Source organism: Rhinoderma darwinii, chromosome 7 (genome assembly GCF_050947455.1).
Source record: "Rhinoderma darwinii isolate aRhiDar2 chromosome 7, aRhiDar2.hap1, whole genome shotgun sequence".
NCBI classification, from domain to species: domain Eukaryota; kingdom Metazoa; phylum Chordata; class Amphibia; order Anura; family Rhinodermatidae; genus Rhinoderma; species Rhinoderma darwinii.
In genome coordinates this window covers 144,861,148-144,925,840 of record NC_134693.1, presented here as the reverse complement: position 1 = coordinate 144,925,840, position 64,693 = coordinate 144,861,148, and the positions used below count along the sequence as shown (strand labels likewise).

At 48.5% G+C, this 64,693-nt stretch overlaps 3 protein-coding genes across 3 annotated transcripts in view; 1 reads left to right on the top strand and 2 right to left on the bottom strand.

Annotated features, from left to right (window-relative positions):
• Positions 1–2,382, bottom strand: part of CDHR4 (cadherin related family member 4) — a 35,064-nt gene extending 32,682 nt beyond the window's left edge. The window contains exon 1 of the mRNA XM_075831991.1: positions 2,257–2,382. Coding sequence (XP_075688106.1) covers positions 2,257–2,323 — 67 coding nt within the window. The 5' untranslated portion in view covers positions 2,324–2,382. The remainder of the gene's footprint in view (positions 1–2,256) is intronic.
• A 2,128-nt stretch (positions 2,383–4,510) lies between these two features.
• LOC142657500 (toll-like receptor 9) lies at positions 4,511–13,065 on the top strand. Its single transcript, XM_075832536.1, has 2 exons — positions 4,511–4,675; positions 9,789–13,065. The coding sequence occupies exons 1-2, from the start codon at positions 4,511–4,513 to the stop codon at positions 12,879–12,881; spliced, it is 3,258 nt and encodes a 1,085-aa protein (XP_075688651.1). The 3' UTR covers positions 12,882–13,065.
• A 1,874-nt stretch (positions 13,066–14,939) lies between these two features.
• Positions 14,940–32,826, bottom strand: TRAIP (TRAF interacting protein). The gene is made up of 15 exons (XM_075831990.1): positions 32,629–32,826; positions 27,131–27,188; positions 26,958–27,041; positions 26,798–26,837; positions 24,650–24,777; positions 24,485–24,579; positions 24,298–24,411; positions 18,876–18,963; positions 18,609–18,698; positions 18,324–18,412; positions 17,880–18,035; positions 17,567–17,621; positions 17,355–17,495; positions 16,829–16,879; positions 14,940–16,001 (listed from the first exon to the last, which is right to left on the bottom strand). The coding sequence occupies exons 1-15, from the start codon at positions 32,724–32,726 to the stop codon at positions 15,885–15,887; spliced, it is 1,404 nt and encodes a 467-aa protein (XP_075688105.1). The 5' UTR covers positions 32,727–32,826; the 3' UTR covers positions 14,940–15,884.
• Positions 32,827–64,693: the final 31,867 nt, after the last annotated feature.

The window sequence follows — 64,693 nt, the reverse complement described above, 5'->3', positions numbered from 1 at the left end:
GGTGTGTCCCCCCAACGTCCGCTGGAGGTGATGATTCCCCTCCTGATGAGAGTAGTTGTGACTTCACCTTCCTGTCCTTGCAGGTAACTAACAACATTCAGCTCTACACAACCAGTTGTCCTGGGAACTGCAGGGGTTAAACACAGGGGGGGGGGGAGGGAGCGGCTGCAGCTCATCCAGCACTGACCTCCCATATACAGCACAGGTTCTAGAGCAATATTTTGGGGCAGGTCCTAGAGCAATATTTTGGGGCAGGTTCAGGAGCAATATTCTGGGGCAGGTCCTAGAGCAATATTCTGGGGAAGGTTCTGGTGCAGGTTCTAGAGCATTATTCTGGTGCAGGTTCTAGAGCAATATTCTGGGGCAGGTTCAGAAGCAATATTCTGTGGCAGGTTCTGGAGCAATATTCTGGGGCAGGTTCTGGAGCAATATGCTGGGGCAGGTTCTGAAGCAATATTCTGGAGCAATATTCTGGGGCAGGTTCCAGAGCAATATTCTGGGGCAGGTTCCAGAGCAATATTCTGGGGCAGGTTCCGGAGCAATATTCTGGGGCAGGTTCTAGAGCAATATTCTGGTTCAGGTTCTGGAGCAATATTCTGGGGCAGGTTCTGAAGCAATATTCTGGGCAAGTTCTGGAGCAATATTCTGGGGCAGGTTCCAGAGCAATATTCTGGGGCAGGTTCCGGAGCAATATTCTGGGGCAGGTTCAGGAGCAATATTCTGGGAAAGATTCTGGAGCAATATGCTGGGGCAGGTTCTGGAGCAATATTCTGTGGCAGGTTTTAGAGCAATATTCTGGGGCAGGTTCTGGAGCAATATTCTGGGGCAGGTTCCGGAGCAATATTCTGGGGCAGGTTCTAGAGCAATATTCTGGTTCAGGTTCTGGAGCAATATTCTGGGGCAGGTTCTGAAGCAATATTCTGGGCAAGTTCTGGAGCAATATTCTGGGGCAGGTTCCAGAGCAATATTCTGGGCAGGTTCCGGAGCAATATTCTGGGAAAGATTCTGGAGCAATATGCTGGGGCAGGTTCTGGAGCAATATTCTGTGGCAGGTTTTAGAGCAATATTCTGGTGCAGGTTCTGGAGCAATATTCTGTGGCAGGTTTTAGAGCAATATTCTGGTGCAGGTTCTGGAGCAATATTCTGGGAAATGTTCTGGAGCAATATGCTGGGGCAGGTTCTGAAGCAATATTCTGGGCAAGTTCTTGAGCAATATTCTGGTGGAGGTTCCGGAGCAATATTCTGGGGCAGGTTCTGGAGCAATATTCTGGGGCAGGTTCCGGAGCAACTTCCCATGTACTATAGCCCCCAGTATGTGACCGTAGAACAGTACCACTTCCCATGTACTATAGCCACCAGTATGAGACCACAACACAGTACCACTTCCCATGTACTATAGCCTCCAGCATGTGACCGTAGCACAGTACCACTTCTCATGTACTATAGCCCCCAGTATGTGACTGTAGCACAGTACCACTTCCCATCTACTATAGCCCCCAGTATGTGACCGTAGCACAGTACCACTTCTCATGTACTATAGCCTCCAGCATGTGACCGTAGCACAGTACCACTTCCCATGTACTATAGCCCCCAGTATATGACTGCAGCACAGTACCACTTCCCATGTACTATAGCCTCCAGTATATGACTGCAGCACAGTACCACTTCCCATGTACTATAGCCTCCAGTATGTGACCGTAGCACAGTACCACTTCCCATGTACTATAGCCCCCAGTAGTATGTGGCCGCAGCACAGTACCACTTCCCATGTACTATAGCCTCCAGTAGTATGTGGCCGCAGCACAGTACCACTTCCCATGTACTATAGCCCCCAGTATGTGACCGTAGCACAGTACCACTTCTCATGTACTATAGCCTCCAGTATGTGACCGTAGCACAGTACTTCTCATGTACTATAGCCTCCAGTATGTGACCGCAGCACAGTACCACTTCCCATGTACTATAGCCCCCAGTATGTGACCGTAGCACAGTACCACTTCCCATGTACTATAGCCCCCAGTATGTGACCGTAGCACAGTACCACTTCCCATGTACTATAGCCCCCAGTATGTGACCGCAGCACAGTACCACTTCCCTTGCTCTGTATATGTGACAGGTGCACAGTACTACTTCCCTTGCTCTGTATATGTGACCGGTGCACAGTACTACTTCCCTTGCTCTGTATGTGGTGTGTATATATGACAGGTGAACAGTACTACTTCCCTTGCTCTGTATGTACAGCCCTGTGGCCCTTACCTTGTCCGTAAACTGAGTGAATGAAGCAGAGGGCAGCAATGTGCAGCACCCGGGGTATAGGCCCCATTATATCCTGGTGTGTCCCCCCAACGTCCGCTGGAGGTGATGATTCCCCTCCTGATGAGAGTTGTTGTGACTTCACCTTCCTGTCCTTGCAGGTAACTAACAACATTCAGCTCTACACAACCAGTTGTCCTGGGAACTGCAGGGGTTAAACACAGGGGGGGGGGGGAGCGGCTGCAGCTCATCCAGCACTGACCTCCCATATACAGCACAGGTTCTAGAGCAATATTCTGGGGCAGGTCCTAGAGCAATATTTTGGGGCAGGTTCCGGAGCAATATTCTGGGGCAGGTTCAGGAGCAATATTCTAGGGCAGGTTCTGGAGCAATATTTTGGGGCAGGTCCTAGAGCAATATTTTGGGCAGGTTCCGGTGCAATATTCTGGGGCAGGTTCAGGAGCAATATTCTGGGGCAGGTTCAGGAGTAATATTCTGGGGCTGGTTCAGGAGCAATATTCTGGGGCAGGTTCAGGAGCAATATTCTGGGGCAGGTCCTAGAACAATATTCTGGGGCAGGTCCTAGAGCAATATTCTGGGGAAGGTTCTGGTGCAGGTTCCTGAGCAATATTCTGGGGCAGGTTCTAGAGCAATATTCTGGGGAAGGTTCTTGAGCAATATTCTGGGGCAGGTTCAGAAGCAATATTCTGGGGCAGGTGCTGGAGCAATATTCTGTGGCAGGTTCTAGAGCAATATTCTGGGGCAGGTTCTGGAGCAATATTCTGGGGAAGGTTCTTGAGCAATATGCTGGGGCATGTTCTGAAGCAATATTCTGGGCAAGTTCTGGAGAAATATTCTGGGGCAGGTTCCAGAGCAATATGCTGGGGCAGGTTCCGGAGTAATATTCTGGGGCAGGTTCCGGAGTAATATTCTGGGGCAGGTTCCGGAGTAATATTCTGGGGCAGGTTCCGGAGTAATATTCTGGAGCAGGTTCCGGAGTAATATTCTGGGGCAGGTTCCGGAGAAAATATTCTGGGGCAGGTTCTGGAGCAATATTCTGGTGCAGGTTCCGGAGTAATATTTTGGGGAAGGTTCTGGAGCAATATGCTGGGGCAGGTTCTGAAGCAATATTCTGGGCAAGTTCTGGAGCAATATTCTGGGGCAGGTTCCAGAGCAATATTCTGGGGCAGGTTCCGGAGAAATATTCTGGGGCAGGTTCCGGAGCAATATTCTGGGGCAGGTTCCAGAGCAATATTCTGAGGCAGGTTCCAGAGCAATATTCTGGGGCAGGTTCCAGAGCAATATTCTGGTGCAGGTTCCGGAGAAAATATTCTGGTGCAGGTTACGGAGAAAATATTCTGGGGAAGGTTCTGGAGCAATATTCTGGGCAAGTTCTGGAGCAATATTCTGGGGCAAGTTCCAGAGCAATATTCTGGGGCAGGTTCCGGAGTAATATTCTGGGCAGGTTCCGGAGAAAATATTCTGGGGCAGGTTCCGGAGAAAATATTCTGGGGCAGGTTCTGGAGCAATATTCTGGTGCATGTTCCAGAGTAATATTCTGGGGCAGGTTCTGGAGCAATATTCTGGGGCAGGTTCCAGAGTAATATTCTGGGGCAGGTTCTGGAGCAATATTCTGGGGCAGGTTCCAGAGTAATATTCTGGGGCAGGTTCTGGAGCAATATTCTGGGGCAGGAGGCTCTGTGCGCCCCTGATGCTGCTAAATATTTTTCTGTCATTTTTAAAAGAAAAAGCACCACACCCGCAGGAGAAGCGGCGCCGTGTGATCATATCGTCCGTTCTCTCTGCCAGTCACGATATATCCCAATAGACATTTCCTTATATTGATTTCTTTGGACAATCTCTAGTCCCCCAACAGTAAACGGGACACTGGTCACATGATATTCTGATGCTGGGACCCCCGTGATCAGCTGTAATCTGTGGGGATCCTGGCAGCAAGTGTGGTTGCCCTGCAGCGCCTCCACAGGGGAGGTGAAGCATTACACGGTGATTATTAGAACGAATGTGCGGTCTGTGTAACGTACGGACGTGTCGAGTCCTTGTAGCCGTTCTCTGCGCCGGCGAATAGATGAGGGTTCCCCCCCCCATGTTTTCACACTCCAGTATTGGGGTGTAGGGAAGTTTTCTAAACCAGACGTCCCCTTTAACTATTAAAGTTACATTTGTATGTTTAGTGATTAGTAAATGATATGGGGATGCGACACCTGTGCAGCCGTAGTAACCCCATAACAAGACATGTATGCTGCAGGGAAGATGGAGGACAGCACAGCGCCCTCTACAGACAGAACCTATATTCTGCCGGGCCGGGAGAAGTCGTAATAACCTGCAGAAACCAGAAATAAAAGCAGAACTACAGAAGAAAAGGACAGAAGCTCCAACTCCAGACACAGAGCGACGGACCATGGTGAGTACCCCGATATATTCTGCTCTGTCCCCTCCACCTCCTGCAGGACATTGCTTTTTCCCCTCCACCTCCTGCAGGACATTGCTCTGTCCCCTCTTCCACCTCTTGCAAAACATTGCTCTGTCCCCTCCACCTCCTGCAGGACATTGCTCTGTCCCCTCCACCTCCTGCAGGACATTGCTCTGTCCCCTCCACCTCCTGCAGGACATTGCTCTGTCCCCTCTTCCACCTCCTGCAGGACATTGCTCTGTCCCCTCTTCCACCTCCTGCAGGACATTGCTCTGTCCCCTCCGCCTCCTGCAGGACATTGCTCTGTCCCCTCCACCTCCTGCAGGACATTGCTCTGTCCCCTCTTCCACCTCCTGCAGGACATTGCTCTGTCCCCTCTTCCACCTCCTGCAGGACATTGCTCTGTCCCCTCTTCCACCTCCTGCAGGACATTGCTCTGTCCCCTCTTCCACCTCCTGCAGGACATTGCTCTGTCCCCTCTTCCACCTCCTGCAGGACATTGCTCTGTCCCCTCTTCCACCTCCTGCAGGACATTGCTCTGTCCCCTCTTCCACCTCCTGCAGGACATTGCTGTCCCCTCTTCCACCTCCTGCAGGACATTGCTGTCCCCTCTTCCACCTCCTGCAGGACATTGCTCTGTCCCCTCTTCCACCTCCTGCAGGACATTGCTCTGTCCCCTCTTCCACCTCCTGCAGAACATTGCTCTGTCCCCTCTACTTCCTGCAGGACATTGCTCTGTCCCCTCTTCCACCTCCTGCAGGACATTGCTCTGTCCCCTCTTCCACCTCCTGCAGAACATTGCTCTGTCCACTCCACCTCCTGCAGGACATTGCTCTGTCCCCTCCACCTCCTGCAGGACATTGCTCTGTCCCCTCCACCTCCTGCAGGACATTGCTCTGTCCCCTCCACCTCCTGCAGGACATTGCTCAGTCCCCTCCACCTCCTGCAGGACATTGCTCTGTCCCCTCTCTCACCTGCAGGACATTGCTCAGTCCCCTCCACCTCCTGCAGGACATTGCTGTCCACTCCACCTCCTGCAGGACATTGCTGTCCACTCCACCTCCTGCAGGACATTGCTCAGTCCCCTCCACCTCCTGCAGGACATTGCTCTGTCCCCTCTATCACCTGCAGGACATTGCTCTGTCCCCTCCACCTCCTGCAGAACATTGCTCTGTCCCTTCTACCTCCTGCAGAACATTGCTGTCCCCCCTACCTCCTGCAGAACATTGCCCTGGCTCCTCTACTTCCTGCAGAACATTGCTCTGTCCCCTCCACCTCCTGCAGAACATTACCCTGTCCCCTCTACCTCCTGCAGGACATTTCTCTGTCCCCTCCGCCTCCTGCAGGACATTGCTTTGTCCCCTCCGCTTCCTGCAGGACATTGCTCTGTCCCCTCTTCCACCTGCTGCAGGACATTGCTCTGTCCCCTCTTCCACCTCCTGCAGGACATTGCTCTGTCCCCTCTTCCACCTCCTGCAGGACATTGCTGTCCCCTCTTCCACCTCCTGCAGGACATTGCTGTCCCCTCTTCCACCTCCTGCAGGACATTGCTCTGTCCCCTCTTCCACCTCCTGCAGAACATTGCTCTGTCCCCTCCACCTCCTGCAGGACATTGCTCTGTCCCCTCTTCCACCTCCTGCAGGACATTGCTCTGTCCCCTCTTCCACCTCCTGCAGGACATTGCTCTGTCCCCTCTTCCACCTCCTGCAGGACATTGCTCTGTCCCCTCTTCCACCTCCTGCAGGACATTGCTCTGTCCCCTCTTCCACCTCCTGCAGGACATTGCTCTGTCCCCTCTTCCACCTCCTGCAGGACATTGCTCTGTCCCCTCTTCCACCTCCTGCAGGACATTGCTGTCCCCTCTTCCACCTCCTGCAGGACATTGCTGTCCCCTCTTCCACCTCCTGCAGGACATTGCTGTCCCCTCTTCCACCTCCTGCAGGACATTGCTGTCCCCTCTTCCACCTCCTGCAGGACATTGCTCTGTCCCCTCTTCCACCTCCTGCAGGACATTGCTCTGTCCCCTCTTCCACCTCCTGCAGGACATTGCTCTGTCCCCTCTTCCACCTCCTGCAGGACATTGCTCTGTCCCCTCTTCCACCTCCTGCAGGACATTGCTCTGTCCCCTCTTCCACCTCCTGCAGAACATTGCTCTGTCCCCTCTACTTCCTGCAGGACATTGCTCTGTCCACTCCACCTCCTGCAGGACATTGCTCTGTCCCCTCCACCTCCTGCAGGACATTGCTCTGTCCCCTCCACCTCCTGCAGGACATTGCTGTCCCCTCCACCTCCTGCAGGTCATTGCTCAGTCCCCTCCACCTCCTGCAGGACATTGCTCTGTCCCCTCTCTCACCTGCAGGACATTGCTCTGTCCCCTCCACCTCCTGCAGGACATTGCTGTCCCCTCCACCTCCTGCAGGACATTGCTCAGTCCCCTCCACCTCCTGCAGGACATTGCTGTCCACTCCACCTCCTGCAGGACATTGCTCAGTCCCCTCCACCTCCTGCAGGACATTGCTCTGTCCCCTCTATCACCTGCAGGACATTGCTCTGTCCCCTCTATCACCTGCAGGACATTGCTCTGTCCCCTCCACCTCATGCAGAACATTGCTCTGTCCCTTCTACCTCCTGCAGAACATTGCTGTCCCCCCTACCTCCTGCAGAACATTGCCCTGGCTCCTCTACTTCCTGCAGAACATTGCTCTGTCCCCTCCACCTCCTGCAGAACATTACCCTGTCCCCTCTACCTCCTGCAGGACATTTCTCTGTCCCCTCCGCCTCCTGCAGGACATTGCTTTGTCCCCTCCGCTTCCTGCAGGACATTGCTCTGTCCCCTCTTCCACCTACTGCAGGACATTGCTCTGTCCCCTCTTCCACCTCCTGCAGGACATTGCTCTGTCCCCTCTTCCACCTCCTGCAGGACATTGCTGTCCCCTCTTCCACCTCCTGCAGGACATTGCTGTCCCCTCTTCCACCTCCTGCAGGACATTGCTCTGTCCCCTCTTCCACCTCCTGCAGGACATTGCTCTGTCCCCTCTTCCACCTCCTGCAGGACATTGCTCTGTCCCCTCTTCCACCTCCTGCAGAACATTGCTCTGTCCCCTCCACCTCCTGCAGGACATTGCTCTGTCCCCTCCACCTCCTGCAGGACATTGCTCTGTCCCCTCCACCTCCTGCAGGACATTGCTCTGTCTCCTCCACCTCCTGCAGGACATTGCTCTGTCCCCTCCACCTCCTGCAGGACATTGCTCTGTCCCCTCTACCTCCTGCAGGACATTGCTCTGTCCCCTCTATCACCTGCAGGACATTGCTCTGTCCCCTCTACCTCCTGCAGGACATTGCTCTGTCCCCTCTATCACCTGCAGGACATTGCTCTGTCCCCTCCACCTCCTGCAGAACATTGCTCTGTCCCTTCTACCTGCTGCAGAACATTGCTGTCCCCCCTACCTCCTGCAGAACATTGCCCTGGCTCCTCTACTTCCTGCAGAACATTGCTCTGTCCCCTCCACCTCCTGCAGAACATTACCCTGTCCCCTCTACCTCCTGCAGAACATTTCTCTGTCCCCTCCGCCTCCTGCAGGACATTGCTTTGTCCCCTCCGCTTCCTGCAGGACATTGCTCTGTCCCCTCTTCCACCTGCTGCAGGACATTGCTCTGTCCCCTCTTCCACCTCCTGCAGGACATTGCTCTGTCCCCTCTTCCACCTCCTGCAGGACATTGCTCTGTCCCCTCTTCCACCTCCTGCAGGACATTGCTGTCCCCTCTTCCACCTCCTGCAGGACATTGCTGTCCCCTCTTCCACCTCCTGCAGGACATTGCTGTCCCCTCTTCCACCTCCTGCAGGACATTGCTCTGTCCCCTCTTCCACCTCCTGCAGGACATTGCTCTGTCCCCTCCACCTCCTGCAGAACATTGCTCTGTCCCTTCTACCTCCTGCAGAACATTGCCCTGTCCCCTCTACCTCCTGCAGAACATTGCCCTGTCCCCCCTACCTCCTGCAGAACATTGCCCTGTCCCCTCTACCTCCTGCAGAACATTGCTCTGTCTCCTCCACCTCCTGCAGGACATTGCTCAGTCCCCTCCACCTCCTGCAGGACATTGCTCTGTCCCCTCTATCACCTGCAGGACATTGCTCTGTCCCCTCCACCTCCTGCAGGACATTGCTCTGTCCCCTCCACCTCCTGCAGGACATTGCTCTGTCCCCTCTACCTCCTGCAGGACATTGCTCTGTCCCCTCTATCACCTGCAGGACATTGCTCTGTCCCCTCCACCTCCTGCAGAACATTGCTCTGTCCCTTCTACCTCCTGCAGAACATTGCTGTCCCCCCTACCTCCTGCAGAACATTGCCCTGTCCCCTCTACCTCCTGCAGAACATTGCCCTGTCCCCCCTACCTCCTGCAGAACATTGCCCTGTCCCCTCTACCTCCTGCAGAACATTGCCCTGTCCCCTCTACCTCCTGCAGAACATTGCCCTGTCCCCCCTACCTCCTGCAGAACATTTCTCTGTCCCCTCTACCTCCTGCAGAACATTTCTCTGTCCCCTCTACCTCCTGCAGAACATTGCCCTGTCCTCCCTACCTCCTGCAGAACATTTCTCTCCCCTCTACCTCCTGCAGAACATTGCCCTGTCCCCTCTACCTCCTGCAGAACATTGCCCTGTCCCCCCTACCTCCTGCAGAACATTTCTGTCCCCTCTACCTCCTGCAGAACATTTCTCTGTCCCCTCTACCTCCTGCAGAACATTTCTCTGTCCCCTCTACCTCCTGCAGAACATTGCCCTGTCCTCCATACCTCCTGCAGAACATTGCCCTGTCCCCTCTACCTCCTGCAGAACATTGCCCTGTCCCCTCTACCTCCTGCAGAACATTTCTCTGTCCCCTCTACCTCCTGCAGAACATTTCTCTGTCCCCTCTACCTCCTGCAGAACATTTCTCTGTCCCCTCCACCTCCTGCAGGACATTGCTCTGTCCCCTCTACCTCCTGCAGAACATTTCTCTGTCACCTCTACCTCCTGCAGAACATTTCTCTGTCCCCTCTACCTCCTGCAGAACATTGCTCTGTCCCTGGTTTGTAAATACGTGACTTTTTGCTGTCTTTTTAAAGGGACAGCACTGGTTTCTGGAACGGTCCGTGCCCTGGATTTTCGGGGTGTCCATGTGTTTGGGTACCTTTCCTCACTACGCTCCATGTAATAGCCGTAAAAATGGAACAGTCGTCAGTTGCCGGGGCCACCACCTGAAGCACCTGCCCCACATCTCCTCAGAAAGAGTCACCGACTTTGACCTGTCAGATAATGACATCAGACGTCTTGTGAACGGCTCCTTCTCCGGCGTCCCAAACCTCTGGCGGCTGAACACGAGTAACAACTGCCAGCCGCTGACCCTCCGGCCGGACATGGAGCCGTGTCAGCTGACCATTGAGCGGGACGCCCTAGTGAACTTGAAGCAACTACGCACCCTGGACCTCAGTGGGAACAGCCTGACCGCCCTGCCCCCGCTCCCGGACAACATCACCTATTTGAATATTAACCTCAACCGCATTGTCACGTTGTCAGACGCAGACTTGGCCGGCGTCACGAGGTTGAGATATTTGTTATTCGGATGGAACTGTTATTACCGTAATCCCTGCGACACGGAAGTGAGGATCCCTCAGAACGTCCTCCGAGACATGAAGACCCTGACCGGACTGGTGCTCGCCTACAACAACATGAGCTCCTTCCCCAGGAACCTGCCATCGTCTCTTATCCATCTTGATTTGTCTGAGAACCGGATCTCGAGGATCGTCCGGGACGATTTATGTCAGTTCCGTCAGTTGCTCACGCTGGACATAGAATGGAATTGTCAGAGATGCGACCATGCCGTCTCGCCGTGCCTCCCCTGCCGGAATAACAGCGCGCTGCAGCTGGAGCCGGGGGTGTTTGACTGTATAAGGAACCTCTCCAGCCTCAACCTCAAAGGGAACTCAATCCTGACCATCAACAGCGCCATCTTCCAAGGAATGGACAATCTGCGCAGCCTCGCCCTGTCCGACAACCACTTAGACCTAGAAAAAGAAACTTTCTTCTCCAAATTACCCAACGTTGAGTTCCTGGATTTAAGTTATAACTTTGACCCACTACTCCTGCGCGCGCGCCTGATCATTAACCCCAGCATGGCCGCCATGAGCGCCCTCCGCAGGATATCTCTGGCCGGATACTTCTTCAATATTCTGGACTACGAGGGCATCGAGCCGCTGCTCAGTTTGCCAAATATACATGAAGTGAACCTCAAAACAAACTTTATTCTGGAGGCGAACTTAAGCATGTTCCTCTACCATAAGAAGCTCTGCTATGTAGTGTTGGCGGAAAACCTGATCTCATTCCACGCAATTGGCGAGAGGGACGAGAGACGGACGCAATTCACCGCACCTGTCCGTACCCGACATAGAATGCCAGATGCATCATGGGTAGGGGCGGCCAGTGATGACGAGGCGACGGACAGCGACGAAGCGGAGGACAGCGGCGGTCCCGAGTATTCCCAGTGTTATATGTACAACCGTTCAGTCGACTTGTCCTTCAACAACTTGATGAGTCTGCACCCCGATAGCTTCCTGGGCATGGAAGAAGTTGAATGTCTGAATATGAGCTACAACTTCATCAACCAGCGTTTAAACGGGACCGAGTTCCTGCACCTGAAGTCCCTGCGTCACCTGGATCTCTCTTACAACAGGTTTGATTTGTACTATTATTTAGCTCTAAGTGAACTTCCGAATCTAAAGGTGTTAAATCTGGCCAGCAACAACTACCAGTTTATGATGGACGGCGTCTACCACAGCCTCAACTTCCTGGAGAACCTGCCGGCGCTGATACAACTCAACTTAAACAGCAACCTCATTGGTTTGCGCATGAACCAGGAGCTGAAGAACCCGTCCTTGGAGAGGCTCTTCTTCAGGATGAACCGGTTACATAACATGTGGCTGACCGGTAAAGACGCCTACAACACCATCTTCACCAACCTCACGCGGCTGAAGCTGCTGGACATCAGTTACAACGACCTGAAGGTCATTCCGGTAAAAGCCTTGAAGTACCTGCCGGATTCCCTAGAATATCTGATCCTTTCCCATAACCAACTGTACTCGTTCCACTGGGAAAACATCGTCCACCTGGGGAACCTGACCCACCTGGACCTCGGCTTCAACTTTTTGACCTCCCTGACCAGCAACATTACCGGTAGCGGGAGCAAACTCTCCTTCTTAAATCTCAAACACAACAAGATAAGTTCCCTCAACAAAGAGTTCTTCAGCGCCTACCCCGAACTCCAGAACCTCTTCCTGGATTATAACCGCATACAGACCATCGACAGGGACAGCTTTCCCCCGACGCTCCTGCGGACGCTCAGCCACCTGGACGTGAGCAGCAACCCCTTCGATTGCACTTGTCACACCAGCTGGTTCATCCAATTCCTCATGGCGACAAATATAACGGTAGAAAATCTCTCCACCAAGATGATGTGCGACTCCCCGGACACCATGAGAGGGAGGTCGCTCCTCTACATGGACCCGCAGTCGTGTCAGGACCTCTATGGCTACAGCTGCTTCGTCTACTCCATGGTCCTCGTGACAGTCCTCATGTCCGTCACCACGTTCTGGAAGCTCTTCTCCTGGGACGTCTGGTACCTCAGCCAAGTAATCATGGCGTCTCTAAGACGTTACTCGAAGCTCCGTGGAGACGCGAACGAGGAGTACAACGCCTTTGTAGCGTTTGACACCAAGGACAACGCAGTGAAGGACTGGGTGTATCAGGAGCTGCTGGAACACTTGGAAGGACCCGGCCTGTTTAACCTGTGCCTGGAAGAACGGGACTGGATCCCCGGAAGATCAAGCATTGAGAACCTGTATGAGGCAATTTACCAAAGCAAAAGGACGATCTTCATCCTGACCCGAGAGGGGTTCCGCAGCGGCCTCCTGCGCCACGCGTTCCTCATGTGCCATCAGCGGTTACTGGATGAGAAGAGGGATGTGCTTGTCTTCGTCATTCTCGACACCAGGATGAAAACGTCCAAGTACTTAATGACCCGGAGAAGGATCTGCCCACAGACGTTCTTGAATTGGCCAAGGAACCCCCGAGCACACGGCCATTTCTGGTACAGCCTACGCATGACCCTGCGACAAGACCGTCATCTCTGCTGCAACCCTCGCTTCCGAAAACCGCTAAACTGAGAGACTGTCCGCTCGGATTTCACGTATCGCGTGTAAGAGAATGTGCAGAATCTGACCGTACGAGGACGGTGTAATGTGACGCCATGCAGCAGTGTGAGCGGCTGTGCCTCGTGAGGGGCCCCCGGCCGGATCATCACCCCTCTCCCCAGGACAGACGCTTGTTGCCCCCACTCACCTTCCTCTGTAGGAGAGATGGGCAGCACGACCCTTAAATAAGGGGGGCCCTGTGCTGTGTTACCCTAATCCTCCTCTGTGCTGGGTTAACCATTGCTGGGGCCCCGGGAGCCTCCCATAAAGCTTCAGTATAATGGTTCATTTTTGCAGACATGATCCGGATGCTACAATGCGATCTTCACGCCGTGTGACTTTTGCCTTTTTCCGTCTCTGATTTAACATACATTTCGTTTACTTCGGCGTTTTGTGCAGATTCTGAGATATACGATATTTTCTTCTCTATTCACTCCCAAAGTAAATGTTCCGCTGCTTTGTGATCAGTCATGTGACCCACAGCTGAGCTCCCACAATGCACTGCTCTCGGGTAACAGAAACCCTGCAGAGGCGGGAGATTCCCAAAAGTGAGACCACGACGCGTTTTGGCTTCTATATTGCAGCCACACCCTCCGGACTCCCTGCCGTTCATGTCAACCGAGCATAGATTACCAGGACCCTCCGATGATGATCTAAGTCCGGCTCACTTGACCGCAGGCTGTGTGAACGAAGCCTAAAGCTATGGTCACAAGTAGCGGCTTCCGCATGCGGCTAAAACGCATCTCACCGGAGGTGGCAACATGATTTTTCCAGCAAAACCGTTCAGCCAATGCATGCGGGTGAAGTTCTGGCAACACGCGGACGCCGTTACGCGGGACCATACCCTTAAAGAGGCTGGCACCGGATTATAAATGCCCGGTCTCCTGCATAATGGGATCGGCGCTGGAATGTAAATGACAGTGGTTTTTATTGTGAAAAATGATCTTTTTTGAGCAAGTTATGAGCAATTTTACATTTATGCTAATGAGTTTCTTAAATCGACAACTGGGCGTGCTTTTACTTTTTACCAAGTAGGCGTTGTACAGAAGATTGTATGACGCTGACCAATCAGCGACCAACCAGTGACCAACCAGTAACCAACCAGTAACCAATCAGCGACCAATCAGCGACCAACCAGCGACCAACCAGCGTCATACACTTCTCATTGTTACAGTGTGATTGAACAGTGAAAGAAGCCGGGCGGCAACAATGAGAAATGTATGACGCTGGTTGGTCACTGATTGGTCGCTGATTGGTTACTGGTTGGTCGCTGATTGTATGACGCTGACCAATCAGCGACCAATCTTCTGTACAACGCCCACTTGTCTATTAAGAATCTAATTAGCATAAATCTAAAATGGTTTATAACTTGGTCAAAAATGATCGTTTTTCAAAATAAAAGCCACTGTTACCTACATTCCAGCGCCGATCACATCATGTAGGAGATAGGGGGACACTTATAATGGGGTGACAGAGACTCTAAGCAAATTACATAAAGTGAATAAGATCAGAATATCACAAGGCGTTGAGATGATTATATATAGCCCCCCCGCCCCCCCCCATTATATCTCCTGTTATTGTGTCTGACATTTTTGGTGTTTTGTTTGTACACAAATGATGAATAAACCGGTCACATCCTTCCCATGATCCCCGGGGTCTCTCGCCCGCCCTCCGCTGTCAATCACAGATGGAAACATTCAGCCCCCAGTGACGAGCGGGGCGACTCTATCAGGACACTGCAGATCTGCTGCAACAGGAAGGATCTGGGGAACTACTACCCCCATCATGTACAAACAGAGCTCAGTGTGCACCAGCGATCGGGATGTCTGTATGGAACGGACAAAAGAGGGAAAAGACGACCCAATGACAAGGAACCCACCCAGGTTACAAGAGCATGTGACCAGGGAGCAAAGGTGAGGAGATCGCTGACCCCAAACCTGTGCCGGGGGGGGGGGGGTAGTCCGAGTGATGACATCACTCCCTGGGTCACTATCAGCTCCTCTGATGTCATCACGTCAGGCAGATCCATCCCACAGTCACAGGAACGTTTATTTGATTACATAACACAAGACGCCACGAGTGACATTAAAAAGAAGATCCAATCGCTCTGCGGCGACGGGAAAACGTTCCAGAAGATCAAATAGAAATAAAATAACCCCAGCACACGAAGCGCCATACGAGGAGCCGCGACGCGTATCATACCAGGAGGGGGTGTCAGTAATGGTTCGGCTGAGGGTATACAGCACAGACATCCCAGCAACATATACAGCGGGGGAGGGGAGAGCGTACAGGGACAGATCACGTGCGGCCGTCATATGCAGCGGGGGAGGGGAGAGCGTACAGGGACAGATCACGTGCGGCAGTCATATACAGCGGGGGAGGGGAGAGCGTACAGGGACAGATCACGTGCGGCCGTCATATACAGCGGGGGAGGGGAGAGCGTACAGGGACAGATCACGTGCGGCCGTCATATGCAGCGGGGGAGGGGAGAACGTACAGGGACAGATCACGTGCGGCCGTCATATACAGCGGGGGAGAGCGTACAGGGACAGATCACGTGCGGCCGTCATATACAGCGGGGGAGGGGAGAGCGTACAGGGACAAATCACGTGCGGCCGTCATATACAGCGGGGGAGGGGAGAGGGACAGATCACTTGCTGCAGTCATATACAGCGGGGGAGGGGAGAGGGACAGATCACGTGCGGCCGTCATATACAGGAAGCTGGGGGAGGGGATTCTACATGTCAGTAAATGTTAATCCTACTTGAGGTCAGACTATGAGGCACATTTATTACCTGGCAGTCTCGGGGAGCTACAATGGCGGCCATGTCCGTGGCACCGAGCTCTACACAGACCAGACACCACTAAGAGAAAGTGGCAGAGAATTCCTGAAAGACGATGGACTCCCCCTATCTATAAGTGACACTCGGGAGTTGGGGTTCCTCCACGAGCTCGATGTCCTCCAGTCACAATTATTTACTTTAAAAAGTCTTCAAGCCGCGGCTGATTGGAGGTCACGTTGCTGGCAGCGGCCGGCCGGGACACCTTCCTTCTGATCTTGGGGGGCAGAGGGCGGATTTCAGTGATGCTGCTCTGAGGTGGGGGGGTTAAGGATACATGACTGTATACAGGGCCGTAGATGTGTAATGGAGGCCGGTGTAGTGACATAACAAGCAGAGCCGGCGCCCAGTATGAGGTAGTGCAGACCCCGCGGAGGGCGTTAGATCTAGTCATTAAAGCTGCAATCTCTGCGGCACTTGCACCTATTCCACCCCCCGTGCAGCCGGACACCTATTCCGCCGCCGCCGCCCCCCCCCCCCCAGCCGGACACCTATTCCGCCCCCCCCCTCCGGACACCTATTCCGCCCCCCCCCCCCGGACACCTATTCCGCCCCCCCCCCCGGACACCTATTCCGCCCCCCCCGTGCAGCCGGACACCTATTCCGCCCCCCCCCCGTGCAGCCGGACACCTATTACGCGCCCCCCCCCCCCCCGTGCAGCCGGACACCTATTACGCCCCCCCCCCCGTGCAGCCAGACACCTATTACGCCCCCCCCCGTGCAGCCGGACACCTATTACGCCCCCCCCCCCCCCGTGCAGCCGGACACCTATTACGCCCCCCCCCCCCCGTGCAGCCGGACACCTATTACGCCCCCCCCCCCCGTGCAGCCGGACACCTATTACGCCCCCCCCCGTGCAGCCGGACACCTATTACGCCCCCCCCCGTGCAGCCGGACACCTATTACGCTCCCGTGCAGCCGGACACCTCCGCATGCAGCAGAATCTGGTTACACACCGGAGAGGAAGGTTTATGGCTGAACCAATATCAGCAATCACATGACCAAGAGGCAGTGCTATAAACGTGATGTCAGAGCGAACAAGTAAAGATGGACGCTGCCTGCGGCACATTAAAAGGATACTGTCTGGATAAACTTTGTGCGTCCACCCAAACCGTCAAATCCCGTCCGGACCTGAAGGGAAATCACATGAGACAATACAGCAGACGGACAAGTGAAGATTTTCTCCTGAGTAACGGCTGATCGTTCTGCGCTACATCGGGTAACAATACGTTTCTGCGCCGATCCGCTGCCGCTCCTTCTGATAAACCCACAACCGGAAACGTTATGATTTCACATCAATGCTCAAATGTCATGGGGGAAAAGCTCCCGATTGTCAGACATTTTTTAAGCCACGTGTTTTTGGAGCCGTTTTCAATAAAGTATGAAAAACGGCTCCAAAAAAACGTCCCAAGACGTGACCTGCACTTATTTTGGGGATGTTTTTTTATGGGGCCGTTTGTCAAAACGGGCGCGTAAAAAAATGGTCCGTTGGATCAAAACATAATTTTTCCCATTGAAATCAACGGGCAGGTGTTTGGAAGCCGTGTGAACATCGCCTTATAGTGAGTGAAGCCTCCGGGGACAGCGTGGATCGCGTGGTACTCACCACTCCCGTGTTCTGGCCGGAGCTCATCAGGCTCCTCATTGGTTTCTTGTGCAGTAGAGAGTTCTTTATAAAAGACGGCAGCGTGAGACCCTCCTCCTCCTCCTCCTCGTCTGTCGTAGATTTCATCTTCCCTGCAAAGTTCTGAGGAGAGACGTTGGGTCATTACATAAGACGATGACATTCAGCCGCCCGCGCAGACAGCGCCCACTCACCGTTAACCCTCTAGAGTCCTGCAGCGCGCTCTTCATCTGGCTGCTCACAGGAGACCTATAGAAAAAAACACTGGAGTAAAGGGAAGAAGCGAGAGACTCACGAGACAAGTTCACTATCTGACGACTGCAGCTTCTCGTAGAACAAGGAGGAGGGGGGGGGCGCTGCAACGTCACAGATCTCCGCGCCCACCGACACGCGGCAGCATGGACTCCGCGCCCACCGACACGCGGCAGCATGGACTCCGCGCCCACCGACACGCGGCAGCCCTATAAACAGAAGGAGCGCGCTGCCAGAAACGGCTGATTTTCTTACCCGCTCTTGTCCAGCTTTATCTTCTTAGAAGGAGCAACAAGTGTTTTCTGTGTAGAATGTTCCGGGGTGTTCACATCAAAACTCAGGTCCAGGTTGATGTCATCTCCCAGCATCGGAGGACGAAGTTTTGGCCTCTGCAGACCGATGGGTGCAGGACTACGGGTGTAAGGAGAGCAGGGAGTCAAGACCACAGGACTAAAGTTTAGGACTGGTGCAGGCCCAGTACTGAGAGGACGGGATGGAGCGGCGGGAGGAGCCGGCTTATTATACGTGTCCGATCTGACGACTGGTCCGGAGCATTTCTGGATGGGGGGGGGGGGGGGAGACACGACACTGAACACCGCCCCAATCCAGTCACCTTAATGTTACGCGATGGCACAGCACAGATTATCAGACGGATTTGGGACGAGGTTTCATTACTAAAATCTGCAGCTATTCACCGACCTCTCGAATATCAGGCGGCTGATGGCTTCGTTGGTGGCGGTCGGTGTGCTCAGCGTCTTCTGCAGGAACTCCACTTTTTTCTTCAGACTCTGAACAAGACATTGAAATAATCGATTAAATCCAAGAAGAACAGAACGGATCCGACATTTCTCTACATTATGAAACACGTTCCCCGATTACACAGCACGGAAGGACAGAACACATTGCTACATCATTCAGCCAGCAGGTGGCGCCGCTGCTGCAGCTCATTATTACCCCACCACATTGGGGTAGCAGTGATCTTACCATGATCTCCCGGTCCGTGTTCTCCAGCTCTTTCTGCGTGGCACTGAGCTCCGCACGCGTCTTCACCAGTTCCAGCTCAGCTTTCTGGGCCTTAAGAAGCAGAACAATCCTATATAACCAGCACAGCAAGATCTCATCTATAACACATGCAGGGAGCAGAGGCCACGGCTACACACAGCGGACCGCAGCCCCCAGTGCAAAGACAGCCGACAGGTCGGGGTACAGACCCCATCACCAGAGAGCACCCCCACCCCCGCATGAACAGACCTTGTTGTTTGACGAGAACAATTCCTTCTTCAGCTTCTCCATCATTTCCGCAGAGGATTTCCGCACTAACTTCAGATTCTCATACTCCCTAGAAATATAAAGGGAACACAAAGGGTTAAAAAGGCAGACGAGGAAGGTGTGTGAAGACCCCAAATCCATTCACACAGCGGCTTCCACTCCCCGGCCGCCTCGTTCCTGAAAATAAACAGCGTTTAAAAGGGACGTCCATTTACTGCGCGAAGATAAAATTATTTATATTAACGAGTCTCTGCTGACCCCGCGACCCCTCAAGTGTCAGACACCAGAGAAACATCCGGGCTCGATGGGGAGACAATATAAACTGTTTATCTAAGAAATCCAGCCCTGGAAATCAGAGCAGCGGACGCCGCGGAGGGTCAGACACCGACATAATAATCCGACCCATTCCCCATTACACGAGTACATCACCCAGTACCCAACAGTCTCTGCAACAGGACCAGCAGCCAACCCCAAAAATCTAATTCACAGGATATGTACCCCAAAACAGCAGGGCTGATCCAGAGTTACACCCTGTATTATACTCCAGAGCTGCACTCACTATTCTGCTGGTGGAGTCACTGTGTACATACATTACATTACTTATCCTGTACTGATCCTGAGTTACATCCTGTATTATACTCCAGAGCTGCACTCACTATTCTGCTGGTGGAGTCACTGTGTACATACATTACTTATCCTGTACTGATCCTGAGTTACATCCTGTATTATACTCCAGAGCTGCACTCACTATTCTGCTGGTGGAGTCACTGTGTACATACATTACATTACTTATCCTGTACTGATCCTGAGTTACATCCTGTATTATACTCCAGAGCTGCACTCACTATTCTGCTGGTGGAGTCACTGTGTACATACATTACATTACTTATCCTGTACTGATCCTGAGTTACATCCTGTATTATACTCCAGAGCTGCTCTCACTATTATGCTGGTGGAGTCACTGTGTACATTACATTACTTATCCTGGACTGATCCTGAGTTACATCCTGTATTATACCCCAGAGCTGCACTCACTATTCTGCTGGTGGAGTCACTGTGTACATACATTACATTACTTATCCTGTACTGATCCTGAGTTATATCCTGTATTATACTCCAGAGCTGCACTCACTATTCTGCTGGTGGAGTCACTGTGTACATTACATTACTTATCCTGGACTGATCCTGAGTTACATCCTGTATTATACCCCAGAGGTGCACTCACTATTCTGCTGGTGGAGTCACTGTGTACATACATTACATTACTTATCCTGTACTGATCCTGAGTTACATCCTGTATTATACTCCAGAGCTGCTCTCACTATTCTGCTGGTGGAGTCCCTGTGTACATACATTACATTACTTATCCTGTACTGATCCTGAGTTATATCCTGTATTATACTCCAGAGCTGCACTCACTATTCTGCTGGTGGAGTCACTGTGTACATACATTACTTATCCTGTACTGATCCTGAGTTACATCCTGTATTATACTCCAGAGCTGCACTCACTATTCTGCTGGTGGAGTCACTGTGTACATACATTACTTATCCTGTACTGATCCTGAGTTACATCCTGTATTATACTCCAGAGCTGCTCTCACTATTCTGCTGGTGGAGTCACTGTGTACATACATTACATTACTTATCCTGTACTGATCCTGAGTTACATGCTGTATTATACTCCAGAGCTGCACTCACTATTCTGCTGGTGGAGTCACTGTGTACATACATTACATTACTTATCCTGTACTGATCCGGAGTTACATCCTGTATTATACTCCAGAGCTGCTCTCACTATTCTGCTGGTGGAGTCACTGTGTACATACATTACATTACTTATCCTGGACTGATCCTGAGTTACATCCTGTATTATACCCCAGAGCTGCACTCACTATTCTGCTGGTGGAGTCACTGTGTACATACATTACATTACTTATCCTGTACTGATCCTGAGTTACATGCTGTATTATACTCCAGAGCTGCACTCACTATTCTGCTGGTGGAGTCACTGTGTACATACATTACATTACATTACTTATCCTGAGTTACATGCTGTAATATACTCCAGAGCTGCACTCACTATTCTGCTGGTGGAGGCACTGTATACATACATGACATTACTTATCCTGTACTGATCCTGAGTTACATCCTGTATTATACTCCAGAGCTGCACTCACTATTCTGCTGGTGGAGTCACTGTGTACATACATTACATTACTTATCCTGCACTGATCCGGAGTTATATCCTGTATTATACTCCAGAGCTGCACTCACTATTCTGCTGGTGGAGTCACTGTGTACATACATTACATTACTTATCCTGTACTGATCCTGAGTTATATCCTGTATTATACTCCAGAGCTGCACTCACTATTCTGCTGGTGGAGTCACTGTGTACATACATGACATTACTTATCCTGTACTGATCCTGAGTTACATCCTGTATTATACTCCAGAGCTGCACTCACTATTCTGCTGGTGGAGTCACTGTGTACATACATTACATTACTTATCCTGTACTGATCCTGAGTTATATCCTGTATTATACTCCAGAGCTGCACTCACTATTCTGCTGGTGGAGTCACTGTGTACATACATTACATTACTTATCCTGTACAGATCCGGAGTTATATCCTGTATTATACTCCAGAGCTGCACTCACTATTCTGCTGGTGGAGTCACTGTGTACATACATTACTTATCCTGTACTGATCCTGAGTTACATCCTGTATTATACTCCAGAGCTGCACTCACTATTCTGCTGGTGGAGTCACTGTGTACATACATTACATTACTTATCCTGTACTGATCCTGAGTTACATCCTGTATTATACTCCAGAGCTGCACTCACTATTCTGCTGGTGGAGTCACAGTGTACATACATTACATTACTTATCCTGTACTGATCCTGAGTTATATCCTGTATTATACTCCAGAGCTGCGCTCACTATTCTGCTGGTGGAGTCACTGTGTACATACATTACATTACTTATCCTGCACTGATCCTGAGTTACATCTGGTATTATACTCCAGAGCTGCACTCACTATTCTGCTGGTGGAGTCACTGTGTACATACATTACATTACTTATCCTGTACTGATCCTGAGTTACATCCTGTATTATACTCCAGAGCTGCACTCACTATTCTGCTGGTGGAGTCACTTTGTACATACATTACTTATCCTGTACTGATCCTGAGTTACATCCTGTATACTCCAGAGCTGCACTCACTATTCTGCTGGTGGAGTCACTTTGTACATACATTACTTATCCTTTACTGATCCTGAGTTATATCCTGTATTATACTCCAGAGCTGCACTCACTATTCTGCTGGTGGAGTCACTGTGTACATACATTACATTACTTATCCTGTACTGATCCCGAGTTATATCCTGTATTATACTCCAGAGCTGCACTCACTATTCTGCTGGTGGAGTCACTGTGTACATATATTACATTACTTATCCTGTACTGATCCTGAGTTACATCCTGTATGATGCTCCAGAGCTGCACTCACTATTCTGCTGGTGGAGTCACTGTGTACATACATTACATTACTTATCCTGTACTGATCCTGAGTTACATCCTGTATTATACCCCAGAGCTGCACTCACTATTCTGCTGGTGGAGTCACTGTGTACATACATTACATTACTTATCCTGTACTGATCCTGAGTTATATCCTGTATTATACTCCAGAGCTGCACTCACTATTCTGCTGGTGGAGTCACTGTGTACATATATTACATTACTTATACTGTACTGATCCTGAGTTACATCCTGTATGATGCTCCAGAGCTGCACTCACTATTCTGCTGGTGGAGTCACTGTGTACATACATTACATTACTTATCCTGAGTTATATCCTGTATTATACCCCAGAGCTGCACTCACTATTCTGCTGGTGGAGTCACTGTATACATACATTACATTACTTATCCTGTACTGATCCGGAGTTATATCCTGTATTATACCCCAGAGCTGCACTCACTATTCTGCTGGTGGAGTCACTGTGTACATACATTACTTATCCTGTACTGATCCTGAGTTATATCCTGTATTATACTCCAGAGCTGCACTCACTATTCTGCTGGTGGAGTCACTGTGTACATACATTACATATCCTGTACTGATCCTGAGTTATATCCTGTATTATACTCCAGAGCTGCACTCCCTATTCTGCTGGTGGAGTCACTGTGTACATACATTACATTACTTATCCTGTACTGATCCTGAGTTATATCCTGTATTATACTCCAGAGCTGCACTCACTATTCTGCTGGTAGAGTCACTGTGTACATACATTACATTACTTATCCTGTACTGATCCTGAGTTACATCCTGTATTATACTCCAGAGCTGCACTCACTATTCTGCTGGTGTAGTCACTGTGTACATACATTACTTATCCTGTACTGATCCTGAGTTACATCCTGTATTATACTCCAGAGCTGCACTCACTATTCTGCTGGTGGAGTCACTGTGTACATACATTACTTATCCTGTACTGATCCTGAGTTACATCCTGTATTATACTCTAGAGCTGCACTCACTGTTCTGCTGGTGGAGTCACTGTGTACATACATTACATTACCTATCCTGTACTGATCCTGAGTTACATCCTGTATTATACTCCAGAGCTGCACTCACTATTCTGCTGGTGGAGTCACTGTGTACATACATTACTTATCCTGTACTGATTCTGAGTTATATCCTGTATTATACTCCAGAGCTGCACTCACTATTCTGCTGGTGGAGTCACTGTGTACATACATTACTTATCCTGTACTGATCCTGAGTTACATCCTGTATTATACTCCAGAGCTGCACTCACTATTCTGCTGGTGGAGTCACTGTGTACATACATTACATTACTTATCCTGTACTGATCCTGAGTTATATCCTGTATTATACTCCAGAGCTGCACTCACTATTCTGCTGGTGGAGTCACTGTGTACATACATTACTTATCCTGTACTGATCCTGAGTTACATCCTGTATTATACTCCAGAGCTGCACTCACTATTCTGCTGGTGGAGTCACTGTGTACATACATTACATTACTTATCCTGTACTGATCCGGAGTTACATCCTGTATTATACTCCAGAGCTGCACTCACTATTCTGCTGGTGCAGTCACTGTGTACATACATTACATTACTTATCCTGTACTGATCCTGAGTTATATCCTGTATTATACTCCAGAGCTGCACTCACTATTCTGCTGGTGGAGTCACTGTGTACATACATTACATTACTTATCCTGTACTGATCTTGAGTTACCTCCTGTATTATACTCCAGAGCTGCACTCCCTATTCTTCTGATGGGTCAGTGTAAATTATAGACATCCTGGGTCCAGTTGTATCCCCATTAGCTGATCACCTGACCCCCACGCTCTTACTTCTTTAACGAGACGCAGTATATGGCTAGTTGCTCCACAGCTGCTGCTCCTGAGCCCATATCTCTGATCATTATTTCCACCTCCGGCCGCTGAGACTGTAGCAGAACTTCGATGCTGTGAAGGAAAGACGAGGTGTTATAATGTGCGGAGGCTTGGAGCCCCTCCCCCGCGCTGCCGTCACACCCACCTCTCCAGCTGCTGCAGCTTATTCCGCAGTCGGCGCGCCTCCTCCTTCGCAGCTTTCGTCTCTGATTGCTGGAGATCAAAGAATTTCATCTGTCTCTGAAACAATCAGGAGAGATATTACATAGAGCAAACCAGAGGCTGGAATCCCCTCCCCCGACAGCGATACCTTCAGGGTGGAGCACAGCATCTCCAGCTCGTCCACCTTCTTCTGCAGACATTCTATGGTGACGTTCCGGATGTCCAGCATCTCCCGCAGGGAATCCACCAGATCCTGACATTCTCGCCGCTCCTTCTCTGCAGGATAAAACATTGTGACCGTGCGGTGAACCCCCTAAAATGAAGCGTCATCTCGGCATAAGAACTTCTCCAACATCCGATCAGACTTTGTGTTTCAAGTTACTTGCTTGCTGTCAGTGAATGAGAACACTTGTTTATATCCAGGGGCTGGAATCGGTTTCTGTTGTATCCAGTTTAGACAATCCTCTCTGAATGACTGATACATTGTAACAAACCATGAGTGAGATTTGTGTATCTGATGTGTCTAGCTCACAGAGCATTGCCAGGACTAGAGACAACTGTAACAAATCCAGCAGCTGATCGCAGGACTAGCTATGTATGGGATTGCAGTCTCTGAATGTAAACAAGGGTTCTCATTCACTGACAGCAAGCAAATAGACTTTGTGTTTCAATTCCTCATTAAGTTGATAGGAAGTTGTAGAACTTTTCCTTGTCCCTATTGACCGACCAACTCGCTTCACCCCCTAGCGGTCGGGGTCACAGACGTTGTAGGGTGATGAGAGATCGCTGGATGATCAGGCAGGTGGGCCAGCAGTGACGGCAGCCCCCCCCCCCCCCCAGTCTGAAGCCTTGACCCCAATGTCCTGACCTACTATAATGAAGTCAAGGGGAAGGGTCAGAGACGGACGCCATGACACCAGAGTAAGAGCCGCTGTTTCTTGGAAACAAGAAGTGACAACGAAGGGATTTCTTCTAAATGTGCGGAACACGTGAGAAGACCCCCGGCCCGCCGTGTCCGCACAAGCCACAAATCCCACAATGCACCACTGACCACCAGCCCACAGTAGGAGCTCACAGGGGTATTAAGCTACGAGCGGACGAGGTCCTGACCACCAGCCACCGGAGGCGCTCTCCATGTTTGGTGTATCAGATACAGCGCAGGCTCCGGATACTCTGCAGATAGAGGGCTCAATACTGGAGACAAGATCAGCAGCTACGGAGCCTGGAGTGTCCCTTTAAGAGTAGACCAGGAGGAGCGTATACAAGTCCCTCTAATGAGCAAGAAAAACGTAGACTTCACAATAATTTCTTCCTTCTAGGCGGAGGCCTGACCACCCGAAGATCTAATGATGCGGAGGTCTGACCACCCGAAGATCTAATGATGCGGAGGTCTGACCACCCGAAGATCTAATGATGCGGAGGTCTGACCACCCGAAGATATAACGATGCGGAGGTCTGACCACCCGAAGATCTAACGATGCGGAGGTCTGACCACCCGAAGATATGATGCGGAGGTCTGACCACCCGAAGATATAATGATGCGGAGGTCTGACCACCCGAAGATATAATGATGCGGAGGTCTGACCACCCGAAGATATAATGATGCGGAGGTCTGACCACCCGAAGATATAATGATGCGGAGGTCTGACCACCTGAAGATATAATGATGCGGAGGTCTGACCACCCGAAGATATAATGATGCGGAGGTCTGACCACCCGAAGATATAATGATGCGGAGGTCTGACCACCCGAAGATATAATGATGCGGAGGTCTGACCACCTGAAGATATAATGATGCGGAGGTCTGACCACCCGAAGATCTAATGATGCGGAGGTCTGACCACCCGAAGATATAACGATGCGGAGGTCTGACCACCCGAAGATATAACGATGCGGAGGTCTGACCACCCGAAGATCTAACGATGCGGAGGTCTGACCACCCGAATATCTAATGATGCGGAGGTCTGACCACCTGAAGATATAATGATGCGGAGGTCTGACCACCCGAAGATATAATGATGCGGAGGTCTGACCACCCGAAGATATAACGATGCGGAGGTCTGACCACCCGAAGATATAATGATGCGGAGGTCTGACCACCCGAAGATATAATGATGCGGAGGTCTGACAACCTGAAGATCTAATGATGCGGAGGTCGGACCACCCGAAGATATAATGATGCGGAGGTCTGACCACCCGAAGATCTAATGATGCGGAGGTCTGACCACCCCGAAGATATAATGATGCGAAGGTCGGACCACCTGACGATATAACCCAATCGCCCCACAGGACGCACCTTTTGAGTGAAGATTTGCCTTTATTCGATCAACTTCATTCTGTAACACGAGAAATAAAAGGAGAGAAGACGAGGCGCGTTACTGCGGGGAGCAGAAGAGGAGATCACCCACATACTGTATATACACGTGTATACCGGTGCGGGGGAGGGGAGTGCGCACCTTCAGTGACTCAGGGTCAAGGGTCGTATCTTCCTCCAAACCAACATCGAAGAAAAGCTTCTGTATGATCTGCCGCTTACTGACCTGAGGGGAGAGGAGACGTCACTGAATACGACGCCGCCATTTACCACCCAGCCCGTCCATCGCAGTGAAGACGGGGGAGGGGAGATTACCTGGATGCGACACTGAGGACACGTCCGGCTCGGTGCAGAGGTGAACCATTGCTGCAGGCTGCAGAGAGAAGAGGCAGTAAATGCAGGGGCGCAGCCATAGCACCCAACATGGGGGACACCCACAACGCTGCACGCAAATCCCCCCAACACACAAGATTATCCCTCCTGATATCCGGCATATATAGGGGAACACACGGGGTACGCAGCCTCTACGTGAGAATTATGGAATATGCATGAAATACAGGGGGGACATATAGAAAGATCTGATTTAATGAGAACTGTTTTTATATGAATATATGTGACATACATATAGTATGGGGTGTAGAGGGATTTCATATATGATATACAGGGAACATACATGTAATATGGGGTACGTATATGATATATAGGGAACATACATGTAATATGGGGTGTATAGGGATTTCATATATGATATATAGAGAACGTACATGTAATATGGGGTACGTATATAATATATAGAGAACGTACATGTAATATGGGGTACGTATATAATATATAGAGAACATACATGTAATATGGGGCACGTATATGATATACATGGAACATACATGTAATATGGGGTACGTATATGATATATAGGGAACATACATGTAATATGGGGTACGTATAGAATATATAGAGAACATACATGTAATATGGGGCACGTATATGATATATACAGAACATACATGTAATATGGGGCACGTATATGATATATAGGGAACATACATGTAATATGGGGTGCGTATATGATATATAGAGAACATACATGTAATATGGGGCACGTATATGATATATAGAGAACATACATGTAATATGGGGCACGTATATAATATATAGAGAACATACATGTAATATGGGGTACGTATATGATATATAGGGAACAGACATGTAATATGGGGTACGTATATGATATATAGGGAACATACATGTAATATGGGGCGCGTATATGATATATAGAGAACATACATGTAATATGGGGCACGTATATGATATATAGAGAACATACATGTAATATGGGGTGCGTATATGATATATAGAGAACATACATGTAATATGGGGCACGTATATGATATATAGAGAACATACATGTAATAAGGGGCACGTATATGATATACAGGGAACATACATGTAATATGGGGCACGTATATGATATATAGAGAACATACATGTAATATGGGGCACGTATATGATATATAGAGAACATACATGTAATATGGGGCACGTATATGATATATAGGGAACATACATGTAATATGGGGCACGTATATGATATATAGAGAACATACATGTAATATGGGGCACGTATATGATATACAGGGAACATACATGTAATATGGAGTACGTATATGATATATAGAGAACATACATGTAATATGGGGCACGTATATGATATACAGGGAACATACATGTAATATGGGGCACGTATATGATATATAGAGAACATACATGTAATATGGGGCACGTATATGATATATAGAGAACATACATGTAATATGGGGCACGTATATGATATATAGGGAACATACATGTAATATGGGGCACGTATATGATATATAGGGAACATACATGTAATATGGGGCACGTATATGATATATAGAGAACATACATGTAATATGGGGTGCGTATATGATATATAGGGAACATACATGTAATATGGGGCGCGTATATGATATACAGGGAACATACATGTAATATGGGTCACGTATATGATATATAGGGAACATACATGTAATATGGGGCACGTATATGATATATAGAGAACATACATGTAATATGGGGTACGTATATGATATATAGAGAACATACATGTAATATGGGGCACGTATATGATATATAGAGAACATACATGTAATATGGGGCACGTATATGATATATAGAGAACATACATGTAATATGGGGTACGTATATGATATATAGAGAACATACATGTAATATGGGGCACGTATATGATATACAGGGAACATACATGTAATATGGGGCACGTATATGATATATAGAGAACATACATGTAATATGGGGCACGTATATGATATATAGAGAACATACATGTAATATGGGGTGCGTATATGATATATAGGGAACAGACATGTAATATGGGGTACGTATATGATATACAGGGAACATACATGTAATATGGGGCACGTATATGATATATAGAGAACATACATGTAATATGGGGCACGTATATGATATATAGAGAACATACATGTAATATGGGGCACGTATATGATATATAGAGAACATACATGTAATATGGGGCACGTATATGATATACAGGGAACATACATGTAATATGGGGCACGTATATGATATATAGAGAACATACATGTAATATGGGGCACGTATATGATATATAGAGAACATACATGTAATATGGGGCACGTATATGATATATAGGGAACATACATGTAATATGGGGCACGTATATGATATATAGAGAACATACATGTAATATGGGGCACGTATATGATATACAGGGAACATACATGTAATATGGAGTACGTATATGATATATAGAGAACATACATGTAATATGGGGCGCGTATATGATATACAGGGAACATACATGTAATATGGGGCACGTATATGATATATAGAGAACATACATGTAATATGGGGCACGTATATGATATATAGAGAACATACATGTAATATGGGGCACGTATATGATATATAGGGAACATACATGTAATATGGGGCACGTATATGATATATAGAGAACATACATGTAATATGGGGTGCGTATATGATATATAGGGAACATACATGTAATATGGGGCACGTATATGATATATAGAGAACATACATGTAATATGGGGTGCGTATATGATATATAGGGAACATACATGTAATATGGGGCGCGTATATGATATACAGGGAACATACATGTAATATGGGGCACGTATATGATATATAGGGAACATACATGTAATATGGGGCACGTATATGATATATAGAGAACATACATGTAATATGGGGTACGTATATGATATATAGAGAACATACATGTAATATGGGGCACGTATATGATATACAGGGAACATACATGTAATATGGGGCACGTATATGATATATAGGGAACATACATGTAATATGGGGCACGTATATGATATATAGGGAACATACATGTAATATGGGGTACGTATATGATATATAGAGAGCATACATGTAATATGGGGCGCGTATATGATATACAGGGAACATACATGTAATATGGGGCACGTATATGATATATAGGGAACATACATGTAATATGGGGCGCGTATATGATATACAGGGAACATACATGTAATATGGGGCACGTATATGATATATAGGGAACATACATGTAATATGGGGCACGTATATGATATATAGAGAACATACATGTAATATGGGGTACGTATATGATATATAGAGAACATACATGTAATATGGGGTGCGTATATGATATATAGGGAACAGACATGTAATATGGGGCACGTATATGATATATAGAGAACATACATGTAATATGGGGTGCGTATATGATATATAGGGAACATACATGTAATATGGGGCACGTATATGATATATAGAGAACATACATGTAATATGGGGTGCGTATATGATATATAGGGAACATACATGTAATATGGAGCGCGTATATGATATATAGAGAACATACATGTAATATGGGGTACGTATATGATATATAGAGAACATACATGTAATATGGGGCACGTATATGATATATAGGGAACATACATGTAATATGGGGCACGTATATGATATATAGAGAACATACATGTAATATGGGGTACGTATATGATATATAGAGAACATACATGTAATATGGGGCACGTATATGATATACAGGGAACATACATGTAATATGGGGCACGTATATGATATATAGGGAACATACATGTAATATGGGGCACATATATGATATATAGGGAACATACATGTAATATGGGGTACGTATATGATATATAGAGAACATACATGTAATATGGGGCGCGTATATGATATACAGGGAACATACATGTAATATGGGGCACGTATATGATATATAGGGAACATACATGTAATATGGGGCGCGTATATGATATACAGGGAACATACATGTAATATGGGGCACGTATATGATATATAGGGAACATACATGTAATATGGGGCACGTATATGATATATAGGGAACATACATGTAATATGGGGCACGTATATGATATATAGAGAACATACATGTAATATGGGGTACGTATATGATATATAGAGAACATACATGTAATATGGGGTACGTATATGATATATAGAGAACATACATGTAATATGGGGTACGTATATGATATATAGAGAACATACATGTAATATGGGGTGCGTATATGATATATAGGGAACAGACATGTAATATGGGGCACGTATATGATATATAGAGAACATACATGTAATATGGGGTGCGTATATGATATATAGAGAACATACATGTAATATGGGGCACGTATATGATATATAGAGAACATACATGTAATATGGGGCACGTATATGATATATAGAGAACATACATGTAATATGGGGCACGTATATGATATATAGAGAACATACATGTAATATGGGGCACGTATATGATATATAGAGAACATACATGTAATATGGGGTGCGTATATGATATATAGGGAACAGACATGTAATATGGGGCACGTATATGATATACAGGGAACATACATGTAATATGGGGCACGTATATGATATATAGAGAACATACATGTAATATGGGGCACGTATATGATATACAGGGAACATACATGTAATATGGGGCACGTATATGATATATAGAGAACATACATGTAATATGGGGCACGTATATGATATACAGGGAACATACATGTAATATGGGGTACGTATATGATATACAGGGAACATACATGTAATATGGGGCACGTATATGATATATAGAGAACATACATGTAATATGGGGTGCGTATATGATATATAGAGAACATACATGTAATATGGGGCACGTATATGATATATAGGGAACATACATGTAATATGGGGTACGTATATGATATATAGAGAACATACATGTAATATGGGGCACGTATATGATATATAGAGAACATACATGTAATATGGGGTGCGTATATGATATATAGGGAACATACATGTAATATGGGGTCTACGTATATGACATATAGGGAACAGACATGTAATATGGGGCACGTATATGATATATAGGGAACATACATGCAATATGGGGTACGTATATGATATACAGGGAACATACATGTAATATGGGGCACGTATATGATATATAGAGAACATACATGTAATATGGGGCACGTATATGATATATAGGGAACAGACATGTAATATGGGGTACGTATATGATATATAGGGAACAGACATGTAATATGGGGCACGTATATGATATATAGAGAACATACATGTAATATGGGGCACGTATATGATATATAGAGGACATACATGTAATATGGGGCACGTATATGATATAGAGGGTGTACGGTTTATACCAGTGGTAGTGGAAGGTGTGTCCGCAGTGAATGGCCGCTACGTCGCTGTGGTGATCCAAGAAATCCGAACAGATTGTGCACTGAGCTCGGATGGGCATGACTGTCTCCCCGCCCGGGAGCGCCGCGCTCCAGCGTTCACAGATTCGTTTTTACCGCGATCACAGCCGGCAATAGAACGTCACTAGAGCGACTGGCTTCTGATTGGTTGTAAAGGGGCTAACGTCATGACGTAACACGACGGCCGCTGGCGTAAACGCGCGACTGGCGGGAAGATTGACAGGAAGGCTGACCTATGGCGCGTAAGCTGGCTGTATGGGATTATATATATTACCTCATCACTGTGTATTATAATAGATGTGAGGGTGTGATATATACACTCTCTGTATATTATATTACCTCTCCCTCCCACATGTTCTGAATATTGTGGTCTAATAAGCTTTTCAGTAGTTCTCCAAAACGTATATCACACACATACATTACACATGACATTATATACACACACACACACACACACACACACACACACACACACACACACACACACACACACACACACACACACACACACACACACACACACACACACACACACACACACACACACACACACACACACACACACACACACACACACGTTCAAAAGTTTGGGGTCACCAGACAATTTTGTTTTCCATGAAATCTCACACTTATATTTATGAAATGAGTTGCAAAATGACTAGAAAATACAGTCCAGACATTGACAAGGTTAGAAATAATGATTTTCTCCTTCAGACTTTGCTTTGGTCGCTCCATTTGCAGCAATTCCAGCATTGCAGACCTTTGGCATTCGAGCTGTTAATTTGCTGAGGTCATCGGGAGACATTTCCCCCCCCCATGCTTCCAGAAGCCCCTCCCACAAGTTGGATTGGCTTGATGGGCACTTCTTGCGTACCATACGGTCAAGCTGCTCCCACAACAGCTCTATGGGGTTGAGATCTGGTGACTGCGCTGGCCACTCCATTACAGATAGAATACCGGCTGCCGGCTTCGTCCCTAAATAGTTCTTGCATCATTTGGAGGTGCTTTGGGTCATTGTCCTGTTGTTGGATGAAATTGGCTCCAATCAAGCGCTGTCCACAGGGTATGGCATGGCGTTGCGGAGTGATCGCCTTCCTTATTCACAATCCCTTTTACCTTGTACAAATCTCCCACTTTACCCCAGACCATCACATGACCTCCCCCATGCTTGACAGATGGCGTCCGGCTCTTCCAGCATCTTTTCAGTTGTTCTGCGTCTCACAAATGTTCTTCTGTGTGACCCAAACACCTCAAACTTCCATTCGTCCGTCCATAACACTTTCTTCCAATCTTCCTCTGTCCAATGTCTGAGCTTTTGCCCATATTAATCTTTTCCTTTTATTAGCCAGTCTCAGATATGGCTTTTTCTTTGCCACTCTGCCCTGAAGGCCGGCATCCCGGAGTGGCCTCTTCACTGTAGACGTTGACACTGGTGTTTTGCGGGTACTATTTAATGAAGCTGCCAGTTGTGGACCTGTGAGGTGTCTATTTCTCACACTAGAGACTCTAATGTACTTGTCTTGTTGCTCAGTTGTGCAGCGGGGCCTCCCACTTCTCTTTCTACTCTGGTTAGAGCCTGTGTGTGCTGTGCTCTGAAGGGAGTAGTACACACCGTTGTAGGAAATCTTCAGTTTCTTGGCAATTTCTGGCATGGAATAGCCTTCATTTCTAAGAACAAGAATAGACTGTCGAGTTTCACATGAAAACTCTCTTTTTCTAGCCATTTGGAGAGTTTAATCGAACCCACAAATGTAATGCTCCAGATTATCAACTAGCTCAAAGGAAGGTCAGTTTTATAGCTCCTCTAAACAGCAAAACTGTTTACAGCGGTGCTAACATAATTGCACAAGGGTTTTCAAGTGTTTTCTAATCATCCATTAGCCTTCTAACACAGTCAGCAAACACAATGTACCATTAGAACACTGGAGTGATGGTTGCTGGAAATGGGCCTCTATACACCTATGTAGATATTGCATTAAACACCAGACGTTTGCAGCTAGAATAGTCATTTACCACATTAACAATGTATAGAGGGGATTTCTGATTCATTTCATGTTATCTTCATTGAGAAAAACTGGGCTTTTCTTGCAAAAATAAGGAAATTTCTAAGTGACCCTAAACTTTTGAACGGTAGTGTATATATATATATATAGTGTGTGTGTGTGTGTGTGTGTGTATATAGTGTGTATGTATATAGTGTATGTGTGTGTATATAGTGTATGTATGTATATAGTGTGTATGTATATAGTGTGTGTGTGTGTGTGTGTGTGTGTGTGTGTGTGTGTGTGTATGTATATAGTGTGTATGTATATAGTGTGTGTGTGTGTGTGTGTGTGTGTGTACATAGTGTGTATGTATATAGTGTATGTGTATATAGTGTGTATGTATATAGTGTATATAGTGTGTATATAGTGTATGTGTGTATATAGTGTGTGTATATAGTGTGTGTGTGTATATAGTGTATGTGTGTGTATGTATATAGTGTATGTGTGTGTATGTATATAGTGTATGTGTATATAGTGTATGTATATAGTGTGTATGTATATAGTGTCTGTGTGTGTATATAGTGTATGTATATAGTGTGTATGTATATAGTGTCTGTGTGTGTATAGTGTGTATGTATATAGTGTATGTATGTATATAGTGTATGTGTTTATGTATATAGTGTGTGTGTGTGTGTATATAGTGTATGTGTATGTATGTGTGTGTGTATATAGTGTGTATGTATATAGTGTGTGTGTGTATATAGTGTATGTGTATATAGTGTGTATGTGTATATAGTGTATGTGTATATAGTGTGTATGTATATAGTGTATGTGTGTGTATGTATGTGTGTGTGTATATAGTGTGTATGTATATAGTGTGTGTGTGTATATAGTGTATGTGTATATAGTGTGTGTGTATATCGTGTATGTGTGTGTGTGTGTGTGTATATAGTGTTTGTGTATGTGTGTGTATGTATATAGTGTGTGTGTGTGTATATAGTGTATGTGTATATAGTGTGTGTGTATATCGTATGTGTGTGTGTGTGTGTGTGTGTGTGTGTGTGTGTATATAGTGTTTGTGTATGTATGTGTGTGTATGTATATAGTGTGTATGTATATAGTGTGTGTATATAGTGTGTATGTATATAGTGTGTGTGTATATTGTGTGTGTGTATATAGTGTGTATGTATATAGTTAGTGTGTGTATATTGTGTATGTATATAGTGTGTGTGTGTATATAGTGTGTATGTATATAGTGTGTGTGTGTATATAGTGTGTATGTATATAGTGTGTGTGTATATAGTGTGTGTGTGTGTATGTATATAGTGTGTGTGTATATAGTGTATGTGTATATAGTGTGTATGTGTATATAGTGTATGTGTATATAGAGTGTGTGTGTGTATAGTGTGTGTGTGTGTGTGTGTGTATATAGTGTGTGTGTATGTATATAGTGTGTGTGTGTGTATATAGTGTGTGTGTATATAGTGTGTATGTATATAGTGTATGTGTGTGTATATAGTGTATGTATATATAGTGTGTATGTATATATAGTGTGTATGTATATAGTGTGTGTGTGTATATAGTGTGTATGTATATAGTGTGTGTGTGTATATAGTGTGTGTGTGTGTATATAGTGTGTGTGTATATAGTGTGTGTATATAGTGTGTGTATATAGTGTGTGTATATAGTGTGTGTGTGTATATAGTGTGTGTATGTATATAGTGTGTGTGTGTGTGTGTATATAGTGTGTGTATGTATATAGTGTGTGTATATAGTGTATGTATATAGTGTGTGTGTATGTATATAGTGTGTGTGTGTATATAGTGTGTGTGTATATAGTGTGTATGTATATAGTGTGTGTGTGTATATAGTGTGTATGTATATAGTGTGTGTGTGTATATAGTGTGTGTGTGTATATAGTGTGTGTGTGTATATAGTGTGTGTATATAGTGTGTGTATATAGTGTGTATGTATATAGTGTGTGTATGTATATAGTGTGTGTGTGTATATAGTGTGTGTATGTATATAGTGTGTGTATATAGTGTGTGTATATAGTGTGTGTATATAGTGTGTGTATGTATATAGTGTGTGTGTGTGTGTGTGTGTGTGTATATAGTGTGTGTATGTATATAGTGTGTGTGTATATAGTGTGTATGTATATAGTGTGTGTGTATATAGTGTGTGTATATAGTGTGTGTATGTATATAGTGTGTGTGTGTGTGTGTGTATATAGTGTGTGTGTATATAGTGTGTGTATATAGTGTGTGTGTATATAGTGTGTGTGTATATAGTGTGTGTGTGTGTATATAGTGTGTGTGTATATAGTGTGTATGTATATAGTGTGTGTGTGTATATAGTGTGTATGTATATAGTGTGTGTATATAGTGTGTGTATATAGTGTGTGTGTGTGTGTGTGTGTGTGTATATAGTGTGTGTGTGTATATAGTGTATACCACACACGGATACGTTTTTATAAGTATTGAAGTTAATGGCGACATATGCGGTCTTAACCCCTACGTTTCTATACGTAACACGTAAGCGTTTTTGTCACCATATATGGGAGATCTCGACTTTACAAAGTTAGATTTAGCTCAAGAACAAAAAAGTATTTAGTTTACGTTTTTAGAAGTGGCGGCGGACACAAACGTATATGACTTGTGCTACAAAAACCGTGAGCGTATGTTACAAATTCCTACGTTTTTGTAACTTTAAAAACGTGTACGTCGCCGTATACCACGAACGTGTGCACAAAACGAGATGTCAACTTAGGCCCCACCCACCCCGCGTTTGTGTTATCCGCCGAGCGTAGAAGTTTTCTTTATAAAAACGGGGACCATTGAAAAGTTCTACAAACGTGCGCTATTTTCTGTTTCCGTCTGTGGTTTTTATAGCGTGTACAATTAGCGGATACTTATACATCGCTAAACGTTTCTGTCTGTTCTTTACTTTAAAAAAGTATACGTTATTTCATGTGAACAAAAACCGCGGATAGCTTTATTGTATGTAAACGGACACAGATGTATAGCATTACGTTTCCACACGTCGTCCATTGAGATTAATTCTAATAAAAACCGTTCCGTCACGTTTTACCTGTTTTTCAAGTACAGAATCGCGCGGCAGACTCTGCTTTTCAGTACTTTCAAAAAACAGTATCCCAACGTAAAGCATGACAATCACCGACCAAACCGATGTGAGTTGGGTCTACGTTTGACCCGTTCTAGCCTATCTATACACCGAGCTGTACGTTTCAATACTTTTTTAGTGTTTAAAAACGTATACGCCTGGCGATAGCACAAACGCGATGTGAATGGGCCCTAAGGGTTATGTTCATACACACTATTTACGGACGTAATTCGGGCGTTTTAGCCCCGAATTACGTCCGAAAATGCGCCTCAATAGCGTCGGCAAACATCTGCCCATTCATTTGAATGGGTCTTACGATGTTCTGTTCAGACGGTCATTTTTTTTACGCCCCGCTGTCGAAAGGCGGGGCGTAAAAAAGACGCCCGCGTCTAAGAAGTGCCTGTCACTTCTTCAGACGTAATTGGAGCTGTTATTCATTGACTCCAATCAAAAGCAGCGCCAATTACGTCCGTATTGGACGCGGCGTTCAAGCGCCTGCACATGCTGTTACGACTGAAATGACGGGGCTGGTTTCTGCTGAAAACAGCCCCGTAATTTCGGCCGTTACGGACGCTGTAGTGTGAACATACCCTAATACGGTCATTCTCTTATCATGATCCCTTTGATGCATCTGCAGAACCTTATGCCACCACTAGATGTCAGTGTGACTCTCACTTCTGCCCCGGTAATTCGCACAGCATGTTGGAGACATATGTTTTTGCCCCCAGGCAGAATCTGGACCTAATTCAACTCCCCAGAGGTCAGAGAGAGGGGCTACTGAGAGTTTCGCTTTCATCTTGCAGTCAAATGTCTGCTCATGGTGCCCCTCTTGTTAAATGGCTAATGAGTGGGATCTGGGAAACGCTTTGTACTGGAAAATGATGAGGCTTTTATGCAACACGGCGATTTGTCACTGTCTACGACAGGCAGTAATCTATCAACGACTGTACGACACACAGCTGCCTGTCACATTGTACAAGACACGTGGGATCACTTACATGTATACTACACAGGACTCAGGATCAGTGACTAATACACAGGGCTCAGGATCAGTGACTGTAATACACAGAGCTCAGGATCAGTGACTGTAATACACAGGACTCAGGATCAGTGACTGTAATACACAGGGCTCAGGATCAGTGACTGTAATACACAGGGCTCAGGATCAGTGACTGTAATACACAGGGCTCAGGATCAGTGACTGTAATACACAGGGCTCAGGATCAGTGACTGTAATACACAGGGCTCAGGATCAGTGACTGTAATACACAGGGCTCAGGATCAGTGACTGTAATACACAGAGCTCAGGATCAGTGACTGTAATACACAGAGCTCAGGATCAGTGACTGTAATACACAGGACTCAGGATCAGTGACTGTAATACACAGGACTCAGGGTCGGTGACTGTAATACACAGGGCTCAGGATCAGTGACTGTAATACACAGGGCTCAGGATCAGTGACTGTAATACACAGGACTCAGGATCAGTGACTGTAATACACAGGACTCAGGATCAGTGACTGTAATACACAGAGCTCAGGATCAGTGACTGTAATACACAGGACTCAGGGTCGGTGACTGTAATACACAGGGCTCAGGATCAGTGACTGTAATACACAGGGCTCAGGATCAGGGACTGTAATACACAGGGCTCAGGATCAGTGACTGTAATACACAGAGCTCAGGATCAGGGACTGTAATACACAGGACTCAGGATCAGTGACTGTAATACACAGAGCTCAGGATCAGGGACTGTAATACACAGGGCTCAGGATCAGTGACTGTAATACACAGAGCTCAGGATCAGGGACTGTAATACACAGGGCTCAGGATCAGTGACTGTAATACACAGGGCTCAGGATCAGTGACTGTAATACACAGGGCTCAGGATCAGGGACTGTAATACACAGGGCTCAGGATCAGTGACTGTAATACACAGAGCTCAGGATCAGGGACTGTAATACACAGGACTCAGGATCAGTGACTGTAATACACAGAGCTCAGGATCAGTGACTGTAATACACAGAGCTCAGGATCAGTGACTGTAATACACAGGGCTCAGGATCAGTGACTGTAATACACAGAGCTCAGGATCAGGGACTGTAATACACAGGACTCAGGATCAGTGACTGTAATACACAGAGCTCAGGATCAGGGACTGTAATACACATGGCTCAGGATCAGTGACTGTAATACACAGAGCTCAGGATCAGGGACTGTAATACACAGAGCTCAGGATCAGTGACTGTAATACACAGGACTCAGGATCAGTGACTGTAATACACAGGGCTCAGGATCAGTGACTGTAATACACAGAGCTCAGGATCAGTGACTGTAATACACAGAGCTCAGGATCAGTGACTGTAATACACAGGGCTCAGGATCAGTGACTGTAATACACAGGGCTCAGGATCAGTGACTGTAATACACAGGGCTCAGGATCAGTGACTGTAATACACAGGGCTCAGGATCAGTGACTGTAATACACAGGGCTCAGGATCAGTGACTGTAATACACAGGGCTCAGGATCAGTGACTGTAATACACAGGGCTCAGGATCAGTGACTGTAATACACAGAGCTCAGGATCAGGGACTGTAATACACAGGACTCAGGATCAGTGACTGTAATACACAGAGCTCAGGATCAGGGACTGTAATACACATGGCTCAGGATCAGTGACTGTAATACACAGAGCTCAGGATCAGGGACTGTAATACACAGAGCTCAGGATCAGCGACTGTAATACACAGGGCTCAGGATCAGTGACTGTAATACACAGGACTCAGGATCAGTGACTGTAATACACAGAGCTCAGGATCAGGGACTGTAATACACAGAGCTCAGGATCAGTGACTGTAATACACAGGGCTCAGGATCAGTGACTGTAATACATAGAGCTCAGGATCAGTGACTGTAATACACAGGACTCAGGGTCGGTGACTGTAATACACAGGACTCAGGATCAGTGACTGTAATACACAGAGCTCAGGATCAGTGACTGTAATACACAGGACTCAGGATCAGGGACTGTAATACACAGAGCTCAGGATCAGGGACTGTAATACACAGGGCTCAGGATCAGTGACTGTAATACACAGGGCTCAGGATCAGTGACTGTAATACACAGAGCTCAGGATCAGTGACTGTAATACACAGGGCTCAGGATCAGGGACTGTAATACACAGGGCTCAGGATCAGGGACTGTAATACACAGGACTCAGGATCAGTGACTGTAATACACAGAGCTCAGGATCAGGGACTGTAATACACAGGGCTCAGGATCAGGGACTGTAATACACAGGACTCAGGATCAGTGACTGTAATACACAGGGCTCAGGATCAGTGACTGTAATACACAGGGCTCAGGATCAGTGACTGTAATACACAGGGCTCAGGATCAGTGACTGTAATACACAGAGCTCAGGATCAGGGACTGTAATACACAGGGCTCAGGATCAGTGACTGTAATACACAGGGCTCAGGATCAGTGACTGTAATACACAGAGCTCAGGATCAGTGACTGTAATACACAGGGCTCAGGATCAGTGACTGTAATACACAGGACTCAGGATCAGTGACTGTAATACACAGAGCTCAGGATCAGTGACTGTAATACACAGGACTCAGGATCAGTGACTGTAATACACAGAGCTCAGGATCAGTGACTGTAATACACAGGGCTCAGGATCAGTGACTGTAATACACAGAGCTCAGGATCAGGGACTGTAATACACAGGACTCAGGATCAGTGACTGTAATACACAGAGCTCAGGATCAGTGACTGTAATACACAGGACTCAGGATCAGTGACTGTAATACACAGAGCTCAGGATCAGTGACTGTAATACACAGGACTCAGGATCAGTGACTGTAATACACAGAGCTCAGGATCAGTGACTGTAATACACAGGACTCAGGATCAGTGACTAATACACAGGACTCAGGATCAGTGACTGTAATACACAGGGCTCAGGATCAGTGACTGTAATACACAGGACTCAGGATCAGTGACTGTAATACACAGGGCTCAGGATCAGTGACTGTAATACACAGAGCTCAGGATCAGGGACTGTAATACACAGGGCTCAGGATCAGTGACTGTAATACACAGGGCTCAGGGTCGGGGGTTCTTCCGTGCTCGGTTTCTGGTGGTTTTGCACGCTATAAAGGGTCCATTGATGACGTGTTTTGCTTGTCTCGTCCTCTTGGTTCTGCGTTCGCTGCCGTATATCGTGTGTCAGCAGCTTCATAGGGCGGTGATGACGTCAGTGCGGCTGCTGACAGTTCTGGATCTCCTGACGTCTGTAATATCAGGGAGTCTTTATTATAAGGATTTCTAGGTGACGAACAAGGAGCAGTGAGAATGTGGCAGAGACCGCAGCGGCCGCCATGACAGTCCGGGCCCCAGGAACAGTCCGGGCCCCAGGAACGCTCCGTCTGTTTGTGGGGTTCTTGGCTGGATGTTGGTTTGTTGGTCGGGTTTTCCTCTCGTTCACATTTTGCGGGTTTTAGGACTTGTCGTGGTTTTTGCAGTTTTTCCCGATCTCAATTTACCATAGAAACCGCGCTGCAACCGGTGCTGACCGCGGGGGAAGCTGTTCCGTCATAGACACGAGGAGCCTGTCGGCCGAACATTCACGCGGCCGCATTTGGGATCCGTATCACCGGTTCAGACCTGATGCTCCTCACGGCTGAGGGTTTGTTACAATTTATCCAGTCTAGGCAATGGTCTGTTCATGAGACCACCATAGGATAATAATATCGCTGACCGCTCTTGATATCGCAGTGTGTAATACAGGCCTTGTAACGGACCATGCAACTGTGTGAGCAGGACTAGGCAAGATGGGTATTTCAGCCTTTGGATTTAAACAAGAATGGTTTGTTCAATATTTCCATTCACTGACATCAAGCAGACCTCTTAAAAACGGTGATGAATTACAGCAGAGACTTTTCATTACACATTGAAGTTTATCTTCATAGGACTGGACACCGCCACTAATTACTATCTCTTTACGTGGCGGCCACGGACTGTCTGTCCCTGGAGGTGTCGTGTTTTCTGGCGTGAGAGTGATGTGCTGCGGCTGCAGAGGCCTCCACCCTTCCGGGGACTGTAATAATGAGCCCCATTGTTGCCTTTGGTCTGTACAGAGGTTTGCTGCAGGGCTGGCGGGTTACACCAGGACGGGGTGGGCGCTGAGGATAAACTGTCATGTCACTGATAAGGTAAACCAATAATACCCAGCGGCTGCCACAGGCCAGGGGTGTGCGGACTAATGCAGCCGCCCGTCCAGCTTATCAGTGTGGGCATCTAATAGACCCTCGTTCTACAGAAACCATGAGACCCCTGAGAGGAGCGGCCCAGGAACCCGCGTGCACCCCCTGACCACCTCCAGCATGAGGGTAGGGCCCCACGGAGCGCCATTGTTGCTGTTTGGCGCAGCTGCGCGGTGTTGCGGGTAAACCAGCCGGTGCCCTGCAAAATCGTGCGCCCGTTGATGAACATTTAGGCCGGAATCACACACAAGTTTTGCTGCAGTTTTTTGAGCAGAAACAACCGGGGAAGAGCAGCCTTTTCTTCACCGCTTTCCTTCCGGTTAGATCCACTTCTGACTTTGCTCAAAATAACTGAGCCCAAAACTGCGTGTGTGATCCTGTCCTTACAATTGTAATGGGCACTGGCCGTTTTACCGGAAACACCGCGCAGCCATTAACAAGCAATTTGACAATCGCACCAAACCGCAATAATGGCGCTCCGTGGGGCCCTAACCTGATGCTGTGAGCTAAAGTGTCTGGACTCCAAGCTAAAAGCTCGTACCTGCACTGATACACCATAACAAACCCTCAGCTGTGGGAGCAGGACTAGGTCAGGACGGGTTTATAACCTCTAGATGTAATCAATCTATGTTTTCATTCACTGATAACAATCAGAGGTCTTGAAAATTGTGATGAATGAAAGACTCTCAGAAAGTTGCTGTGTTATTTATATGGATGGGCCCTTTAATGATATGAACTTTATCCCCATAGGGAGACCTTGAGGTCATGATGTCACCGAGCCCCGGCCCAGTGCTCAGACCAGTCCATGGGGTCCTGCCGGCTGCGGTTACATTGTGGCCCCTCGGTCATGGGGGCCGCAGGTTAGTAGTTTCCTGCGTCTTGTCCTGTGATTCCTGGCCGATTCTCATGGTGTCTCTGAGGGGGACACTATCCAGGACACGGCTGCGTATCCTGTGCCCTCCCCCACCATCATTATCCCCCACCGGACCCGACCGCTAAGTGACTACAGCTGCCGGCTGACTGTTTCCTCACATCGGGGCCACAGCTCCAGCACTCAATCACATCAGAGGAAAGGAGCGATGCGTGCACCGCGCTCGCCCACGACCCCCTATATATACCGTATACGTCTGTAGATCTGCCATAAGGCACGTATGCTTCCTTGCGGCCATTTTTTGCACAGTGACAGCAGTGCCCACCGCCATATCGTCTGAAAAGTTCTCCTACTTCAAAAAGACTTTGTGTTTTAGATTCCTTCCCATTTCAAGATCTCCGCTTGCTGTCAGTGAATGCAGCTTTCACATCTACATCCAGAGGATGAAAACCTGACCTGGCCTAGTCCTGCTCACACAGCTGACGGCTTGTTACAGTGTATCAGTGTAGACAATCCTCTGCGAGCTAAACCGCAGCGGCACAAATCCCTCTCCTGTCCCGTACCCCGGGTCCGATCACTCTCCTATTGGGGCCCTCCGGCTGCCAATGTTGGGGGTGCACTACTGGCATGGGATGGGGGTACTCTGGCTGTCGTTTGGGGGGTGGGGTCGGTATTTGAGGGTGGGGCTCACTCACACTACACCTTGACCTCGTCCGTGCAGACTCCAGACAGGATAATAACAAGACCTCAGTCATTGTGACATAAAGCAAACACTAGAGCGCGGCTGTGTCTGAGCGCGCGGACCGTCACTCTCCTGTAATCCCCGCTCCCCTCCCCCACACATCATTATTGTCTTATTTGAATCTGGCGCCAAAAAAGGGGAAGGCGCATTTATTTGCTGATCATATATCGTGCCAGCTGTCCCCTCACCCCACCTCTACCTGCCGGCCTCACCTGTACAGACAAAGCCGAGGGGCGAGGCGGCCTCACCATCTGCCACAATGTCATCCTGATTAACCCTTCACTGCTCGTGAGGTCTGGTCCTCAGGATTGTGGGGTTGGGGCATTACAGAATAAGTGCAGGGGTCTCCCCGATATTACCACCCCCCACTGTACAGCCAACATGACATCTGGTTACGTGTAAATGAAACTTCTGCAACATTCTAGTAGGCTGTGTTTTTTATCCTTCTCCACTTTCAAGATCTCTGCTTGTTGTCAATCAAAGAAAACATTTCAATTTACATCTAAAGGCTGAAAACTTATCCTGACCTACTAATTCACACAGCTGAGATTTTGTTACAATGTATCCAGTGTAGACAATCCTCTGTGAGCTGAACAGCCTGGACTCCAGACTGATACATTTACCTGCACTGATACATTGTAACAAACTATCAGTACAAGAGAAAGATTTCTGTTGTGCCTGTGTGTAGTTAAGAAGATTATCTGCACTGATACATTGTAACACATCCTCACCTGTGTGAGCAGGACAGGTTTTCAGCCAATGAGTATTAAAAATAAAATTTAAAAAATGTTTCCATTTGCTGGCAGGAAGCAGAGATGTTAAAAATGGTGAGGAGTATTATTCACGTGGACGGGTCCTGGACGAGCCGTCACACCAGCTGTTCCTGTCCGCGGCTCCTCAGCAGCCGGATACAGAGTGGGGCTGAATGCTGCTGGCCGTGCGTTCCATTGTAGCATGCGGCTGAGGAGCAACTGACAGATGCGGAGGAGGCGGAGCTACGCTGTGGGCTGCAGCGCCGCACTGATTGGTGAAAATGATTTGGGTTGCTCCAGGTTCTGCTAATAACGTTTAACATTTTAATATTTCTGCAGCAGAAGACACGGATGATAAGCGGCGCCCCCAAATTACTGATCCAGAAAATGTGAAATCAGAAAATGAACCTGAGAAGCCGATAATGTAAATGAGGTCGAAAACGGAGGCGCCTCCCCCCACGTACGTACATGTTACAGTCTGGTTATATGTGAGATGCTCTGCAGTATCCGGGTCCCACAAACTGTATCCGAAGGAAGCGAATGATCGCAGGAGCACCGATCCCTCCATGGAGGACACCCCCGCTGCTCTGATCTGTCACCCCAAATGATATCAGAAGTTGCAGCGCCCGAGTGGCGTCCTCTGCGGAGTCTTCCGGTCACCCGGCTCTCTACACACCCTGAAGAGCTGATGAATCTGCATTCTCTACTTGTCAGAGGTTCGGACAGCACTCGGTGGTGGTTTGTGCCCGAGAAGGGACCCGATCCAACAATATTGGCACAGAAGTGCTCGGCCCAGCAAATTGGAGTGAGATACTAAATCTTTTTAACCAGTTCATGTCCGGCCTGTTTTGCGCCTCAGACCTCGTTCAGCCCTTTTTAGCACGTGTTCGTTAAACGGCTATAACTTTTTTATTTGTTGGGATAACGACGTGATTTTTGCGATGTTTTTTCCGTAGACAACGCAGGTTTCTCTTTCTATCGTTTTTATACACATCCTTTTTGCTATTTTAGAATTTTTATTCATAAAGTTCGAAAATAATAGTAAAAAAAAATAACCTTTTTTTTTTTTGGGTAATAACAGTTTTACCCTAAAATGGACCTTTTATTTGTGATCGTCATTGTCTACCGTAAATTTTAATATATTACATGTCTATATTAGGGTAATTGGGTCAGCGCTAGCGTTACAACAATGATTGGCGGGGGGGGGGGGGGGTGGGACGTTTTTTTTGGGGGGGGGGGGTATTTTATGTGTATTTATTATAACATTTACTTTACTATTTTTTTTGTTACTATGGTCTGTCAAAAAAGACCTCGGGGAACTTTATATATATTTTCTTTCTTTTCCGCCATGTTTTCCCTGTAACAGGGAATCTGCCGTCTCATAGTGATGATTGCCACTAATAGGGCTGTGCTGGGTCTAGTTAGACCGTCTGCCACTAACGGCACCCGGTGATCATGTGACCAGTCACATGATCACCGGGAGGAATAGAAACAGCGGTGCGGCCTCTATTCCTGTACACAGCGGGCATTGAGCGCTGTGTACAAGTGATCAGAGAAGACGGAAGCAGCGAGAGCTCCTCTCCTCCGGGGCCCCGGCAGTCACTGACAGCCACAGATCGCGCGGGCAGCAAGTTAAAACCCGAGCCGTAAAAACACAGCCAGCGCTCGGGAACCAGTTAATTGTGTGCGCACACTGGCAAAAATAACTACAAATATTTCACTCCAATTCCTCGGTCTGCTGCTCTACTTGTGTCAGTCTTCACTGTCGTTTTGTCATGCGCAGAGCTCTAGGTCTTCCAGATCGTGACTATAAATAAGATGAATCCATGATATAACACCCCTGTGATTATCCGTGCGCTGGGATGGTGGTCACATGGTTTCCAGCGGTCGCCCCCCCCCCCTCCCTCTCTTCGTCTTGTAGCTTCCGCTCATTGACACTCCGCTCTGATATTCTCCAGCCCACGTCCCCTCTAATCCCTTTCTTGCTCGGTTTCCTCTGTTTCAGGGTCAGGACAGATAATGATTGTGCAGCAGCAGCACTGGAGCCCTGGCAGCGGTTACCCCAATACAGGAGGCTGCACCCGGGATCTGTACAGAACCTGCAGGAACGTGGTCCATCGGGATGGGCGGCGCCGTGCCCCGATCCAGGCGGCGTCCGCCCTATTGTGCAGTTCTGAGGTCGGCGCTGGTTCCATTGTCACATATTCCCACTTGTCTATGGGTGTGAGATTCACTCCCAGGGCCCCGTTACCGCCGCTCAAGACAGGAGGTAGAAAAACAAGTTTACCCCAAGATCCAGAGGAGGGTGAAAAACACCAAAACACAAGGGTAGAGTAAATCCTCCTGACCCCACGTGACGACCAACATTCAGCCAAGGATCCGCTATACACGAGCGGTGTGTCGGCCGGCTGAGACCTCATCCTGCTCATCCTGCGCTCCCTGGTTCATGTCCACAATGGCAGAATTACAGCGGCAGAGCCCTGGTGAGTGGGAGCCTGGAGGGTTAGATGTACGTATCAGTGCCGTGTATCTGTAGAGCTGGGGGACCCCCCTCACAGGCAGGGCCGTGGTGAGCGGGAGCCTGGAGGGTTAGGGTATGTTCACACGAGGGCGTCCGTAACGGCTGAAATTACGGGGATGTTTCAGCCTGAAAACATCCCTGTAATTTCAGCCGTACCGGCATGTGCAGGCGCTTGAACGCCGCGTCAATTACGGCCGTAATTAGCGCTGCTATTCATTGGAGTCAATGAATAGCGGCTCCAATTACGGCCAAAGAAGTGACAGGTCACTTCTTCTACGCGGGCGTCTATTTACGTGCCGTCATTTGACAGCGACGCGTAGATATACGCCTCGTGTGAACAGACAAACGTCTGCCCATTGCTTTCAATGGGCAGATGTTTGTCAGCGCTATTGAGGCGCTATTTTCAGACGTAATTCGGGGCAAAAACGCCCGATTTACGTCCGTAATTAGTGCGTGTGATCATACCCTTAGATGTACGTATCAGTGCCGTGTATATGTAGAGCTGGGGGACCCCCCTCACAGGCAGGGCACCGGCGGACATTACTAGTCGTCACATGAGACCTCAGGACTGCTGTAGGAGATTGAGGAAGCCCCCCCCCCCCCCCCGGGCTAAGATTTCAGGGGTTCTCTATTTTTTCGGTTTGTAGAATAGTTTTGTCGCCTCCTCGGCAGCCAGAAATCACTCTAATCACTTTCCTAAGTGTCTTTGTGTTGAGCCCGGTCTCCCCTTTCTGCCCCCCCCTCCATCTTCTGTAACTTTCTTTTGTACCCCCCTCCTCGTCTCCTAATCCCGTCCCATTTCCTCTGTAACTATATACAGTGGCAGATTTCATGATGACGTTACAGAGTTAATGGCGTCTGATTAGCAGCAGATGGTGGAGCCCCTCACCCACCCCGCGGGGATCGCGCCTCCCCATTACTATATGTTATATATCAGTGCAGAGATAATAACTGCTCCATATTCATCTACTAATGTCACTGGCGAGTGCCCCGTGGAATCAGCATCGTCTGCCCGGGGGCTGCCAGTCTGAGGGGGTGTCCCCTGGGGTGCAGAACATGTATCTTAAAGGGCCAGAGTTTATAACAGGAGGGGCGACTAATATCAGTCAGCACTGGAGACGTGACATGATGTGGGGAGGGAAGTCAGTCTATAGTCGGCCTCCCTGAGCCTGAAATGGCTGATACCAGGGAGCAATAGCCGGTATCTTCCCAGCCTGACTACACTAATGTTGTGAAGTGGTCAGACATATTAGTTGTGACCTCGTTGCTGTCATGGCGTCTCCAGCGGTTTGTCTAGCGCGGCAGAATCGTATTTGTGATGTCATTTTTTGTCTGGCTGTGGTTTACCGCCCTGTGATCCTGCGCTCCCTGACCGCATATACGAAGAGCGGGGCCCCCAAAGCCGACATTAGACATAAAGCTGCCCCTGATCTGATGATGTGATGGGACGCTCGTCAGGACAGGGACAGACAGGGACAGCTACTCCCATCATATAAGGGATTCTGAATGCTGGGAAATCTCCCTCATGAATGTTTTTCAGATGACGGGGAAGTATCTGCAGGATCATCAATTTACTGCCAAATACAGAATCGTGTGTTGTGGGCTGATAATCCAATGAGAACAGGAAGGATCCTCCGAAACCCCTCCCCTAGAGATCACATCCACAACCCCCCTCAGATCTAATCCCCCGATCACCCCCATAGATAATCTCCTCTGCTCTGAACCCCTGTAGATCATATCCACTCCATTGTTAGCACGCTGACCCCCCCATATATTATAACCCCTGTAGAACATATCCCCTCTGAACCCCCATCCATCATATCCCCCCTTATACATATCGCCTGACACCCCCCAAGGCGCGCTGCTGCCAGTTATTACTGCTGATGTTATATAACGGATTCCTCTTGCCATGCAGTCACCGTGTCCTCCCACAATTCCCTGCTTCGGGAGGCTCCTATAGATCTGCTCATCCTGGACCTTCTGGTTCATCAATAAAATGACAAAATTACTGTGAAAGCCGAAACAGACAAAACCGGGAGGAGGAGGAGAGGGATGTGACTACATGACCGGTCAGGGTGTGTGGAAAGCTGGGTGATGCCGTGATGGCTGATATTAGCGGTTCTCACCCGGTTTCTGCTACCCTTGTGGGATAACTCGGGAACGGCGGGATAGATCATTATAAGGAGATATTGGGGCTCCGGGGACCGTTCATCCCTCTGGTCACTTTGTATTTTCACATTGTACAGATGGGAGACCTCGCCCTGTTACCCCTCATAGATGGAGGAGACCTCGCCCTGTTACCCCTCATAGATGGAGGAAACCTCGCCCTGTTACCCCTCATAGATGGAGGAGACCTCGCCCTGTTACCCCTCATAGATGGAGGAGACCTCGCCCTGTTACCCCTCATAGATGGAGGAGGCCGCGCCCTGTTACCCCTCATAGATGGAGGAGGCCGCGCCCTGTTACCCCTCACAGATAGGAGACCTCGCCCTGTTACCCCTCACAGATGGAGACCTCGCCCTGTTACACCTCACAGATGGAGGAGACCTCGCCCTGTTACCCCTCACAGATGGAGGAGGCTGCGCCCTGTTACCCCTCACAGATGGAGGAGGCTGCGCCCTGTTACCCCTCACAGATGGAGGAGACCTCGCCCTGTTACCCCTCACAGATGGGAGACCTCGCCCTGTTACCCCTCACAGATGGAGGAGGCCGCGCCCTGTTACCCCTCACAGATGGAGGAGGCTGCGCCCTGTTACCCCTCACAGATGGAGGAGGCTGCGCCCTGTTACCCCTCACAGATGGAGGAGGCTGCGCCCTGTTACCCCTCACAGATGGAGGAGGCTGCGCCCTGTTACCCCTCACAGAGGGACCCCACTGCTCCTGTGTAACCTCATCCGGGATGGAGCGGAGTCCTGGGGGAGAGTGGCCGGGGTGATAAATAGACCACTGACCTACAGGGCACCACGAGGGGGGAGGGGACCGGCCTAATATGTCACATCTGGGCATAGAGCCTTATAATAGACCGGGATCTTATTATAGACAGGAAGTCTCCACACATCAAAGCCGTGAACGCAGGCCCCACGCACGCCAATGTAGATTATATACAGACGGGCCGAGCAGGAGGGACCCCCGGCCTCATTAGGCTGTGCTCTGGGTGTCATGACCCGCGGGACAGGGCCGATACAACGCCTAATTATGCTGCCGGTTACTCCGCTGTTCACACTGTGGTCTGCGCAGATTTCCTGCTGCCATGTTGGTTGTATTTCAGGCATCAATTCATGCGGAGCGTCCGGCTCATGATTATAATGCCAGCAGTGCAGTAAAGACTGACACACAGGCAGAGCAGTCTGGGAGGGTCGAGTCCTCTGCCGCGGTCAGTAGATCCTCCAGAACGTCTCGCGTCGTGTCTTCCGGTCGTTGCCTCCATCTTGTCGCCGCTCGTCCTCCATAGTCGTCGTCTCCTGTGATCCGGATCTTTCCGCTGGTTCTGCTTCATTTTCTCGAGGATCTTCTTGTATTTTCTTTGTCGTCCTCAAGATTCTCCAACATAAAAGCTGAAAGGCACCAAAACTTTACACAAGGATTTACCGCTCCCAGGACCCCGCACCTCCAGGAGTGACGCACGGCCTTCATGTGCTGGACCCATCGTTCCCCAGTCGTCCTCTTCTGTCAGGGCGCTCAATAGTGACGCATCCCCCACTGCCATATCAGTCACATTCAGGACTCCAGGAAAGCTGGGTGACACCCCTTACTGGAGCTGTAGAGGCGGCCATAGTGGTTGTCACTCAGCTTTCCCAAGTACAGAAATAACTAAGCAGCAGATACAGGACTCGTCCGCGGTGAATGGCGCTCTGTCTCTCCACATCTGTCTGTTGTGATCCGTCACAGTGTATCGCTGCAGCCCGGGACGTTTTCTTGTGCCGTGCTGGACGCCGAGTCAAAGGTCAAACCTGCTCAAGGTCATTTGCACCGTTGCGCTGGATTTCTATAGAACAGGTAATATTTGTGGGGCGGGGGGGGGACGACATATTGGAAGCAGAGCGGGGAAGGTGAGCGCGCGCAGCACATATCACCAATGTCATGTCAGGCCTTTCATGTTCTCGCTGGGATTAATCCCCTCCCCCGCCGCGGCATGGTCTGCATTAACAGGACTACAGCGGCTTTGAAGATAAGGGAAATGTCGAATACAAATCTGTACGTCAGCTGACAGCGCGCCACTTAACCCCTTACAGCTGCGCCTCGGACGGCGGTGCCCGCTGCTCGCTCCTGACATGAGTAGCCGGTCAGCGCGGTCATTGTATCGGCCTGATTATAACATGAGAGGAGCCTCCGGTGGGTCAGAGGTGACCGCTCCATCATCCGTCGTGGCCCTTCTGTCCGTGCCGCTGCCGCCCATATCGGCGCAAGGACCCGCTTCACAGGTCAAAGGTCTGACCGTCATTGTCACCAGTGGAAGGGACTGACGTCTGCCGGACAAAAGGACCAAACCGGGACAATGTCTGTGCCCGCTATTAACCCCTTCGGGAAGGTGCGGCCCATCCCCCAGCACAGGGGACAGTGCGGCCTGGCAGCAGTGCAGGGTCATCTCCCTGATTACCATGTGAAGGGGCCGATAAGAAGTGTGGCAGTCCGATCACTGAATAGCATTATATTCATCCCTTTCACCAGTCGTCTAGCGCTGCCGATAGTCACACGTGCTGCCGCGGCCTCCATTGTTCAGTGTCGCTGGCCCGGCACGAGCGTTCAGCGGAGCGGACAGACGGGCAGATGCTGCCAGTGATGACAACATATCTGCCACGAGGGCGGGGTTATAATAGCGGGGGCGGGGACTCAGTATCTCCATTGATAGGACGACACGTGATATTCGCTGTTCCATCATTGGCTTTGAGTTTTGTCGCTGTTTTATTGGCTCTTTTGCCTTGTTTGCCTCCCCCCGCACTGAACGATCGCGTATAATAACATCGGTCTCCGCACACAGCCGGCGTTACGGTCAGCGGTGCGCAAATGTCACATGGACGATTATCGGTTATTATACTCATGTAGATCCTGGTCAGAAAGAAACCCAGTGTTGTATGCACACTGTAGTATAATGGGAGTTGTAGTCTACGCACCATCCTGAGAAGTTGTAGTCTGCTTAGTATCCTGGGAGTTGTAGTCTACTTATTATCCTGGGAGTTGTAGTCTACTTAGTATCCTGGGAGTTGTAGTCTACTTATTATCCTGGGAGTTGTAGTCTACTTAGTATCCTGGGAGTTGTAGTCTACTTATTATCCTGGGAGTTGTAGTCTACTTAGTATCCTGGGAGTTGTAGTCTACTTAGTATCCTGGGAGTTGTAGTCTACTTAGTATCCTGGGAGTTGTAGTCTACTTAGTATCCTGGGAGTTGTAGTCCTGCATTACAGCATCTTGCTCTGTTTGCCTTGGTCAGTGAACACACTGTGAGCGGCGGGTCCAGGGCCTATAATTGATGGCAGCCCGGTCTGTAGGCGCGTGCGCCGGGGGCAGGATGGCGGTGGAAGCCGCCGCTGAGACGTGGCCCTGCATTTGATCAGTAAGACAGGGATTTCATAAAACGGGGAGATGAGCCTTTGAAGGTGAAGGAGCGCGGAGCTCAGGAGGGCCCCCCGGGCTCCTTCACTCTGACGCCTGCCAGACAGGACGGAGGACGTTGCGGCTTCTTTCATCTGTCAGGACTGTGGGGCGAGCAGACCCCCGACTCCAGGATCAGGTCCGCTCACCTTTTGGTCCCCGCTGCCCACGGCCTCACCCCCGGCCCCCAAGAGCTCAGATCTTCAAAGGCGTCTCCTGACTGCGGTCGGTCGTGTTAACCCCGTCATAGACTCACACCCTGGAGACGGCGCTCACTTCCTAATAGGTGATGTAAACAATGCGACACCTGGTATAAAAACGCATTATGTCACTTTAAGGACGGGGTCACACAGGGACGTTACGAGCGGGGGGAGGGGGACGTGACAAATGTCCCATCACAACACATAATAAACCGCACGATGCTCCATAATAAACAGACGGCAAGAAACGGAAAATGTCCCGAGCGCCGCGTCCGTCAGACGTGTCCGAGGCCGTTATAGTGACGCCAAATATTATAGGTAACGCTTATTTTTCGTATTGACGTCCGATCGTTTCTCCTGTGACCTCTAATGTTGGGGGACATTGATCACATCTGGAGGCCGTTATTTGATCCTTTGCTCGGTCCCTGGTAGATAATTGGCGCTGAATAACGGATGCAGCGAAGGTCACCGATGATAATCACTGGGTTATTATATATCTGATCATTTATAGTCCCTGTCCTCCCACAATTCCCTGCTCCGCAGCCTCCACTGTCTGTCCAGCCTCATTCTGCTTCATAAATAGAATGCCAGGATTACAGTGAGGACTGACACTGGCAGAGGAAGAGCTATAGACCCGTGGGTGTAACCGCATAACAAAGCGGAGTCAAGTGCCACTCAGGCTCATTGGAAAGCTGGGTTGGAACGTCTTTGTGCAGTCAGTTATTGGTGGTCCTCACAGGCGGACGCCTCAGGGCTGAGATCTACACGGACGCTCGCAATCACAAGACTTCAATTCTCGGAGGATTCACCAACTATCCGGAGAGTCCAGCGTTTCCTGCGGTTACAGCGGGGGGGGGCAGACAGTCACCCAGCTTTCCCAGAAACAAAAACCACTGATGGCTGGAGATGAACTTGTTGGCGGAGGCCCCTCCAGGATGGGGGTTTCTCAGTATTTAGGGGGAAATTTTATTTTTTTGGTTAAAATCCATTGCACCCCTCCCATAAACCCAGACAGGACTCTGATCCGGGGGACCGGGCCGTTGTGGCTCCAACAATTAGAATTGAGTTTTGTAAAGCATCAAAAGTGCCGACAATGTGAGGGGGGGGGGTGCGGGGGTCTCGGGTTATAAAGAGCTTGCGCCGCCCTCCGGCAGGTAATAAACAGGAATTGGCCCATTCAAATGTTCGTACAGAACTGCTAATTACCGCAGCTCATGGCTGGGGGCCAATAAAGGGCCCGCGCTGCATTAACCCCGAGTGACCCAGTCTGATATCCAGCTACCTACAAGACAGAAATGGCGCAGATCTGAGGAAAATATGACACAGCAGGCGCCATGTTTATCCCTCTGACAACTCTGAACGGGTCTTGTTTTCCTAATAAAGTCACAATGCAGCAACTCCAGTGACTTACAAGGAAAGATGGCGGCACAGAGGCCGGGCCGTAGATCAGATCCCATCAATTCAAACAATACGATTTGTCCAGAAAATGTACCGGCGGCGTTGTAGTAATGTCTCTGGCGTGACGCTCCTGGGCAGCCATGTTGTGTTCATCCTATTAGAGGCCACCATGTGTCCGGGGTACATCAGCCCATCCCTTAGCCCTGTCTGCCCATTGTGTATTGTACAGGATTGGGGTGCGGTCGGCGCTGTCATATAAAGGATATTTGTTATGTAAGAGTCGCCCTCGTGTTCTGTTCCAGCAAAAGACAAGAGGGGCTCAGTCCAGCATTAACTCTTGATGACCCTCCAGGAGGGGGTGGGGGGGTCACATATTTTACAGTGTGTATCCCCAGGCCATGACCATGTGACGGGACAGTCCCTGCATTGTGAGCCATGTGCTCTGCGCCCAGGGCCGTCAGCGTCCCGTCACAGGACTGTGTGAAAAACCTCATTACATCCCAATTATATCATCAAAGGGCCGAGGCCGATCTGAGGGGACAAGTAAGTGACTCAATGGGAGACCGGACCCAGCACTGACGGAACAGAGAACTGACCACTGACATCACACTGACAGAACAGAGAACTGACCACTGACATCACACTGACAGGACAGAGAACTGACCACTGACCGGACAGAGAACTGACCACTGACATCACACTGACAGAACAGAGAACTGACCACTGACATCACTGACGGAACAGAGAACTGACCACTGACATCACACTGACAGAACAGAGAACTGACCACTGACATCACTGACGGAACAGAGAACTGACCACTGACATCACACTGACAGGACAGAGAACTGACCACTGACATCACACCGAGAGAACTGACCACTGACGGAACAGAGAACTGACCACTGACGGAACAGAGAACTGACATCACACTGACGGAACAGAGAACTGACATCACACTGACGGAACAGAGAACTGACCACTGACATCACACTGACAGGACAGAGAACTGACCACTGACATCACACTGACAGGACAGAGAACTGACCACTGACATCACACTGACAGAACAGAAAACTGACCACTGACAGAACAGAGAACTGATCACTGACGGAACAGAGAACTGACCACTGACATCGCACTGACAGGACAGAGAACTGACCACTGACATCACACCGACAGAACAGAGAACTAACCACTGACGGAACAGAGAACTGACCACTGACATCACACCGACAGAACAGAGAACTGACATCACACTGACAGGACAGAGAACTGACCACTGACATCACACTGACAGAACAGAAAACTGACCACTGACATCACTGACGGAACAGAGAACTGACCACTGACATCGCACTGACAGAACAGAGAACTGACCACTGACATCACACTGACAGAACAGAGAACTGACCACTGACATCACACTGACAGGACAGAGAACTGACCACTGACATCACACTGACAGAACAGAGAACTGACCACTGACATCACACCGACTGAACAGAGAACTGACCACTGACATCACTGACGGAACAGAGAACTGACCACTGACATCGCACTGACAGAACAGAGAACTGACCACTGACATCGCACTGACAGAACAGAGAACTTACCACTGACATCACACCGACAGAACAGAGAACTGACCACTGACATCACACTGACAGGACAGAGAACTGACCACTGACATCACACTGACAGAACAGAGAACTGACCACTGACATCACACTGACAGAACAGAGAACTGACCACTGACATCACACCGACAGAACAGAGAACTGACCACTGACAGAACAGAGAACTGACCACTGACAGAACAGAGAACTGACCACTGACAGAGCCGAGAACTGACCACTGACAGGACCGAGAACTGACCACTGACAGGACTGAGAACTGACCACTGACATCACACTGACAGGACCGAGAACTGACAGGACAGAGAACTGACCACTGACATCACACTGACAGAACAGAGAACTGACCACTGAAGGAACAGAGAACTGACCACTGACATCACACTGACAGGACCGAGAACTGACCACTGACATCACACTGACAGAACAGAGAACTGACCACTGACAGGACAGAGAACTGACCACTGACATCACACTGACAGGACAGAGAACTGACCACTGACATCACACTGACAGGACAGAGAACTGACCACTGACATCACACTGACAGGACAGAGAACTGACCACTGACATCACACTGACAGGACAGAGAACTGACCACTGACATCACTGACGGAACAGAGAACTGACATCACTGACGGAACAGAGAACTGACCACTGACGGAACAGAGAACTGACCACTGACATCACTGACGGAACAGAAAACTGACCACTGACATCACACTGACAGAACAGAGAACTGACCACTGACAGAACAGAGAACTGACCACTGACATCACACTGACAGAACAGAGAACTGACCACTGACAGGACACTGACAGGACCGAGAACTGACCACTGACATCACACCGACAGAACAGAGAACTGACCACTGACATCACACTGACAGGACAGAGAACTGACCACTGACATCACACTGACAGAACAGAGAACTGACCACTGACATCACACCGACTGAACAGAGAACTGACCACTGACATCACTGACGGAACAGAGAACTGACCACTGACATCGCACTGACAGAACAGAGAACTGACCACTGACATCACACTGACAGAACAGAGAACTTACCACTGACATCACACCGACAGAACTGACCACTGACATCACACTGACAGGACAGAGAACTGACCACTGACATCACACTGACAGAACAGAGAACTGACCACTGACATCACACCGACAGAACAGAGAACTGACCACTGACAGAACAGAGAACTGACCACTGACAGAACAGAGAACTGACCACTGACAGAGCCGAGAACTGACCACTGACAGGACCGAGAACTGACCACTGACAGGACTGAGAACTGACCACTGACATCACACTGACAGGACAGAGAACTGACCACTGACATCACACTGACAGACCAGAGAACTGACCACTGAAGGAACAGAGAACTGACCACTGACATCACACTGACAGGACCGAGAACTGACCACTGACATCACACTGACAGAACAGAGAACTGACCACTGACAGGACAGAGAACTGACCACTGACATCACACTGACAGGACAGAGAACTGACCACTGACATCACACTGACAGGACAGAGAACTGACCACTGACATCACACTGACAGGACAGAGAACTGACCACTGACATCACACTGACAGGACAGAGAACTGACCACTGACATCACTGACGGAACAGAGAACTGACATCACTGACGGAACAGAGAACTGACCACTGACGGAACAGAGAACTGACCACTGACATCACTGACGGAACAGAGAACTGACCACTGACATCACACTGACAGAACAGAGAACTGACCACTGACAGAACAGAGAACTGACCACTGACATCACACTGACAGAACAGAGAACTGACCACTGACAGGACACTGACAGGACCGAGAACTGATCACTGACATCACACTGACAGGACAGAGAACTTACCACTGACATCACACTGACAGGACAGAGAACTGACCACTGACATCACACTGACAGAACTGACCACTGACCGGACAGAGAACCGACCACTGACATCACACTGACAGGACAGAGAACTGACCACTGACAGAACAGAGAACTGACCACTGACAGAACAGAGAACTGACCACTGACGGAACAGAGAACTGACCACTGACATCACTGACGGAACAGAGAACTGACGGAACAGAGAACTGACCACTGACAGAACAGAGAACTGACCACTGACATCACACTGACGGAACAGAGAACTGACCACTGACCGGACAGAGAACTGACCACTGACATCACACTGACAGAACAGAGAACTGACCACTGACCGGACAGAGAACTGACCACTGACATCACACTGACAGGACAGAGAACTGACCACTGACAGAACAGAGAACTGACCACTGACATCACACTGACAGAACAGAGAACTGACCACTGACATCACACTGACAGGACCGAGAACTGACCACTGACATCACACCGACAGAACAGAGAACTGACCACTGACATCACACTGACAGGACAGAGAACTGACCACTGACATCACACTGACAGAACAGAGAACTGACCACTGACATCACACCGACTGAACAGAGAACTGACCACTGACATCACACCGACTGAACAGAGAACTGACCACTGACATCACACTGACAGGACAGAGAACTGACCACTGACATCACACTGACAGGACAGAGAACTGACCACTGACATCACACTGACAGGACAGAGAACTGACCACTGACATCACACTGACAGCAGAGAACTGACCACTGAGATCACACTGACAGGACAGAGAACTGACCACTGACATCACACCGACAGGACAGAGAACTGACCACTGACATCACACTGACAGGACAGAGAACTGACCACTGACGGAACAGAGAACTGACCACTGACATCACACTGACAGAACAGAGAACTGACCACTGACATCACACTGACAGGACAGAGAACTGACCACTGACATCACACTGACAGGACAGAGAACTGACCACTGACGGAACAGAGAACTGACCACTGACATCACACTGACAGGACCGAGAACTGACCACTGACATCATACTGACAGAACAGAGAACTGACCACTGACATCACACTGACAGAACAGAGAACTGACCACTGACAGAACAGAGAACTGACCACTGACATCACACTGACAGAACAGAGAACTGACCACTGACATCACACTGACAGGACCGAGAACTGACCACTGACATCATACTGACAGAACAGAGAACTGACCACTGACAGGACACTGACAGAACAGAGAACTGACCACTGACAGAACAGAGAACTGACCACTGACATCACACTGACAGAACAGAGAACTGACCACTGACATCACACTGACAGAACAGAGAACTGACCACTGACATCACACTGACAGAACAGAGAACTGACCACTGACAGAACAGAGAACTGACCACTGACATCACACTGACAGAGCTGAGAACTGACCACTGACATCACACTGACAGGACAGAGAACTGACCACTGACAGAGCCGAGAACTGACCACTGACAGGACCGAGAACTGACCACTGACCGCACACTGACGGAACAGAGAACTGACCACTGACATCACACTGACAGAACAGAGAACTGACCACTGACATCACACTGACAGAACAGAGAACTGACCACTGACAGAACAGAGAACTGACCACTGACAGAACAGAGAACTGACCACTGACATCACACTGACAGAGCTGAGAACTGACCACTGACATCACACTGACAGGACAGAGAACTGACCACTGACGGAACAGAGAACTGACCACTGACATCACACTGACAGAGCCGAGAACTGACCACTGACATCACACTGACAGGACCGAGAACTGACCACTGACAGAACAGAGAACTGACCACTGACATCACACTGACAGGACAGAGAACTGACCACTGACATCACACTGACAGGACAGAGAACTGACCACTGACAGAGCCGAGAACTGACCACTGACAGGACCGAGAACTGACCACTGACCGCACACTGACGGAACAGAGAACTGACCACTGACATCACACTGACGGAACAGAGAACTGACCACTGACATCACACTGACGGGACCGAGAACTGACCACTGACAGAACTGACCACTGACATCACACCGACAGGACAGAGAACTGACCACTGACATCACACTGACAGGACAGAGAACTGACCACTGACATCACACTGACAGCAGAGAACTGACCACTGAGATCACACTGACAGGACAGAGAACTGACCACTGACATCACACTGACAGGACCGAGAACTGACCACTGACATCACACTGACAGAACAGAGAACTGACCACTGACATCACACTGACAGGACCGAGAACTGACCACTGACATCACACCGACAGAACAGAGAACTGACCACTGACATCACACTGACAGGACAGAGAACTGACCACTGACAGAACAGAGAACTGACCACTGACAGAACAGAGAACTGACCACTGACATCACACCGACAGGACCGAGAACTGACCACTGACATCACACCGACAGGACAGAGAACTGACCACTGACATCACACCGACAGAACAGAGAACTGACCACTGACATCACACTGACAGAACAGAGAACTGACCACTGACATCACACCGACAGAACAGAGAACTGACCACTGACATCACACTGACAGGACAGAGAACTGACCACTGACGGAACAGAGAACTGACCACTGACATCACACTGACAGAACAGAGAACTGACCACTGACATCACACTGACAGAACAGAGAACTGACCACTGACATCACACCGACAGAGCTGAGAACTGACCACTGACATCACACCGACAGAACAGAGAACTGACCACTGACATCACACTGACAGGACAGAGAACTGACCACTGACATCACTGACGGAACAGAGAACTGACCACTGACGGAACAGAGAACTGACCACTGACATCACACCGACAGAACAGAGAACTGACCACTGACATCACACTGACAGGACAGAGAACTGACCACTGACATCACTGACGGAATAGAGAACTGACCACTGACATCATACTGACAGGACAGAGAACTGACCACTGACATCACACCGACAGAACAGAGAACTGACCACTGACATCACACTGACAGGACAGAGAACTGACCACTGACAGGACAGAGAACTGACCACTGACGGAACAGAGAACTGACCACTGACATCACACTGACAGGACCGAGAACTGACCACTGACATCATACTGACAGAACAGAGAACTGACCACTGACATCACACTGACAGGACAGAGAACTGACCACTGACATCACACTGACAGGACAGAGAACTGACCACTGACATCACACTGACAGAACAGAGAACTGACCACTGACATCATACTGACAGAACAGAGAACTGACCACTGACATCACACTGACAGGACAGAGAACTGACCACTGACATCACACTGACAGAACAGAGAACTGACCACTGACATCACACTGACAGGACAGAGAACTGACCACTGACATCACACTGACAGGACAGAGAACTGACCACTGACATCACACCGACAGGACAGAGAACTGACCACTGACATCACACCGACAGGACAGAGAACTGACCACTGACATCACACCGACAGAACAGAGAACTGACCACTGACATCACACTGACAGGACAGAGAACTGACCACTGACAGAACAGAGAACTGACCACTGACATCACACTGACAGGACCGAGAACTGACCACTGACATCATACTGACAGAACAGAGAACTGACCACTGACATCACACTGACAGAACAGAGAACTGACCACTGACAGAACAGAGAACTGACCACTGACATCATACTGACAGAACAGAGAACTGACCACTGACATCACACTGACAGGACCGAGAACTGACCACTGACATCACTGACGGAACTGACCACTGACAGGACAGAGAACTGACCACTGACATCACACTGACAGAACAGAGAACTGACCACTGACAGAACAGAGAACTGACCACTGACATCACACTGACAGAACAGAGAACTGACCACTGACATCACACTGACAGGACAGAGAACTGACCACTGACCGGACAGAGAACTGACCACTGACATCACTGACGGAACAGAGAACTGACCACTGACAGGACAGAGAACTGACCACTGACAGGACAGAGAACTGACCACTGAGCCAATAAGTGACCAGAAGGACAGAGCGCAGACCAGAGACCTCAGACTCCACTGAAGTTTATAGACAAGTGATCGAGGGGCTAAACCCGCCATAGACGTGGTGCGTGTCCGTGGTGACAGTCGCCGCCTCGGATGCGCGGTGTGACCGGTGTACGGCCCGGCCTGACCGCTACACTGTGAGCTCAATACAAGGAGAATGTGGCATGAAGAGGATGGCGGCCACAGGTAGGAGCCGCCATATTGAGACTCCTGCGCCACTGCCGCGTCGTTAACCCTTCAGGGACATGAAACTCACTCCCCGCAGCAGTCAGTGACGGGTTAATTGTTATCAGAGCGGCCTGGCTGCAGGATATCTGCCCCCTCCTCACACTTCCTCAGGAACACCCTCCCCCTCCTCCTGCACCCCCTGCCCCTGATTTATTCCTCTCACTTCCTCAGGGCTCCTTCCATGACCCCGACTTCCTGCCTCAGCTCCCAGAAGCTCTGCAGGCAGCGAGCCCCATCCACCCGAGCAGCTGCTGCCCGCACGTGGAGGGGTGGGAGGAGCCTCGTCATTATAATGCACAACGCGATCTTATCAATAATCGTATCACTCTTCATAAGGCAGGAACATCAATGAGATCACCGATCCATGTACATGAAGAAGCTGCTAATACCGCGGGGCTGTGACAACCTCTCAGTAACGGGGCGGGGCTGTGACAACCTCACAGTAACGGGGCGGGGCTGTGACAACCTCTCAGTCACAGGGGGCGGGGCTGTGACAACCTCTCAGTAACAGGGGCGGGACTGTGACAACCTCTCCGTAACAGGGGGCGGGGCTGTGACAACCTCTCAGTAACAGGGGGCGTGGCTGTGACAACCTCTCAGTAACAGGGGGCGGGGCTGTAACAACCTCTCAGTAACAGGGGGCGGGGCTGTGACAACCTCTCACACATGATATACAGGCTGGTTGTCAGTAGTAATAGATGAATAGCTGTGACTGTATATAAGATGTGTGGATCTCATGTCTGATCACAGTGTAGTTATATTATATATCAGTGATGTCAGTAACAGGGGGCGGAGCTGTGACAACCTCTCACACATGATATACAGGCTGGTTGTCAGTAGTAATAGATGAATAGCTGTGACTGTATATAAGATGTGTGGATCTCATGTCTGATCACAGTGTAATTATATTATATATCAGTGATGTCAGTAACAGGGGGCGGGGCTGTGACAACCTCTCACACATGATATACAGGCTGGTTGTCAGTAGTGATAGATGAATAGCTGTTACTGTATATAAGATGTGTGGATCTCATGTCTGATCACAGTGTAATTATATTATATATCAGTGATGTCAGTAACAGGGGGCGGGGCTGTGACAACCTCTCACACATGATATACAGCCTGGTTGTCAGTAGTAATAGATGAATAGCTGTTACTGTATATAAGATGTGTGGATCTCATGTCTGATCACAGTGTAATTATATTATATATCAGTGATGTCAGTAACAGGGGGCGGGGCTGTGACAACCTCTCACACATGATATACAGGCTGGTTTTCAGTAGTAATAGATGAATAGCTGTGACTGTATATAAGATGTGTGGATCTCATGTCTGATCACAGTGTAATTATATTATATATCAGTGATGTCATCAGTAACAGGGGGCGGAGCTGTGACAACCTCTCACACATGATATACAGGCTGGTTGTCAGTAGTAATAGATGAATAGCTGTTACTGTATATAAGATGTGTGGATCTCATGTCTGATCACAGTGTAATTATATTATATATCAGTGATGTCAGTAACAGGGGGCGGGGCTGTGACAACCTCTCACACATGATATACAGGCTGGTTGTCAGTAGTAA

Bases quoted from the DNA above. Each gene is read 5' to 3' on its own strand.
- TRAIP (XM_075831990.1), bottom strand. From the start codon at position 32,726: ATGCCCATCCGAGCTCAGTGCACAATCTGTTCGGATTTCTTGGATCAC. The intron at 18,964-24,297 runs GTAAGAGCGTGG...TTATATTTCTAG, and splicing joins TACTGCGTCTCGTTAAAGAA to GGAGTATGAGAATCTGAAGT. The intron at 16,002-16,828 runs GTATCCTTTTAA...CCCCCACCTCAG, and splicing joins GCACAAAGTTTATCCAGACA to AGCAGCATCACTGAAATCCG.
- LOC142657500 (XM_075832536.1), top strand. From the start codon at position 4,511: ATGCTGCAGGGAAGATGGAGGACAGCACAGCGCCCTCTACAGACAGAA. The intron at 4,676-9,788 runs GTGAGTACCCCG...GTCTTTTTAAAG, and splicing joins ACACAGAGCGACGGACCATG to GGACAGCACTGGTTTCTGGA.